Source organism: Perca flavescens, chromosome 9 (assembly GCF_004354835.1).
Source record: "Perca flavescens isolate YP-PL-M2 chromosome 9, PFLA_1.0, whole genome shotgun sequence".
Classification (NCBI taxonomy): domain Eukaryota; kingdom Metazoa; phylum Chordata; class Actinopteri; order Perciformes; family Percidae; genus Perca; species Perca flavescens.
In genome coordinates, this window is record NC_041339.1 from 4,652,583 (window position 1) to 4,723,301 (window position 70,719).

General features: G+C 43.6%; 4 protein-coding genes across 7 annotated transcripts in view; all 4 read right to left on the minus strand.

Annotated features, from left to right (window-relative positions):
* Positions 1-885: 885 nt before the first annotated feature.
* prrc2c (proline-rich coiled-coil 2C) lies at positions 886-27,212 on the minus strand. The gene is given in 35 exon segments (XM_028586868.1): positions 886-2,513; positions 2,640-2,882; positions 3,008-3,134; positions 3,451-3,551; positions 3,663-3,857; positions 4,074-4,184; positions 4,314-4,545; positions 4,674-4,882; positions 4,980-5,092; positions 5,333-5,554; positions 5,732-5,903; positions 5,982-6,083; positions 6,223-6,315; positions 6,888-7,148; positions 7,260-7,454; positions 7,541-7,626; positions 7,750-8,200; positions 8,310-8,464; positions 8,589-8,752; positions 9,218-11,680; positions 11,786-11,996; positions 12,118-12,379; positions 12,877-13,049; positions 13,171-13,813; positions 13,917-14,097; positions 15,267-15,354; positions 15,463-15,599; positions 16,062-16,141; positions 16,261-16,559; positions 16,692-16,817; positions 17,140-17,249; positions 17,388-17,506; positions 17,508-17,563; positions 17,759-17,928; positions 26,825-27,212. Coding segments are annotated over 34 exon segments (8,553 nt in total). The 5' UTR covers positions 17,874-17,928; positions 26,825-27,212; the 3' UTR covers positions 886-2,255.
* Positions 27,213-28,596: 1,384 nt separating this feature from the next.
* LOC114561286 (dimethylaniline monooxygenase [N-oxide-forming] 5) lies at positions 28,597-36,383 on the minus strand. Of its 2 annotated transcripts, none has more exons than XM_028587211.1 (10): positions 36,328-36,383; positions 35,129-35,269; positions 34,189-34,377; positions 33,811-33,976; positions 33,362-33,504; positions 32,538-32,734; positions 30,363-30,510; positions 30,005-30,212; positions 29,823-29,895; positions 28,597-29,716 (listed from the first exon to the last, which is right to left on the minus strand). In XM_028587211.1, the coding sequence occupies exons 2-10, from the start codon at positions 35,258-35,260 to the stop codon at positions 29,302-29,304; spliced, it is 1,671 nt and encodes a 556-aa protein (XP_028443012.1). In that variant the 5' UTR covers positions 35,261-35,269; positions 36,328-36,383; the 3' UTR covers positions 28,597-29,301. The 2 variants fall into 2 exon arrangements, with proteins under 2 accessions (XP_028443012.1, XP_028443011.1); XM_028587210.1 differs by having other exon boundaries at positions 35,129-35,292.
* A 3,318-nt stretch (positions 36,384-39,701) lies between these two features.
* LOC114561108 (dimethylaniline monooxygenase [N-oxide-forming] 5-like) lies at positions 39,702-49,864 on the minus strand. Of its 3 annotated transcripts, none has more exons than XM_028586826.1 (10): positions 49,838-49,864; positions 47,490-47,681; positions 46,580-46,768; positions 45,491-45,656; positions 44,440-44,582; positions 44,057-44,253; positions 43,593-43,728; positions 41,811-42,030; positions 41,313-41,385; positions 39,702-40,249 (listed from the first exon to the last, which is right to left on the minus strand). In XM_028586826.1, exons 2-10 carry the CDS (start codon positions 47,619-47,621, stop codon positions 39,841-39,843), a joined length of 1,665 nt encoding a protein of 554 aa, XP_028442627.1. In that variant the 5' UTR covers positions 47,622-47,681; positions 49,838-49,864; the 3' UTR covers positions 39,702-39,840. The 3 variants fall into 3 exon arrangements, with proteins under 3 accessions (XP_028442627.1, XP_028442628.1, XP_028442626.1); XM_028586827.1 differs by lacking the exon at positions 49,838-49,864 and adding an exon at positions 48,813-48,973 and having other exon boundaries at positions 47,490-47,622; XM_028586825.1 differs by lacking the exon at positions 49,838-49,864 and adding an exon at positions 48,813-48,973.
* Positions 49,865-65,919: 16,055 nt separating this feature from the next.
* Positions 65,920-70,719, minus strand: part of LOC114561109 (dimethylaniline monooxygenase [N-oxide-forming] 2) — a 6,771-nt gene continuing 1,971 nt past the window's right edge. The window contains exons 3-12 of the mRNA XM_028586828.1: positions 70,715-70,719; positions 70,317-70,505; positions 70,034-70,199; positions 69,761-69,903; positions 69,419-69,618; positions 69,039-69,272; positions 67,818-67,939; positions 67,623-67,695; positions 66,677-66,746; positions 65,920-66,600 (exon numbers count right to left, since the gene is read on the minus strand). The exon at positions 70,715-70,719 is cut by the window's right edge and continues 136 nt beyond it. Of these exons, the coding sequence (XP_028442629.1) occupies positions 66,253-66,600; positions 66,677-66,746; positions 67,623-67,695; positions 67,818-67,939; positions 69,039-69,272; positions 69,419-69,618; positions 69,761-69,903; positions 70,034-70,199; positions 70,317-70,505; positions 70,715-70,719 (1,550 nt within the window). The 3' untranslated portion in view covers positions 65,920-66,252. The remainder of the gene's footprint in view (positions 66,601-66,676; positions 66,747-67,622; positions 67,696-67,817; positions 67,940-69,038; positions 69,273-69,418; positions 69,619-69,760; positions 69,904-70,033; positions 70,200-70,316; positions 70,506-70,714) is intronic.

Sequence of the window (70,719 nt, forward strand, 5' to 3'; positions counted from 1 at the left end):
ATCAATTATAAGTCATTCATAACTTCTGGATATCCAGGTTGTCAAAAACCTCTCCGGCTGTTGAGTCATTAATAAAAGTCATGAATTAAAAATGAGTAATAAAATCGTCATCACTTTCTAAGCAGCCATCAGAAAAAAATGATGAAGTCCTCTGTGGTTCCCGTATAAATGCTGATCGGTAATCAATAATTGAGCTAATTCACCAAGTCTGCCGATTTAAATGTCAACAAGTTTCTACATTTAGAAACCTGTACTGCATCAGGGGGATAAACACCAGCCAAAACCTGGCAACACAAACATTGTTCTTATTAATGGCCAATAACAGAGCATTATTAAATCACTTTGTATAATTTCATTACTAGATTTTCCGTATCTCAGCACTCGGAAATGCCAACTGAAGTTGGTTAAGTGTTGTAGTGACACCTAGTGGTAAGACCTAATCCATGCCAAATTTGGTTCTGACGTGGAGCAAAAAACAAAAAAAAAACAAAACAAAAAAAACGCAAAAAAACAAAGAATTGTGGAAGATGGCTTCAAGTACAAAACAGGCATCACTGAAAAGACATAACAGTATATTATTTTATTAGTTTCCGTAACCAAACCAAGAGAATGTAAATAAGACCGTACATATTTTAATACAGCGATGAAACCCCTGTACAAGTTCAACAAAAAGAAAAAAAAATGTCATTACCCTCCCTCCCTAATCCATCCATCCATCCATCCCTCCCTCCCTCCCTCCCTTCCTCCCTCCCTCCCTCGTCTAGAGCAAGGACTCTTCCCCCGGCTAGGGTAGCGGTGAGGACGCCGCCCTCCCCGCCTCAGGGTGCATACTACTGTACATTTCTGAAGGACCCTTGTCGTCACCCCCACCCACCCACCCCGAGATGAAAAGCATTGTGGGCGGGACAGCCAGCGGAGGCGAGGCAGAGACAGAAAACAGCACTGATGGCTCCCATCAGTAATGACAATAAAACAGGTGTCCTTATGCCCAAACACTTGTGAACTTGAGGCTTCTCATCTTGTTCTCCCTCTTTTTGTGAGGGTTGACACACACGCACGCAAAGTTGTCTGTTTCAGCAATCAACTCGCCGTTTCTATTCCTCCTCTAAATAGCCCCATCCTGCTTCCCTCTAGCTAAGGGCACTGATATCAGTCAACAGCAGCAGGTTCGGGGTGCTTTACAGTGACGTGTGTTTGTGAGACAGCAAAGGATGGGTGAGGACGCATTGAGAGGGTTGTGTGGGACAACTGGAACAGCTGTATGTAGTGATCGTACATCATCCGGGGTACATCCTGGGAATCCAAACTGAACTCTGCTGCCACGGCAACAGCGATCCTAAAAGGCTGCGACATCATCTGTGCACTGCTTTAAACCTTTGGGCTAAATATACAGGAGAGTCCAGCTATGAGCTTCCCCCGTTTATACCACACACACACCTACCTACCTACACACACACACACACACACACCTCAGGCAGGGAGATGAGAGCAGAAGGCAGGAGCAAAGGCTCACAGGCAGACTAACCAATAAATCAATAATTTCAGTCGACTGCTGTAATTTTCACATTTCCATTCTGGTAAAACAAAAAGAATGAATTTCTGGTAACCGTGGATGAAACCGTTGAGTGTGAGTGTGTGTGTGTGGTAATGAGGCGCATTTCCATGTGCACAAATCGCTGGATTAGTTATGATGGGTGATTGGCCAACAAAAAGTTGTCTTCACTAAAATGACCTCTCCTTAACAAGATTGTTTTGACTACAAAAACAAAACTGATTTCTTTCATTACCAAAAAACGGGTTTCTCCTATAATATGCATGATCCTATTTGGGGAATAAAAAAGGAACAGAAATCAAGAGCTAAAAAAAAAAAAAAAAAAAAAAAAAAAAAGAGGCAAACTCAGCAGCAAATATTTCAAATTTCTCTTTCCAGCTCTCCTCTTATCTACCGTCTCAGTAGATTTCTATGGAACAACTTGTGCAGCCATTTTATCGGCGTCTAAATATGACGGAAGAATTCAACTCAAACGCCGCCACCTACAGTGGGACGAGATAGGGGAAGAAAGAAGAGGAAGGAGGATCATGTATGCGCAGGACAGTGCCTATCAGCAACCACTACAATCAACTCATCGTCCTGCCCCCCCCACACACTGTTCCCCAGGGCTGATATGAGGTGGTGACCGAGTGAATGGGGCTTGATTCTCTCTCTTCCGGTCTTCCGTCCAATGTATTGTCATCTGAAGAGGTTCCGCAGCGCTTTACTTGCCCTCTTCTGGTTTGATGGCCTGCGGTTTTATGGGGCCAGTCCGTATGGGCTTGGCCGTGGAGATGGAGATGGGGGGCTTGTCAGAATCTGGGCGCTCGCCTACCGCCTGGTGGTTTGGGGCAGAGGTGTCGAGTGGGGGTTTCCCCGCCTGATCGAGGCGAGACACTTTGCTGACTTGCGGGGCCTTGAGCTGCTGCTGCTCCGAGAAGAACTTATGAGTGGACTGAAGCACCTCAGCCCGCTGCTTTGCCTATAGAGTGATAGAGCAAATACCAAAATCAGACAAGCGCCTATCCCTGAAAGATGATGTCATCCTCCAACTGGCCAGTTAATAAAACCAATGCACAGAATCGGCAGATAAAAGAGGGAACCAGACCTTTAGGTCCTGTTCGGCTTTCAGAGCCGCCTGGGTGCCTCTGGGAGCAAGCGAGGGACCAGGAGGTCCTCGGGGAGCGTGCTGGCTGTGCTGTGGATGCTGAGGTCGGGGATGGGGCATGAGACCACCGCCCACGTTGGCCGACATGGGAGGGCCCATGGGAGAGCGCTGGACGCCTCCAGCAAACGAGTTGACGTGAGGAGGTCGAACCAGAGGAGAGACGATGTTGGGCTGGGACAAAATCTGACATGACGAGGAAAAAAAAACAAAACATAATAAATGGATGGTTGCCTTGTCGTGCTAATAACCAGTGCATTATAGAAAGACAATCTAAAAAAAAAAAAACGGTTTGATGATCATTGCTCTACCTGTGGGTTGAATTGGCCAGGGAAATGCTGGGTCATTCTCATGGCGGCGGAGCTAGCCTGAAACTGCTTCTGGTACAGCATGCTGTTGATCTTACTGGACTGGCTGCTAGGAGACGTGGAGCTGGCCCTGCAGGCAGAGGAGAGGGAAGCCATAAAACCACGTGTATTAGGTGCATCAAAATAACAGGCTATGGGTACAAAGGACTTTATTTCTGTTACATTGCGGAGTAGGAAAAGAAACAATAAAAAAATGTATAAAAAAAAAAAAAAAAAAAAAACACTGTGTAGCAACAAACATCTTATGAATAAAGACAACATGGCAGCTTTTGGTGCAGCTTGTGTAAACACATATTTACATTTAAAATTAGAAATAAAAAGTTGTGCTTGGTGTGGCTTTTAGGCATGCCTCTGTGCCAGATAGTATGTGAACTTATGGGCGGTACCTGTAATGGCTGGAGGTGGGTGTAGTGCTCCTGGCGCCGATAGGAGGGGTTCCGGGCTTCACATCCATTCCACTGCCAAAGAGTTTCAGATCCATGTCCATCTGCAAAGTGTCACCACAAAAAAACGGTTACAACTTATATAATTAACATAGCTATAAATAATACAAATCAGCCTGTGTGTGTCAGAGTCACACGTGCACACAATCCAGTACCTTGCTGGTCGGAGGCTGCATCATGCTGTGGTTGGGGCCCATGATGCCTCGGTAAGGCTGGGAGACCGGGGGCTGTCGGTTGATGTTGGGGGGCTGGGCCTGGGGAGGAGTGGGAGGCAGCGCCAGGAGCGGCTGGCCTCCACCCGAGCCAAAGTTTGGCAGGGACAACTGGGAACTGGGCAAAGGGACAGTCACCTGGAGAGAGATTAAGACACAGAACAGTTACATACCAACAGACAATTCACCACTTTGTTAATGGACAGAAAATTATGCTACGTTTCTGTTTCACAACACTGGAAATTGAAACAATGTGGGAGTTTGAGGACTGGTAAAACAAGATACAAGAGGTTTATAAACATTTAGTGTCTATTATTATTATTATTATTATTATTATTATAATATGTAGGTTACCTGTTGCATTGCAGAACTAGGCGACTGAGTGTTGCTATAGTAGCTACTCTGGCCATGTTGTTGCACCTGCCCCGAGTACATGTTTGAGTGCTGACTCATCCCCTGTCGAGCCTGAACCAAAGACAACTATGTCAGATGGAACATATACAGAATAAATTAAGAACAGTTGGTCAGCATAACAAAATGTTAAGACAAGATCGTAAGGTAAAGTGAAATTATTTCTGTGAGCAGACTGGCTACCTGCAGCAGGTGTGTGTCAATGAGCTGGGAGCCTCCCATGCCAGAGGGCTGGTTGAGCTGTGGCTCAAACAGAATGGGAATGTGCTGGGTCGAAGAGGCCTGCTGATAGGTCAGATTAGACTGAGGCTTGCCCAGCTCAGGTGCCTGCACGCCGGGATAGCTGTGCAGAGACGGCCCTGACAGCATCATGGAGGGCTGCGACAGGCTGCTCTGCATAAATGCCTGCTGAGACCTGAGGACAGATGATCAGATGAGTGAACAATGGTACCTCAAAATAGGGATACTGGCGCTTCAGCAGTACTGTATATTTCAGCTGTGTTTCGGAGCAGAGAACTGAATGCATGTGCCGTTGTGCGTTACCTGTATGGCTGCAGTGAGGAGCTGAACAGGTCTTGTGGCTGGGAGACTGGCGGACCAGTGCTGAGTCCTAGCTGAGCCTGGTGTGTGTGTTGGTGTTGGTGCTGATGCTGATGCTGGTGTTGATGTTGGTGTTGGTGTTGATGTTGGTGTTGCGGCTGACCTTGCAGCGGAGCGTAGATAGGGATGGGAATCTGCTGGACTGCTGTCGGCTTTGAGGTGGAAAAACAGACAGTTTCAACTCAAAACATAAAAAAAAAAAAAAAAGGACATTCCTGCAGCATTTTACTGACCAACTGAAAACCCTACCTGCGAGAGGCCGGGCTGGAAGCCTTGCTGCTGCGCTAGGGAGGGAGGCGCCAAGCGAGGGTGGGGGCTACTAAAGAGGTGGCTAGTGTCCATGTAGAAGGCTGGAATCTGAGCTGCAGAACCTCGACATAAAAAGGGTTTACATATTAGTGATAAATAACATAGTGAACAGTTCTTCAAACCTGAAACCAAATATCAGGGCTATAAAAAAATAAATAGCGGTTGGTGTTCAAATATTATATTAAAAACTAATTAATAGGTTTTAAGAACAAATGGTTTCCACTTAGTCATTTCAATGCAGCCCACATGTGTAACATAACTACCGTCTCAGTTCAGTGCCATGTTTCTCTCACCTGCTGCAGACTGAGAGACGTACACCTGTGGGGTCTGCTGTTGCTGGGGCAGGAGGGTAGTCACACAGCCCAACTGAGAGAAGCTGCTGCTACTCCCGCTACTGCTGGAGGACGACAGACCTCCACCCTGCAGTTGCTGGGGCTTCACCTTACAGATGTTAGGGGGGTCGGAGGCTGTGGTGGTCTTGGTGCTGAGGGATGATGTCGTATAGGTAGCAGAACCTGCAGGGTGGAGATAAACACATGGTGAATACAAGAGATCATAATGGAATGCCTGGATACTAAGGGGAAATCCCAAAACAAACAAATACACAGGCAAGTCAGTGTACGGTCGAATGTCAGAGCAGTGTTTGGGCAAACTGGAGATATACAGTAGATGTTAACTGGAAGTTCTGTTACCTGACAGTGAGGTGCTGGGGGTAACCGAAGCCACAGGGATCTGTGCTATGGAGGCTGAGGAGAAGGTGGAGTACGAGGATGCGCAGGAGGTGATGGGGGAGGAAGAGGAAGTGACTGGAGAATTCTTCTCCAGGCTCGGGGAGTTCTCCCACGCCTTACGAGCCGATTCCATCTGAGGAGGGGACAGCGTTTAGGTAACATTTCACTTTTTTTCTTAGAAGTTCAACAGGCAATGTTACTTTCTGTGTACCTTTAGTGTTAGGTCAACAGTTGCAGGAGATACAGTGCTGAGGCTGGAGCTCTGCTGCAGGGTCTCTCGTCGAGGAAGAGGCAACGCGTGGGGTAGCGCCACCTGAAACGCACCGTAAAAACCCCAAATACCATTATTATATAATACCAAGTGTTTAGGATTAGAGCATTTTTAATATCTATTACAACTGTATACCTCTTCAAATTAAAAAAAGAAAGATGTACGGGGGATGTTTACTCACATTTGCTACTAAACTCTCTTCTATTTTGTTCACTCCTGTAGAAACACTGTCAGCCAGTGAGGAGGAGGGGGTGGTGTAGTCGGTGACTGACTCCTGAGAGGGAAAGACATAAACTCAGTATACACACAAAAGCGTTCAGCGTTTCCTCTGTGTTGATTTGGAAATGGCGGCCTGCCACGCCAAAATATTGGTTACCACGGTATCAGAAATAGGGCACAAGCACAATGTAGTTGCAGTTGCCTTTTAAATGATCCTGCCTGTTGGAAAGCCTGTCCACGCCCCCCGCAGGTGGACGGTGATACTGCAGTCTGAGGTCTGTTGCGTGAGCAGCACTGTGCTTTGATGTCTGTTTTAGAGAGGCAGCGGACTTTTATTTATTCCTTTTCTTCATTCTGTCTGGTTTGTGCGTTTGTGAGGATAAAGTTGAGTATTGTACATGTGGAGTTTGTTGTGCGACACCATGCAGGACAAATATCTGTATAGTTTAACTATTTAGATCAAAGTTATGGCAAGAGTTGTCATAAAAGCCTTATTTTCCTTTCTCCTCGTTAAGAGTCTACTTAGCCAATCATTGCCACACTGTGTGTGTGCTCTGAGTGTTCATATGTTAAAGTAAATTTTTATAATATAGTGTAGGAGTGTGCAGCGATGGGACACTGATGTACCTTAGAGTTACTGTTGTACTCCGCTGACGGGACTGTGATCATGCCCTCGATGTCTCCTCCCAGCTCTGGTACTGTGGAGTCACTGGTGGGAGGACTGGGGTCTGTGGCTCTACTGACACCTCCTCCAGGGACCCCTCCCTCCATGATCCCCTCGCCTTCTCCTCCACGTGCGTCTTTGGCCTTGCGGTTCTTTAAAGAGCGCTCCTTACCAATGGGACCTGGCTTGTACTCCTTGGTTTCCACTGGTTCCATTTCAGGAAGCTGGGGAGAAGGAGAGATTAAACATTTACATGACTACGAGAATTAATGGGAATCAGTGTTGTTCTTCAACAACAGTTTGAAGCCGCGAGTTTCCTCCACAGCCAAGGTTACCTTCTGTGTTTTGATTGGGCCAGCTCGAGGTTGTTTCTGTCTCTGTTCTTTGGGAGCAGGTAGTTTGTTTTCAGAGACGGTTTCTAGCATCGCTGGAACTCCATCGCTGTCGGTGCTGCCTGCAGATGATGGTGCACCAAACTGAATACTGTCTATTGCCAATTCCGCACTGCTCTCTGCTCCAGGCTTCCCACCCTGAAACAACAATGTTTTCATGGTTTATCATGGAGCCAAAAGGATCATATGGTCAACAAAAGGGGAGACTGACACATTCAACATACCTCAGAGGAGACGGTGCCAGTAAAGGAGGTAAGAGGTTTGTTCCAGGCACTCACAGATGGTGGCTGGGGAGGGCTGATAGGACCAACTGGAATATACACGTTACGTATATTAGACAAGAGCTAGCTGATAAAGGCACTCCTGCATTATGAGATTTACGAGTTGAGACAAATTTAAAACATTGTTAATGATAATTGACTTATCCACTCACGCTTCTTGACATCAGGAAGGACAGTGGCGCCCGCTACCTTGTTCTCCCACAGTTCTGTACCCAGAGTGCTGTGTGTCTGCGTGGGTGCGGGGGGTAGGCTCTTTGAGGTAAAGTCCACAGTGGCAGGGGGGATGGAGGGCAGTGGAGCCACTGTTCCTTCCAGAGTTTGAGGGGACACAGTAGGCTGGGAGGGGGCAAGGTGAGGGTGCTGGGGAACAGAAATAGGGGGTTGCTGTTGGGCCTGAGATGTGGGGGCTACAGGAGGCTGAGACTGTGAGGCCTGTTGCTGCTGCTGTTGCTGCTGTTGTTGCTGCTGCTGCTGCTGCTGTTGTTGTTGTTGTTGCTGCTGTTGTTGTTGCTGATGTTGGGATGATTGCTTTTTAGCAAATCTTGGTGGCAGCTTTCCTCCGCCTCCCCTGCTCTTCTCACCAGAGCCTTTTTTACTCCAGTTCTGTAGGAGCACAGTTTAAGCCATCAAGAGGTATAGCTCATTATCATCAAAGTATTACATTGTTGTTGTTTTTTTCTAACTATGTGGCACAAGTTATCCCTCCTCTTACTTGAGTAGTCTGCTCTTCCTTTTTCCGTTTCTCTTCGTCCTGCAGACGTTTTTGTTGTTTGCGGGAGACCACCTCTGTGAAGCCGTCATCATTGGTGCTGGACTGTGGGTCATCCGTGGTGGTGACCTCTGGGTGGTCATCAATGATCACGACACCTACAGTGACGGGACAAAAAGGACATCCTGACGTTTACATTCAGTTTATAGGTGAAGAGCAGCGAGAGCCAGGTATGGGCTCCTGGCTCATCAGTAAGAGCTAAGAATTCAATGGTTTACGTACTGGCATAATTATTAAGATCAAACTGAGAAAGAGCATTCTCTTTGGGCTTCTTGGCGGCCTGTTTGGCTTCATCCTTACGACGGCCTGACTGGTCCTTTGTAGGCCTTTGGGACGGTCCTCCAGCGGTTTGTGCTGTTCCATCGGAGTTCTGCTGGGCTGCAGGGCTGTTCGTACCAGAGACGCATGTTGGAGACAGAAAAAAGATTGAGCACCAACAGGAGAGACTTGGTGACACTTTTTAATGTTGGTGAGAACAGTGTGGGGTGGTGAGGGAGGCCTGAGACACTAGGGATGTCAACATGTACATTAATTCTGTAACGACACAAGATTTGTGCAAAAAAAAAAAATATGGCTGTTTATTTTACAGCACAGTAATCAACCCAACAGGAGAATACAACAGCCAAACCCAATTCAGACAGGCAATACTAACAGTACTGACATATGTAGATTCTGCACTGCAACTACTAATTATGAAGAATGCCACACAAAAGGTTCATTGTGTTTGAATAAACCTGAGTATTATTCTACACCACACTGTTCATTGAGTCAGCTTCCTTGTGCTAAGTGCTAATGTAAGCAGACAAAGTAAATGCCTTTTGACAGACAAAAGGCCGATTGTTCAAACTCACCCTTTGCGGCCAGCTTTGGCCCCGCCCCTCCTCTCCCCCTTGCCCCCTGCGTAGCTCCGGCCTGGTTTGGCTCCACTGTTGCCTCGACGATTTGGTCTCTCTGTAGGCCTCTGGTTTGAGAAACTTCTCTTGGCTGCAGGAGCCCCTTCACGTTTTTGAGTGACCACTCCATCAGGGCTTTTGTTGGGGGTCAAAGAGCCCTGAGGGGCTGCAGGTGCCGGGACAGATGCCCTGGCTGCTTCATGAGCGGCCTCCAGTGCTCCTTTCCTTTCTTCTCGTTCTCTCCTTTCGTTGAAGTCGCTGCTCTCGGAGGCAGTTTCCCATTCCTCATTGGCTTGATCTGAAGAGTTCTGGTTGGACAAGTCAGGGGACTTGGTACCGACTGCAGTGATGGTGGGGCTGCTGGTCTCAGGCAAGGGTGCTTCTATAGGAGAGGACAAGTCGGTTGTAGGCATAGTGGCTGACACTTCCGCAGGCACAGTTACAGGGGCTCCTGGAGCTCTAGACAGGGTTGGGGAATGGGAATGGGAGCTTGGGGCAGGGGCAGAGCTATGGACAGCAGCAGCAGGCACTGGGAATAGAGGGACAGGGGGATTTGGGGCAGTTTCCCCACTAGCTAACACTGCAGCCTCCCGCTCCTTCAAGCGCCTAAACCGGGGGGGTTTATCTTGCCTCGGGGGCCGTGCTGGTCTGGACCGACGAGGCCTTTCTCTACTACTCTGAGGAGCCCCATCCCCAAATTTCTTGCCATCAGCCTTGGGGGGTCTTCGGTCAGCAGCAGGATTGTCATATCTTGGTGTGCACTCCGTGTCCTCAGGCCTGAATGTCTCCATGGGTTTACAGGGCCACTGAGAAGAGGACTCTCTAGCTCCTGGCCGTCTAGGAGGGCCTGAGCGAGGCCCGCCACGTTCCCTTGCTCCACCTCGTCTATTGTACAGCCCTCCTCTTCCTCGCCGAGAAGGCTCTCCTTTGGGAAGGAATCCTGGCTTGGGTCGGCTTTCGTCGTCCCCTCTGGGTCCAACCCTTTCCCCCATGTGAGGAGGTCCAAAGCCTGGCTTGTGGGGCCCAGACCGGGCCTCCCCAGGGAGCTCTCGTCTCAATGGACGGCTAGGTTTGGTGCTAGGCTCACGGTCAGAGGGTCCGGTATCACTGGCAGACTCTCTCCCGCCTTCGCTTTCAGAATCCGTGTCTGAACCACGGCGCCGTCTACGTTTTGGTATAACCTCAAAGTCTGAGCTCTCGCTGCGTGTTTCGCTTTCTTCCCTGTTGCGAAAGGCGGCAGCACCTCCAACAGAAGGTAAATCGGAGCGTGATCGGGGCTCTCTGTAATTGTACTCCGCCCGGCTTCGACCACGACCCCCCCTGCCTCGGCCACCGTAAGTCCCCCGGTAGCTCCGTCCTCTTGAGTAATACTCCCCTCGACCACGTGCTTTGAAACTTGAGTCGGCAGGCCACTCTTTATCTCTATCCCGATCTCGGTCCTTGTCCATTTCCTTCTCTCGCTCACGTTCCCTCTCTCTCTCCTCTCGTCGGTAGGCACGTGGAGGAAGATTGGAGTCTTTCCTGGAGGGCAGTTTGGGTTCTGGATGTTTGTCATTGCTGGGCGGTTTGTCGGCTTTCTCCTCCTGAGAGGAAGAGGTGGGAGCCCCAGATAGAGGCTGGGACTCTCTGAATCTCTGATGGCCAGTCGCTGTTTCCTCAGCAGCTTCTCTCTTCTCCTCACCCTGAGGTTTGGAGCCCTCAGACACTGCAGCAGCTGCAGAAGGAGCTGCAGAAGGAGCTTTGGATGACTGATCCTTTTTGAACCGGTCTCCTCTTTCCCCTCTCTCGTGACGCTTCTCCCTCTCTTCTCTTTGCTCTCTCTCTTCTTTCATGTCCCTTAGGACAGGCTTCTTTATTGGCCCAGACCTGCGAACAGGTCTCTCGCCCCCTGGTCCTTCTCTGCGTCCAGCCCCTGATCTTCCACCCCAGCGCAGCTCAGCTTTCTGCTTGCTAGGGGCTGGCAGAGGCAGCTTCTCTTGTTTGTGTAATCCATCAGCAGGAGGTGTAGCCCGGTTGCTAGTCACCGCAGCCTGGGGGTAGAGTTCATTCTGGGGCTTATCATCAGCCCGTTCTCCTGTGTCCTGTAGCTCTAGTGGTTTTGTTCCCAGGGGTAGCCCATCAAACCTGGGCTCATCCAGCTTGAGGGAGTGGCTAGAGCCCTGGGAGACACTCCTCTGGAGCATAGCTTGACCAAGAGCTTCTACCTCTTCCCCACTGGGTAAGCCTGGCTCCTCAGGATCAAAGGCTGGGACTACAGGGACCCTGTCTAGAGGCCCTGATGCATCCTCTGGGCCCTGGGTAAACACTGACATGGACTCTGTAGGGTCCTGGAAGAAGTTACTTTTATGAGAGTCCAATGCACTGTGGTCCTGGGGATACATAGCTGGAAGACCCCTGTCCAGATCCAAACCAGAGTCCATCCTGTAGAGAAACAAGTGTTATTATGTCATGTGCCAAAAAAATAACTTTTATTTTAAAAATATTTTTTTTTTTCTTATGTTGCCATTTATTCTTTTTTTTTTTTACCTCGTCTCCTTGTTATCATCTCGTCCTTTTGGAGGAGTTACAGATGGTAACGGCTCCGACTGTGGGTATGGGTCCGAACCCCATACCATCCGCGAGTCTGACGGCAGGCCATGGTCACGAATTGGTCGGGTCAAATGGTCAAAGGAGTCAGAGCTGGAGCTTGAGTTGTCACCAGGCTCTCTGCGCACAATCTGCTTAGGAGGCATCCTCCCTGGCGAAGACAATAAAGACAGACTTTAAACAGGTTGTCTGGCACATCTGGCAGCTTGTCTGTACATTAAAAACAAAGATAATCATACATTCTCCATTTATATTCCAAAAAAACTCCCTACCAGGGTGAATGTTAGTTGGCATGTCCATGGGAGGACGTCCTGACATCATGCGGGGGTCCATATAGGACTGCATCATGAGCCAGCGGGGGTCAAACCCCATGGAGGCCAAGTGCTGGTGGTGGGGGCCAATGGGTTGATACATGGAGCGGTGTTGCTGCTGCTGCTGCTGTTGGGGAGCTGGAACGCCACCACCACCTGATGGGGACACGGAGCCCCCACTCTGGTGCTGCTGTTGTTGCCATTGTTGCTGCTTCATCTGCTCCTACAAGACCAACAGGGAATAGTAACAAATAAGAATTAAGATCAATAAAGCTAATTTGTTTTTAATGGTATACCCTACATCATAGGTGGCTGTCTATGTAGTACAGATGGCTCAATGTACTACATGTACATAATGCTTGATCTGAAAAAATTGCCACATATGATTACCATTTGCTTAAAACCAAGCAAATATGTGACAGCACCTTTGCCCACAGTAATAGACTAACGCTATTTATGTACAGTACCAGTCAAAGGTTTGGACACACTTTCTCATTTAAGTGAATGGGAAAGTGTGTCAACACGTCCACTGTGGAAATGTCTAACATCAAATGTGCATCTTCTTATGTTAAAAAAAAAAAAAAGAATATTCATGATCAAGTCCCCTTTTTGTTCAGTTTAGAAACTACCCCACTAGTCCCTGACACACCCACATATTATGTTTTAGCAACAACATCCCAGCCATTATTAACTAAAGAAGACCGATGTGGACATCCTTACCTGCTGTCTAAGGAAACGAGGAGGCAAAGATTTTTGAAACTGTTTGGAATAGCCTGAAGTGAGAGAGGGACGCATAGCAGCTGCTGCCTCTCCTTCCAGCTGTGGTGGTGCAACAGGGACTTCCTCACCACTGGGGCTGTCCATGTGAGGCAGAGACAGGTGGGGCTCATCCACTGCAGAAGAAACAAAATCAATAGTATTGGCATCAATGACTGAAAGAATAGCAGCCAGTCACAATTATGCAATGATTATTTACATGCAACATTGAAGAAAAATGGCTCCGAGCTAGCTCACCTCTGTTGTCCTCTATGTTGAAATAGTCTCGGATAGGCACTGTTGTCCTGTCGGTCTGGTTCTCCTCCATCAGGGGGCTGACCTCAACCACGGAGCTCTCTCCCTCGCTCTGAGGCTCTGGTACTATGGCCACAGGTCTCTGGACGGGGGGGCTGGGCTGACAAGGCAGGTGAACCTCCTCCTCTACACTTGGTTCTACGCTCTCTGGTTCTCGCTCAATCCTCTCCCTGTCTAGATCCACCCTCTCAGGCAGAGGAGCTTGCACGATTGGGGCCTGCGATTGTGAAACTGGGATTGAAGGTACAAGACTGGAGACAGGAGCGGGAGTTGATGAGGTCTCCTCCTCTTGGGCAGCTCCTGCCTCATCACTGGTGGTCTGAGCAACGGCAGATTTGCCCTCAGTCGCCTGGCGGTGTTTTTCATTGAGACGTTTTAGTTTTTCAGCACAAGCAGCAAGCCGCTGTTCTTCCATCCGCCGTTCCTCTTCTTCCCTCCGCCGTCTCGCTCGTTCTACAGCTTCAGAAATTTCTGCAGGCTTTTTGCGCTTCTGCCGCCAGGCCTCGGGGTCCTCATCGGCACCAGGTGCCGCTGGAGCCTGTGGTTTGGTCACGCGTGGAGCTCCACCAACAGAGCGACCGCCACCCTGGAGAGTAGAGAATTTAGTTAGATACAGACTTCTTGTCTTGCTGTTAAAATAAACAGTGCACACAGGCTGGGAGGCTTGTGTAATGCATATCCAGCTTTACCTGGTAGTCCTGTGGAGCAGCTGACTTATTGTACTGCCCCATACTGCCAGGTGATGGTGCTCTGGGATCACCATCAGCCCATGAGGTTTTATTGCCCCCACGGTCCTCAGCACCCTCCTTCCAGCCCTCCTGACCGTCTGGTGGCCGAGATCTTATACGCTCCACTTTACCCATCCACTCCCTGAAAATAATGTCCATATATTTAAGGGAAAACTAATAAAAAAAAAAAAAAAAAAAAAAACTTCACAGGTTATTCCAACTGACAATCTCCCTAGTTAACTAGCGCTCTAAGCTACTTACCTCAACCTTAGGCTGCACATCAAACCTCACTGCACACAAATTGGCAATGATAACTTCTATCAATTCTGAATCCTTCTACTCTATATCAACTATTTGGCACCTTCCGCATTCTAGCTGTAATGCTAAGGCTGCCATGCAATAACCATTTGTGTGTTACAGCGTGTTCTATCTGCAATACATGGATGTCCGTTGTATTTTGTCCTGTTCTTTATTCCGTTTCACAATACATACAGTTGTGCTAATAAGTTTACATACCCATGCTAAAGTTAAAAAAAAAAAAAAAAAAAAAAAAAAAAAGAGGAAAAATCCTACCTTTTAAGGACACCAATTTATTTTGTGAATGAATAATGTTTTGTAAATAAATAAATGTTCTTCCTTAAAATACAGGGGGCATAAGTATACACACCCCTATGTTAAATTTCCATAGAGGCAGGCAGATTTTTATTTTTAAAGGCCAGTTATTTCATGGATCCAGGATACTATGCATCCTGATAAAGTTCCCTTGGCCTTCGGAATTAAAATAGCCCCACATCACATACCCTTCACCATACCTAGAGATTGGCTTGGGGTACTTTCCATAAGATCATCTCTCAATGCAAATCAAACCAGCTATTAGGCTAGGTATGGGGCTATTTTAATAGCCCCACATCATCATTTAACATTATTCATTCACAAAATAAAAATTGAATTCCTTAAAAGGTTGTATTTTTCCAAATTATTTTAATTAAGGCATTAAGATCAATTTCCGAAAGATGATTTTTTTCAACTTTAGCATGGGTGTGTAAACCTATGAGCACAACTGTACCTAAACAAGTCAAATTCATTTAGTATTTGAACTATACCATTACCTCTGCTTTTCATTTTTTTTGTCTATTTACTACAAATCACATATGTCACATTACTGTCAGCCATGTGTCAAGGCCTACCATAGGCATTTGAAGCACAGAAGCTTAAAAGTGAATGCAAGGCAATGCAAGTGTTGAGAGAGAAGAAAAAAAAATAAATAAATAAATAAAAAAACTTAGTTTTTTAGTAGATTAAAATACTCACCAATTTTCTCTTTTCTCTTTAGCAGCTTGGTTTTCCTCATCATCGCTGAAGTTTAGTTTCTCAGTGTAGTCCACCTCCATCTGAGCTCCTGGAGTGCAGAAGGGACAGGATTGATGGATACTAGAACTACTGAGCAATGACCTTTTTTACTAATCAGTTAGTTAAAATGCTGAAGTTCATAGGTATGGCTACTAACCTGCCCAGCCCTCATCAGTGTCAGTGTCTAAGTTGTCCAGCTCTTTGAGTTCCGTTGCGCTGATGATAGAGGGTCTGTCTGGATCCTGGTGCCAGGACTGAGGGGGATGCTGCTGGGGTCGTACTGAACGAGGACCCCTGACAACCCAACAGAGAAAAATGGAGAGGAAAGTTCATTATGGCACCTGGTCTAGTACATTAACAATTGCCTGTATTCAACTCAAGGTACAACAAGGTACTGAGGTATGAGGGGTGTATCCTGCATCTGACATTTGCAAAATTCGGGCAATGGACCGAAAAAGTAAAAATAAATAAATAATTAATAATAATAATAATAATAATAATCCTTTTATACTGATGAATGTGCTTCTGTGTGATCTTATGACCTCTTATATTTGTTGTTTAGGAAACTTGGGTTCATTTCTTATTAAAATCAGCTGGTATGTCTCTAGTAGAATTTTTTTTTTTTTTTTAATGATCAAGGAAGATTCCAGGGTATATTGTGTTTTTGCAAAGATACAATTAAATACAAAACAAAAATGTATCTTATTTTTCTTCAACCCATGTCTCTAGGGCTTAGCTATTAAGATGTGAACTCACTTTGCTCCATCTTGTGGTACAGGGTATCTGAAGTTTCCTTGTCCTGGGCCCAAAGTCATTTGAGGATAGGCGTGGAACATCTAAAAAGACAAAGAGAGCAATTATCACGCAGGCTCAAGAAGAGATAAACACTACAGCTAGATACTGTAGCTTTTGATGTGCCAATGTGGTCTGTCCAGAATAGCAAACTGTGACTTACGTAGGGTGGCATCATGCTCCTAAAAGCAGGGTCGAAGTGAGTTGGCACCCCGGCAGGAGGCTGCTGCCCCCCATTAAGTTTAGCCTGAGGGAGGGCAGAGGGGGGCAATCTCTCCCTACCATCCCTCTTCTCCCTCTGAACGTCAGTGGTTACGTTTCGCCCAGGCTCATCAGCTTCCCCTGGTGGTGTAGAGGTACCAGGGCCCGTACTACCCTCCTCCGGGGCCCTGTTGTCCATCTCAGAGGGGCTGGGTGCAGTTATCAAATTTCTGCCTCCACCCTCTCGCCAACTGCCAACATCTAAACGTGACAGAAGGAGGAGAGACTTTTATTGTTTGACTTGACAGTGCCTGTGATTCCTGAACACCAGGCAAACTGAAACCAATCAGTGAACACTGAAAAGATCTTTATGTGCTTGAGTGGGGCCCATACTTTGAGGTCTGAGGCTGGGGCCTGGTCCATAAGGCTCCTCTTCTTGACCGTCCCCTTTCTCAACCTCACCAGCCGCCTGCAAGCTGGGAAACTCCTGGTGAAAATGGCTGCTCACACGAGGAGCTCCTGTACAATACAAGCACATTATTATGAATGCACAGAAATCCCAAAATTAAATATAATACAGCGACTTGCAGAGAAACAATAAACGCTCTTAGATGGTGTACAGCACCCATTCAACCCAACATCACATTTAGTAGAGATCAGATGGTCTGCATTCCATGCAGACTGTAATGTTTAAGGGCTGTAAACCAATTGAAGATTGTGCCTTTGTTTGTTTGGACACAAGTAAGATACTGGATAGTGTTCACAGCCTCCATAAATGCCAGGAAGGACCATAGGTAATCTGTGTTTTATGAGTTGGTGTAATGCTGTAATGCAAATTTACCGTCTAGCTGAGTTGGCTTGCTGTTGGCCCAGGAGCGGCTGCCCCCAATAGAAGGCTCTTGTGGCTGGATCACTGCTGGTTTGATCTGGGGTGGGGGTGTCTCCTGTTGCCTGAGGCACATAAAACAGAACTGTTTTCCAACAACACTTATGATTTTAAATGTGGATGATGGACTCCTCTAACTTAAGACACATCCAGTTATTCTGTTAATGTTCACATGCATTACGTGCACAAGTTATTCGACTTACCTCTCCTCCCCTCCCTCAGGTCGAGATGCCCAGCCACTACCGTCTTTGGGGACGATGTTGACGTTGGGGTCGTTTCCCTTGTTCTCTGCCTTCAGGCTGGGCAGGTTGGCCGGAGGGGGGCATGCGCCGGCTGGCAGCAACTTTGCCCAAACTTTGGAGCCCATGTCTAGCAGCCACTGGGATGGACACGTAGGAAAACCGCACAATGAGGTTTTTAAGGTCAGGGAATGCACTTGATCACCCTTAAAAAGGTTATGTTATATTGCGCCGATCAACAAAAAAAGCCAATTACAATTACTGCAAATGCAGTCCACTCAGTTGTTTCATGCAATAGTGTACATGACTAACAGGGAATAATAGTGGGGGCTTACCTGCAGTTTTCTGGGTTTCCAGAGATTTGCCCTTGTAGGTGTTGAAGAGGCTAAGGGTTGCATACTTTGTTTTGCCATCCTTTGCCTTGGTGCTCTGCCCTGACTTCTCGGACATGTCGCTGGAAACTCATTGAGTCTGGTCCTTTGGCCTCGCCCCCAGAACCAGCCTCCTATAGACCAAGGGTGAGAGAAAAAGGAGAACACCAAAAAGGTGAGGCTACTGGCTCTGGACACGAGACCATGACAGATATCTGAACCTTTGATGTTCAACAACACCTGAGTCTAATGCTGATTCTCTCTCTCTCTCTCTCCAAATACACAACTCTGTATAAGGTCAGTGGAGCAGACAGCTCTGCAAACAGTAGTCTGCTCTCTATCCTTTATGAGGGTGAGCAACTATAATGGTAATAGGACATCAATTACTTGCAAACAACAGTGTGAGTACAGCATTTTCTTCTCTGGCAGAGTGGCAAATGGGAACAAAAGCCAATCAAGTCAATTTGCAATGGAAACCACACTCACCCAGGGCACGCAAAATATGACTCCTGCAGTAGCTTGGAAAATAGCGTTATGGGCATTGAAACCTCAGCATATTGTTTTGTTGCTAAACTGTATGTAAAACAAGCGGTGACGTTAAATCACCTGTTTCACGTACCCTAAGGTGCCGTCTAAGTGCTGGATTTTTCTGGTAGTTAGCTAGCAAAAAAGCCCACTGATGAGTCATTATGGAACCCACGCAACTTCTGGGCAAGACCCGCCCTTCAATAGCATTCACTCACTAATATTGGCCAGGCGCCCATGCTTACGCAAGGTAACGTAACCCCATTTGTTCAGGTCCTATCCTCTGACCAGTCGGCTATCCTAACCTTAACCACTCGAGGTCAATGCCTAACCCCAACCAATCGAGCTGCTTCGTAGGGCAGGACTGGCCTAGAAGTTACGTGGGATCCATAATAACGGCCCACTGACGGTGACGTTATGGTTTTTGGCATAATGTTTAGCATGTGAATCAATCCATATTTTCCTTGTAAATAATACAGTGAGTAATACAGTTCAAGTTGTTTCAGTTTAGGCTTGTGAAGCTATGGCTTTAATGTTATCCTAACCTAACTTTGGCCAAAAGAACAAGCAAAGGCTGACTTTACTTGAAACAGTTGGTTAGGTTTGCTTCTAACGTTTCATACGGTGTTGAATGTGTTTAGAATATGGACTCACCTGCTCATGTAAAGCATAAAGCTAGAAGGAGAGCTTGTATATTGTGCCAAAGTAGGGGTCATAATGACTACAAATTTTATGTATCTGGAATTGTTCAGCTAGGTGAGTTATCTGTCAAGCTGAAGGGACTCTGAACATATTCTATTCTGGTCCCAAGACCGAAATAGAACTCTTTCTGTGAGAAAAAGGGCACAATATCCTGGAATGTCATTGTAGGACATACTGTATTATGCTTTTGAGAAACTATTGAAAATAAAGAAAACCGATTCTTAAAAATAAAAAGATAAATAAAAAACAAACTACACACCGTATTTACTTTGGTAATGTTGCAACTTTTTCCAGCATAATCTGTTCATATCATATGGGACCACGCTTTGGACCCATAATACCTACAATATTTTTCATCACTGTTGCCAGCTGGCATTGTAGATACTAGTTCACCCCCACATTTTCAACCCTAACTCTTTGACTTGAGTAATTTTGGGTTAATGTGTTCTCTGGTCACTTACGTACAACAGTGGGGAAAATCAGAATTGTCCAGAATTTGCTCGCTGCTCTGCTCCATCAGCTGTGCAGACGGACACTGCCTACGAGGACATGGAAATGTGCTACAGAAGTAAAGTTGCCACCGGGGCATAGAGAACACTGTCGTGCCTGTCCGTCTCAGAGGAAGCGTAACCGCACCGCTGTTCACCGCTTTCGCCTGGCCATTAGATTATATTGCAGTGAGCGTCTGCATGAGGTATTGAAAAGTGCAACCACACTTTGCGACCACTATAATTGGCATTTCTGTGACTCACTGCGACTTGAACAAGCTGCAGAGGCGACATAGTTCGCTCCGTCTGCACTGCACCTCTGTGTGTGTTTCAGAGCTGAGCCCCACTCTCTGTGAAACATGCAGAGAGGACAGAGAAGCTTGTGCTCCGAAATCTGCCACCAATTGATTTTACATGAACCAGCCTCGATAGTACCTATGCAATTCTGCACTTGTGTACGGATATAGCGATGCAATTTTTTAATTCAACAAGAAATATCGTCATAAAAACATCACTGGGCGGGATTATATTACACCTCTACAGAACAACGTAATGTTTGGGTTTCATGCCGTCAGCTGATAAGAGGGTTTCCACACAGGGAAATATGGACTGTTCTTATATAGCGCTTTTCTAGTCTCAACGACTACTCTACTAAAATACACACTGGCCTCTCGGAACATTGACTGAGAACCCAAGGGAAAGGTTTTGTCACATTCTCTTCTTGACCTGTTTTTTGGTTGGTAATAAGACAGTTGAGCCCGTTGTCTTGTTCATCTCCGAGAGTTACTCAACCACCCGGACCTGACATGTCCCGCAAACAGTCAGCTTTATGCATTTTCAGACTAAGGACTGAGACAGCTACAAGGGGCAAAGCCTGCATCAAGCGTTGTTTGTGTGTTGTGTTTGAATGAGAGTGACAGAGGGAGGAAGAAGGAATTTGCATGAAAGGTTTCTTACTGGATAGATAGATTTTATTTAAATTATATATATATATATATATATATATATATATATATATTTTATATATATATATATATATATATATATATATATATATATATATATATATATATATATATACACACACACACATACATACACATACATACATATACACACACAGGGCTCGACATTAAGGCTTGTCCGCGACAAGTGGATTTTTTGTAGGACAAGCGGAAGAGAAATTTACTTGCCCCACTGGACAAGTTAAAACTCAAACAAATCAAAATGCCACTCATTTCGTCAATGTTACAGAATTGAAACAAATACATATTTTACCCCACAATCCCGGGCAGCGGGTCGGCGGGCCGCTAACGTTAGACCCAGCCCGCTGTTCAGCGCATTCTCCGAAAGCGAAGCCGCATGAAAGCACGGCGAGCTAGCCGGTGTTAGTTTGCTAACTCCACCTTAACGTTACCTCCTCGCCACATCGTTCACAGAAAACAAGCTGAAAACAGAAGTCACTCGTGGCGATAGCAATGTGCTTTGTGTGGATGAAGCATTATATACGTTATTATGTGCCACTCATTCAGTTTATGTTACAGATTTTACTTTACCGATTTGAAACAAATGCATTAACTAACGTTAGACCCAGCAGCAGCGGGAGAGCGGACCGCTGACGTTAGACCCAGCCCACTGTTGAGCTCATTCTCTGTAAGCGATACAGCATGAAAGCACCGCGGAACCAGCAAGCCAGGCAGCCGGTGTTAGTTAGCTAACGTTAGCATGCTAACTACGCTTTAACGTTACCCCGTCCCCACATCGTTCACAGAAAACGAGGCGAATAAAGCTGTCACCGTGGCGATAGAAGTGTGCTTTGTGCGGATGAAGCATGAAGTTAATTTGACTCTTGACGGCTGGCTCTCTGCCTCGTAACGTTACTAGCTGCTCCGCTACTCGTTTGTAGCGGATTAAATATCAGGTAATAATCAACTGTAAAGTAGCTACACCTTTTTAAAAGGATCCCTTGGTAAGTGGAATTGTAGAAAGAAAAAAAAAAAAAAAAAACGCTGACACCAACATTTAGTGGCAAAATCCATTGTTATGTCTACAAAATTATTTTAGATATAGTATAAGTTCAAGTCACCACTACCTCTGGTCAAAATATTGAATTAGTATCTCAATATATTGACTCAGTATCTCAGAATATAAACAAAGAATATCAAAGTAATGAGAAACTATAAAATATTGACTTAATCTCAATATATTGGCTTAGTATCGTAATATATTGACTTAGTAACTCAACATATTGGTTCAGTATCTCAATATATTGACTTAGTAACTCAGAATATCTCAATATATTGACATAGTAACTTAGAATATTGACTAGGAATCTGAAAGTAATGAGAAACTTTAAAATATTCACTTAGAATCTCAATATATTAACTTCTGCACACCGGCGTGCAAAGTATAATTTTGTATTATGAGTCTGGAGATCCTTTTTTCTTGTTGAAGGGGAAATCTATTCTTGGGACACATTTGTTTCTACTGTTTAAACTGAATTGTATTAATGTTGATAGTGTTTGGATGCTTTCAATGGTTTCTTCAAATTCGGCATTAGCAAAACACAAAAGAAATTATAAAATGATGAATCTTTACCCGGACAAGTGACTTTTGTTCATGGACAAGTGAAATGTAAATGTACTTGTCCGAAGGACAAGTGCCTCAAAAAGTTAATGTCAAGCCGTGTGTGTGTGTGTGTGTGTGTGTGTGTGTGTGTGTGTGTGTGTGTGTGTGTGTGTGTATGTGTATATATATATATGTGTATATATATATATATATATATATATATATATATATATATATATATATATATATATATATATATATATATATATATATATATATATATATATATATATATATATATATATATAGAGAGAGAGAGAGAGAGAGAGAGAGAGAGAGAGAGAGAGTAGTTGCACTTCCTGGTTGACAACTTCAAAACTAGACAACCAAGCACCCTCTGATCCGACTTTTTCTTCTTTCAGCAAGTGCTGTGGCACTTTAACTGTCCAATAGTGACAAATAGGGGTGGGACTAAATATCGATACAGCAATATATCGCTGTCCTTCGTGCGATATAAGAATTGATATGCTGGTGCAAAATATGAATATTTTAATTAATAAAATACGGTGCTCCAAGCGTTGCTACCTCATGGCTCCTCCAGGTGGCGCTTAACACATTGAGGGAAACTTGAACATAAGTTAAACTTGCTGAAGAAGAAGAGGCTTTCAACGGAATGGCGGACAACAGTTTGAGGAAAATAACAGATGCCACAGCTACGTTTAAGTCCAAAGCCTGGACCCATATTTGCTCTGTAGTTCTGTGATTTTAATGTACAGACTGAAAAACATTTTTACAGGCATTTTGTATTCATAGTTAGACCGATATCGTGATGCATCATTATAGGATTGTCTAGCAATATATTATTGCAGAATTGCTGTGTCGTGATATTATCAGTATCGTGAGATATACTGCGATTCCCACCACTAGTGACAAAACGGCAAGTTTAATGTATGCTGTATGAAGCCGCTATAAGAAAGCAGCAAGACACACTGACCGGTGGGGGTGCACAGAGTGCTACTCAGAGGGGTAGCAAGTAACACACACTTAGAGTGAGCAGAACCATGGACAGAGAGACAGCATGTTTGGGGCTGCAGTTTCTTTCTTAAGTCACACAGAGGTCATTAGTTTAAAGAACACAACTGGACATCATACATTAGAACCATTTAAGGGACACTAGGCCTGCACAATTTGGCGAAAAATATCAATCGCGATTCTCTGCCACGATTTTTGTGTAGTGTAGTTTAATGTTTATTGCACACATGAACCATGAAAAAAACAAAACAAATTGGCAGTACCAAACAGATTTTCTTTTTTGGCACCTATAGCACAGTGCGCAACACCTCAAGCCTGTAAACAGAGGCTTCAATGAATAAAGAAAATAAAGTACATATTTGCCATTTAAGTACAGTAGGCTACCAAAAATAGTGACATAACACATTGAACTAAATATGGCCCCGATACAGGCTCTATCTGAACTCCTTGAACATGTCTTTACATCATTAAAACATGTTAATGTCAATTGCTTTCAATAAATTAATTGGAGAAAAAATAAAATCAAAGTAATTTCAAAATTGAATCGCGAACAGGGGTGAATCGAGATTGCGATTTTTTAATAATTTATCGTGCAGGCCTAACTCCCACGGCCGCACAACCCTGCGGAAAATCGCCGGACCGACTGATCTAGTGTCAATGAACCCTTAGGTCTAAGTGTCTGTAGATACATTCTCCAGCTGTCTGAGAATTGTTCTTACTACACCACCAGACACTCAAGCTGGGCACAGACTACAGGAGATTTTCAAAAATATGAAGAGATGACAGGTCTCAGTCAGCGTTCTGACAAAAGTAGTCTCTGCCGACCTAAGTGCGATCACAAACTTGCGCACTTCAGAGAACCAGAGCAGACCGATCACACATCAGCAGACACAATTTATTAGAAACTGACAAGTAAAAAACGGTCACATGTATCACCATTATAAATCAGTATTTTTAGTACAATCTTATCATGTGCAGCAGTGATGCTCGACAGGAGGTGTGGAGGCAAAATTATTTAAATGTAGCAGGAACACTTTCATACAGTACTACAGCGTAAACTGCATCACTGCAGCGGGTCTAGCAAAGTTGTAATAGTCTCTTGGCGATTGAGGATGTGTGACTGGGACTCTGACATAACACAGAACCCACACTGACTATATTAAACATGACTGATTCAAAATCAGAGTCCCCAACTGGGTAGAGGTGTCAAGACTGAACAATTACAAATCCCCACATTAAAAAATAATCTCTTATAATTTACCAGGGAAAGCCCCTCTGAGAATTTGCAATGATTCTCTTCCCGTGTATGGTCAGCTTAAGTAGTACGGGGCAGAGGTTGGGTGGAGGGACGGGGTCAAGCGTGAGCAAAATAGTGCAGGATAAAAAGGGATATGGGATGTATAACAATGTGTCTGAAATTAGGGAACAAACAGGAAGAAGAAACACTGATGAAAGGCCAACCAGCCCAACTAACAACAGACCAGTTCCTTTGCGCAAAGACCCCCCCAATTATGCTACCTTTTCAGTGCCAATGAGACCACAGGAGAACCCTAGGGCCCAAAGTCACCTGGGGGTGAGCCCTCCACACAGAAAAGGGTCAAGTCAGTGTACAATCCCTGACTCCATCTTTTAAAACTGTCAACATATGGTCACTGGGATCAAGAGGGAAGCCCTTGGACTCCCCATTTGAAATATTTTCAGATAGTTGTATCAAAGGGACCGCATTAAAAAAAAAAAAAAAAAAAAAGACTCAAAATTGGCCCCAAAGCTTGATATAGCATCCATGGTGCCCAGGCTCAGCTCAGCCTGACCTCCAGCACGATCCTGCAGCCCTGCAACTACTTCTGCACCACAGTCCATCCATCAGAACACATTAAGGTGGTTCTGCTAGGCAAGAACCAGTTTTATTTGGTTTTGCATTGTAGGATCTACTTCCAGGTTTAACCTGCGGGGTCAGCTAAGATGACTTACCTGTATAGTGCTTATTCACCCCAGTCTTGTTTGCATCGGGTCAAGGGACTGACTTGTCTAACGTAACAGTGAAGCCACAGAATAAGAAGTCATGTAGATGGCCTAAAAGGATGGGTGCTGAAAGAACAGGCTTGTATTTTATTGTCCTTATTGGTTTGTATTGTAATGCGGTCTCCAGTTTTGAACTCTGGTCCAAAATCTCTTCAGTGACTATGCTAAGTACATTATGTTAATCATCTTTAGGGATACTAGCCAAAGTTACAACAATAGCCAAAGTTATATCAATAAAACTAAAAAGGTTACGATTTTAACTATGTATACTGCTAGGGCTGTGGACGTTTATATTGAGATAATGGACTACAGGCCCTGGCCCATACATAGAAATGTATTGTTGTATCCGTGAACTGATTGGCAACCATTCAAAATCTACCCACTAATCTTCACTTTGACCAGGGCCAATGCAAGGGGGTTCTCCTGACAAAAAGCATGGAAAAGACTAGGACTGGAAACCATTTAAGTTCATTGTGGTTCTCAAATGCCAGGCCATCAATACCACTGAGATAGCCTCCCTTGGGAGTTGTTGGTAATTTCATTAAGCACACAAGAAACCAAAGGGTGGCTATGTTTTCATTCACTGGATGCTTAAATGCTTACTGTATTCAAGGCACAAATGAAACATGAATTACAGAAAATGCCAGCTTAAAATATGGAAACACTTTAGGTGACTAACCAATTCAGTGTAGGCCTCCATCCTTGTTAAAGTCAGTTTATTGTGAAGAGAATCACAACGCAGCAATCATGAGAATGCTTTCTTTTCTTTAAACAATTGCTTGAGCCTTACAAAAAACTCTTCCATCTTCAGCAAAAGATCTCTGCTCGGGCCTGACTGGTCAATCAATAAGGACTACACCAATCGATATATGTTAATGGCCTACGTACAACTAGTCAGAAGCGGACCCTTGTCTAACTATGGGATGGATGTATATCAAACAATACCACGTTGCTTATTAGTAATCCCCCAGATGGTTTCCACATCTGCAGATAGAGTATGAATAATACGGAGCTTTTCACACCCCAACCCTCCCGGATGTACCTACTAACAGAATAAAAATGTGCTCTTTTAAGACCACATCTGTTGGCTCTGCAAGATATCATGACTGGGAAGGAAAGCACGGTGCTAATCTAAGAGTTAACATCAAGAAAATCAAGAAGATGACACATGATACAGCGCCAGACCCATTTAGAGAAGAAAAAAAAAAAAAAAAAAGGCCATGAGATGAGAGCCAAATCAATAATATTGTTATTATAATATCGTATTGTTTCTGTAAAATCACTGGCATTGAGGAGTCTGCAGGCCATTCTTCTCCATGAATCAAACTAACGTTATTGGTGGGCTGGGTGGCTCATACCGGTGGGAAGTAACGTAAGAGGCCCTCTTCGCTCGGAACTCAAGACCGGGCTTAAATAACACTGTAATTGTGTAAAAGTTGTACACAAAAGTGAACATTATAATCTAGCCAACAACACATATTTTGATGTAGAACATGAAACACGGAGCTATTGAAAGAGCAGGCCGCCAGTTTGCATCGCCTAGCATGGTTTCGTTTCTCACTAGTCGCCATCACATCCACTTCCAGCCCTTCAGTGGCCAAAGCATGCTAACCAGCTATCGTTATGTGAACACCAACACATCAGCTACTGAGAAAAACACGTTGCTTTCTCCTTGCTTGCCATGCAGACCCACCTGCCACCGCCGGTGCCTTCTTTGTCCTTTCGGCTGTTGTGCGGCCCGACTTGAAATCCGGTTTCGGCCTGGTTTGTGGTGGACGAAGATGCGTCTAGCCGGCGGATTACAAAAGCTGGCTAGCCTGCTAACCCAGTTCAGCTAACGATGGTTAGCTACTTTGCTCGTTGACTGCCAACAAACCGCTCTCCACATGCACGGCTATTGTTTTACGTCTTCTGCGTTGTTGCGAGCCGCCAGTCTGTCCTTGTCTGTTCGGCCGTTACTGTGGGAACCGGTACGCGGTCGTGCCGTAGTTCCGTGTCTATTCCCAGCCGTTATCTCGTGTCAGACCGTTTCTCCAGTTGTGTGAGGCCCCGCTCGCGCCGCGGCCTGTCGCACAATCAAAGATGGCAGACTGTAGTTGCCAGATTTATCGACTCATATCCCCCTCTTAAACACTAACCCCCTGTGCAGATGCTCAGTCGCAAATGCATAGATTTATTTTTTATTTTTTAGATTTCTTTATTTAAAAGGCACAACGCACATTAATCAACATGAGTACAGAGTCCAACATGTAAATGTGCCAGATTTAGCCATACAAGTTAATTTTAATCTGCAGTCCCTATAGCAGGTTGATGGTTTAAAACAATAGATACACAACAATACAACAAATAGGCAACACAAAAAAACAAGAAAGACATAGGCATAGACAAGTAAAATGACACAACCACTATTCCATATCATGACAACTGGCAGGTTGATGGCATGGAGAAAAACACAACACAAGTACATACACAGTAGACACAGGTAAAAGTGCATATAGACACACATTAGAACGCATTAACAACACATAAGCACACACAGAGACGCCACAAACACATTATTCTGAAGGGTCATAGAGAAGGGTCCTAGATTTAGCTTTCTTTACACTTAGCTACAACCGGTTGACATTAATGGCATTTAAATTATATGTAGATCTACATTATGATAATGCAGATAAGCATATCAACGCTTTAACGATACCATTCTCCTGTTGTGTACTCTGTTACATTTGTGGTTGATGGCAAACATTTAACGGATTAGAGTAAAAAAAGAAAACAGAAGTAGACCTAGCTACAGTAGTAAAAATAACAGGCATTTAAAACCGATAACTAAGCTGCATACATAAAGTCACAATTACTGTGTGATTTTATAACAAGCAAATACACTCCTGTAAACATTGAGAAATGAACATTATATACAGTAGGCCTAGTTAATAAATACTGCAATGTTGGCAGGAGTAGGCTAATTTTTGACATGATTATATTGCACATGCTGTGGTGGTATCTTTTGGTTTATAAATGTGCCTGAATGAATTTAAACGAGGTAACGTAACGTTAAATTTACAGTTTGGTAAATGAGGTGTTGAAGTGTACAACCACACAAACAGCTGAATTAACAAAATGCATCCTCATCCTATGTCAAATCTTTGATCCCTCAAACAACATTCATATAAAAGGTTTCCCTAAACCTGGCAACCCAAATGTTAACGAGTCACGCGTGGACGATTCTTCTTCCGGGGTCTGCCGGTGATTCACGAGCACGAGCTGCGGTTAGTTTAAAGAGTTATAAAGTCCAGATTTGTATATCGACAAAGCCAATAATGAACGTATTGATGATAAAGTGAATGTGCTGAACAGGAATCTGTATTAGTGTAGGCCTATCTGCTTCCCTGCTTGCCTTTCCCAATTTTAGTTATTTTAATTTATTAAAACACACACAAAAATAATAGACATTTTTCTTGCTCCATATTCATTGTTATTGTTTATTTTTAATTTCATGTCTTGAGTATTGATTTTAGGCCCCTACCACACAATTGTACCATGTCATCTTTAGAAAGAAAACCAACCAGAGGGAGATCTTTAATCACATGATCCCAGCATGACACAGTGAGACACAAAGGACTACAATACATTGCTTCATGTAGTTTTCTCGAGCCAAACGTCAGCTGGGTTCTGAAGCTGCCATTAGGTGGGCTATTGACCAATGTAGACATTATCTTATTTTAAGGTTCAGCTTGGAGATAGTGTACATTTCCTGAAGTACTGTGTTTGAGTACAATTTTGACATAGGCTACTTTTACTTAAGTATTTACCTTTTATCTGGTGTTACACTGAAATTAGGGACATGTTGTATATTTGATATCACAGCTGTAGTCACTACATCTTTTCAGATACAGATTTTACATATACACTTATGAAATATAATGCATCGCTTCGGTTTAAATTACCAAACATTATACAGAATAGCAGACCGCATGGACCAGCTGGACCATTGACATGCTGCTGCTTGCTTATGCATTTTAACCAGTAATGCATACTTTTGGCATTTATATCTATTTACATTTTTTTTTAATTGATTTATGCTATCTATGCAGTTTATTAATCCTACCAGAAAGCCAGTATGTATTATACAGTCATAATCACATCAGATATGAATTAAATATTAATTGCACATCACTGTGCAGGCAGATGCACTTTTATCTTGTCCAACAGTGCAGTGGGATCTTGAAGGAAAGCTGGAAGGTTGTTCCTGTTAACGTAGGCAGCCAAGCCCGCAGCAGCAGCTGACAGAATCAGAGGCCACATAAACGATCTCTTGGGTTTGGGCTCATCACAGGGCCTGGTCTGCATGGGTTCAACCACTCTCTCCCACTGAGTAAAGATGGCCTGACGAGCTCCAGCCCATTTCCCTGGCCCTCTGAGACGATACTGGTAAGGCGTGCAGGGGCCGAGCATCACTTTTAGTCCCAGCATGGGATCAGTCAGCAGCATCCTGGGGATTTTGGGTCGAACCCCCACCAGCTCTGCTAGCTCATCCATGTAGTTGATATAGTCGACCTGGATGGTGTGTCTCTGACTGGTGACATACCTGAAAAAGAAACTGGAACTCAACATGTTGTGCGAATGAAGATTTGGTGCCTTTCACTTCCAAAATATGGAAGTGGTAACAAGGTTGAGTAAATCCACTGCAGTACCGTTTAGCCATTTCCTCCTGCTTGCACTGGGCATCTTTTAGCATGGAAGCCACTGAGGGAAGCTTGATACAGCCTGTTTGAAAGGAGGCATTGTGACACAGTGGTTGTCTTTAGCACAAAATACTTCTGTAAAAAGGAATGAGTGATGATAAAAGGATTTATTTTTTTATAACTTGTATTACCTTTAAAGACACGTGTGGCCCATCTGGCCTGCATCTCAGAGATGGGCATAATAGCTCCCAGTGGCTGCACCAGACCAATGATAGCCAGAGTGTGGCGGTCCAACTCAGGTGGAAACACATACTTGTATAGAGATGTTTTGTTCTCAGACACTGAGAGCACATGTGAGGCCAGGAATGGAAAGGAAAACCTGTAACCTGTGGCAAACACCTGCAAGACAGAGGACTCGTCTCAGTCACACACTACAGGCCAACTATACTGCTGACTGTGAAGGTTTAAGGAGGACAGAAGAATAGACAGACTGTTAGTGTGAGTGGGTGAGCGTGTATATAGACACAAATATAGACACAAATAACCTACCACCAGGTCGACATCTTCCACAACACTTCCATCATCAAACTCCAAACTGGAGCCCTGAAACCGGCGGACGTTGGGTTTCACTTGAACTGTTCCAGAAAGGATGCGGTTTGGCAGCTCATCATTCACTGTGGGATGTTGGCTGAACAACCTGAGATTTATATTCATACTGGTTAGTAATCTTACAACAATTTGATGAATACTGCAGTCATTTCAATTAAAACAAGATCAAAAATCTGAAGCACCACAAGTGGCATGGTGTACAGAATGAACCTGCTATGCTAATTATTCTGTCTTACTTTGATTTGGGGAATAATCATGCCTGAGTTTAACTATGGGAGATAACTGTCTGTGTATTTGGCATTGTTTTTTTGTGACGAGTCTTGGGCAAGTTATGATGAGTGTCTTTTTTTCTATGATTGCTATGACTACTATTTGTGATTGACATTGTAGATAATATCCTTGAAAAGTGTAATGCAAATTGCAGCAATCGGGTACTAAAGGTTTTAAATTGCTGACACACTAGGCAGACAGCAAAGAACTAGTTGAGACAAAGGTCAACTGTGGTGTCGCCTGTGTCTTGGCCAAAAAGTTGTGCTTGGGCGCCCGGATAGCTCAGTTGGTAGAGCGGGCGCCCATATATAGAGGTTTACGCCTTGACGGAGCGGGCCAGGGTTCGACTCCGACCTGCGGCCCATTGCTGCATGTCATTCCCCCCCTCTCTTTCATGTCTTCTGCTGTCCTATCAATATAAAGGCTGAAAATGCCCCAAAAATAATCTCAAAAAAAAAAAAAAGTTGCGCTTGAACACAATGCAAAGACTACAGTCAACTACCACATACAGTACGTTCTACACCTGAGTGAGAGGAAATAAATCTTCATGCCAGCAAGCAGCAGTAATCTATTAGTTATTCAAAAATGGAAACCGTATATACACACCGTTGCAATTACATATACAACAAAATCGCGTTTGCCCTCCTAAATCAGCCAGTGGCAGCACAGAGCCTACGGTCACTCTGCCTCACTCCCCGCCAGGACGCCGGCAGACGCCAGGAGATGGTTAGCTACCTTGTCCTTTTCCATACACTGGATACAGAAAATGAGCTGAACGAAGTTGTCACTTATCTGGCGATAGCAATGTGCTTTCCTACGCTGTGACAAAAGTGTGTGTGTGTGTATGTAACATTAAGTTGTTAAATTTGACTAATTTAGTGGCTGACCAGCTGGCGCTGGTGTGGGACATGCTGCCAAAACAAGGGCGACGGACGCTCAACTTTGGCCCAACCTGGACTGTCTATCTCCGCGGTGTACCTTAACTGCCTCTATGAGCTGCTGACCATGTTGATAAGCTGACCAGACTAAAACAACTGACTTCCTGATGTTTTTAGAACACCAGCATGCACATGTCCATTTTAACTCACACATTATCTTTGCCTCACCTTTAGAGTTTAGATTCTCTGCCCGAGCCCGAGCGCGAACTTAACTCAAGTTCCGGCACGTTGTCGGCCAGTGTGTCGGCATGCATACCGCGGCAAAGGACAGTATTAATTAGGTGATCGAGACAAGAAAGTCTCCTATATGGTTCCAGGGCTTTGATTATGTTGCTGCCTTGATCTGTTACCCATACTATTCGGCTGAGGGAGATAGGGTCAAGTTTTTTTTTTACGTTTCTTCATTCGGATCCATTTCTGATCCATTCCATTCTGAATAAACAAACAACGCAGTTTACATACTTCGTCCTTGTTGAATTATTCATTAAGATCATTCTAAACAGATTTCTGTAGGAATTGTAGTTGAGAACGTCAGTTATAACGGCCCACGTTTTAAAAAATAGTCAGGTTTAAATTGGGCTTAGGCTCATAATTCCAGTTAATGTGTCGGGCCGGGCCGGGCTCGGACACAACGAGCACGGGTTCGGGTAAGGTCGGGCTTGAAATGATTTTGGGTCCATTCTAAGCTATACTCACCTTCAACCTCCTAGTTTGAAAACCACATATAATTCCTGTCCTGATGGTTGCATAGGAAATGTTAAGGGGGCAGCATAGTTGTTCAGATCTATTGTCTGGGGACCATGACTATCTACAGCAAATTCCGTTGGGTCAGACATGTAATAGCTGTAGCTGTAAAAGATAGAATTGTAAAAACAAAAACAAAAAACCCCAAATAGAAATACAGTACCTGTGCTTTGGCTTAAGGTTGTAGAGAGTGTGATCAAATCTTTGGTTGAGCATTCTCTCTCCTAGACCACAGAAAACGGCAAAGGGAAGGATGCTCCGCAGACTATCTGTCACCCTGTTAAACTGCAAATCTAAGGGCAGCCCGTTGTCCCCAACTCGGTTCAAAACCCATGCTCCTCTTCGCGTGCTCAGGTAAACCTGGTAAAGAGAAGACATGGTAGTCAGTCATTATGCTGGTATGTTAGAAATCTTCTATAATGTGGATAGTTTTGAAATTAAATTGAAGTATCTGAAATGTCAAAGTTGCGGTAGGTAGGATTGCGAAGATCCAGGACTTAGCCGAAACATTTGAACAACTTCTCAGTCCCTCCCCCCTTTCTGCTAAAGCCCAAAATGGTCTCCTAAGCCCCTCCCCCCACAAGGGAGAATGAATGCATGAGCAGTGATTGACACGCAGTTAGACCCCCCCCGGCCCTGATTAGTGCATCTGAACAGGGAGCTGTGGATCTTTGCAAATCACACTACAGGCTGTAGGTGGTGCCAGAGGAGCCAGATTTCTTTTTAATTACCTGCTTCATGTAGTTCTACTGGAACATAGGGTCAGTTTCAGCAAATATGACAGAAAGTTAATTTTACCTAGGCTTACCTACTGCACCTTTAATATTGAAATGTAGCATTAATTCTTTTACGTGGACTCGGGGTTGTATCTGTACAATCGTGGTTTTACAGTATATACCTAAACGCTTTGGCTCTGTTACATAACCCAAAATGCATTCGTGATTTTTTTTTTATCACTTGCATAATGTGTAACTATTTCATCCAAACCTGCTTGGTGACTCTGCTCAGTTCCACTGCTATGTCTCCTCCAGAGTTTCCTATTCCAATCACTACAACCTTTTTATTCCTCCACTCCTCGGGAGTCTTGTAGTCTCTGCTGTGGAAGTACTTTCCCTTGAAAGTCTCAATTCCTAAAAAAAAAAAATTAAAACAATTAAAAGACAGACTTGTGACTGCTGGACAAAGAGACTCTCTAAATTACTCTGTATTTTACAGCTTTGCCCTGAGAAAAAAATCAGGCCAAGGTTGAGGACTTTATACTGACAACACTATTCTCTTTGGGTAGTGCTGCTTTTTATTGATACAGTATTATATAACCACCGGGTTGCCATTACAGGCTAGTTCAGACTGTGTCAAAGGTTGATTCTGATATTGATAGAGCACTCTCTACTTGTCCATGAGTAAACTGAATGATATGTATAGCCTGTAAATGGTACCTGGGAAGTCATGCAGAGGCATGTTGGGGTGGCAGTGATGTCCAATACAGATCATCACAGCATCAAAAATATGTTTCTCCTTTTTGCCGTCCTTGTTCTCTGTCTCAACATCCCACTGGCCCGAATTAGAAAAATCTGATCTCTGCTTCACCTGCAAGACTTTGGTCTGAACAACAGAGAGGCAGTAACAGATAAGATGAGTTTGCTGATAACAGTACAAAAGCTAATACATGTTGTTTTAACTGGTTCCTATGCATTCAACCATTTGTTGTGTTGCACTTAACAACATTTTACATTTAAAACTAAGGTTAGAATGTCACATCCTTTCAGGTACAGAGGGATCCAACTCTAGGCAGGAAGTCAGTGAAGCATCCTTACATTAAAGCGAATGTGCTTGGTGAGCTGGAAGTGGTCAGCATACATTTGAAAGTAGTCCATGATGAGGGAGTTGTGCATGTAGTTGGGGAAGTGTGCAGGGATGGGGAAGTCACTGAAACACATCATCTCCTTGGAGGTGTTGATGATGACAGAGTGGTAGATGCTGGCCCTGTCTTCCTCCGGATTCTCCTGCAATACAGTATAGTACACCAACCAATGGTCATCTCAACTTACTAAACAAACTGTGGAATTAAAAGAACATGCATGTACTGTGACTAGGGGTGCAAGATATATATCAACTCAATATCGTTATCGCAATATCACGTTGCACAATATTATTTTGAAATTATGCAATATTTTGTTTATTTTGTGGAACGCTGCCTCCCGTCCGTTGGCTGTGTGGCTTAGTTGTGTTTGATTTAGAGCCCGCTTGAAACGCTGTAATGAGCATCATTTCATTGGCCAGTTACCGTGCCACTTGCACATGTTAGTACACGTCAGTGCACGGGTCGACTACATGGTAAACCCTTATGGAGCGTACCACATGTGTGCATATTTCAACAGAGTAACAGTGTAAGTGAAGAAATTGATAGAGACAAGAAAACAAGACACAACAAGAAAAGTTGTGTTCTGTTGTCTTTATTTATTTATTTTATACTGTCCAACCAGTAGAACATGTCCTGTTCTGTAGACATGTTCCTTATTTATTTATTTATTCAGGTTGGAGCAGTCCAATGTTACCGTCAGTTGAAATAAATCTTGTGTTGTAAGAAAACTTGTTTTATTCGTTATGAATTTATTTTGATGCGTTTTCCCATAACTTTTGCAATTTTACATATGTTTAAAAATATCTAAATTGAATATCGATATTGCAATATTCATAATCGACAATCGCAATATCACATTTTGTCAATGTCGTGCAACCCTAACTATGACCCACCTTAAACCTCCACAGACCACCAATGTCATCGCTGCTTTCGTAGCAGACAGGCTCCAGCCCCTCATCCAGACAGCACTTGATACAGGCCAGACCTGAACTCCCTCCTCCAATCACTGCCACGCGACGTTTCATACTTCAGCTCTGTGACGAAGAACCAGATCAGTCTGAAAAATGTTTGATCGGTCATTTCATCAGAAATAAAGTGCACCCTCTAGTTTAGTTTTAACCCTTAGAGTCCCGGGGGAGCGCCACCACTACTGGTATCATATGAAACTAGACAGGAAGTGGGTTAAATAACACTCCAGAGGGGATACATGGGGCAGTTTAATAGGGGTTCCTTGACCTCTCACCTTCAAGATTTCAAAATGAAAGTGAATTCAATGGGTACCCAAGACATGCCCACTTTATGCTAATCCCATGCAGTTTGGGGCAAGACTCATGCAGTTTTTCCTCATGCAATACAAATGGTGTATTTGAATATTTATATATGTCTTGGAATGGCATAAATGAGGTATGACTAGAAAGCTGAAATTTCCAAATGTCAAACGTTTTTGATACCAAATCACAGCATGGACTTTTCTATGGTGTCCCTTACGTTTTTTTGTTGTTGTGACAATTCTTTTACCAATTCTTGTGATCAAAATGGTTTAATGTTGCACCAAATCTGTGCAACAAATGGCATCAACCCCAAAAACAACTTATGAGACATAAATGAGCACGTGAATGTCCACCACATAGGCCTACTTCCATCATAGTGTTATAAGCACGTTAACCAGCACAATGTTTATTACAGATTTTTGACTAAAAGCACATTACACAGTACTGAGCTGCATCGCAGATTAATCTTCAGGTTCCCGGCGTTCAGATAATGTATACATATTATATTTGGCATGTTGACAGAGCTAAAGATCTATCACAATCAAAGTTCAGCACATTTATTAAGTAAATACTCGTTTTGACGGAGATTTTGGAGCCCTGCGCTAACCCTACAAAGACTTGTAGGGCTGTCGCAACCAAACTTTTTCCGACTGTTTACTGTGACTCTTGCACGGGCGGTGACTTCAATCTCCGAGCAGCAGTTTCGGGTCTAGCTCGACCCAAGTTTTTTCTTCTTTTTCTTTTTACAGTATAGGCCTACTGCTGCACTAATACGTGCGCTCATAAGTTCCGATCTTTCTGCACACTGTACACGTTCTTACCTTTTTGCGAATCGAGGAACGAAGCGAGGTTTCCGTGCTGCATGGAACTGAGCAGTGGGCGGAGTGAGACAGTGAGAGGGAGCGGATTGTGCACATTTATCAGTACCCTACAATAAGTGACCCTTGAGTCACTGCAGCGTCAGGGTTGTGTATCTCTGGTGGAAAAGCAAACACAAATTGCAGCGCCTCTGCACGAAAACAACTTACCGTATGCTACATTTAACAGGCACGGGTCGGTATCATAATGAATCTGAGTGGCCTATTTAGGTTTAAAGACAGCTGAGCCGTGGCAGGGTTGGTTCAGTGGTAGAGCAGGCGCTTATATAGGCCTACTGTGAGGTTTATACCTCGACGCAGAGGTCCAGGGTTCGAATCCGACCTCCAATTGTTCCTTGTTAAAGGATTTTAAGGTCCCATGACATGGTGCTCTTTGGATGCTTTTATATAGGCCTTAGTGGTCCCCTAATACTGTATCTGAAGTCTCTTTTATATAGGCCTTAGTGGTCCCCTAATACTGTATCTGAAGTCTCTTTTATATAGACCTTAGTGGTCCCCTAATACTGTATCTGAAGTCTCTTTTATATAGACCTTAGTGGTCCCCTAATACTGTATCTGAAGTCTCTTTGATATAGACCTTAGTGGTCCCCTAATACTGTATCTGAAGTCTCTTTTATATAGACCTTAGTGGTCCCCTAATACTGTATCTGAAGTCTCTTTTATATAGACCTTAGTGGTCCCCTAATACTGTATCTGAAGTCTCTTTGATATAGACCTTAGTGGTCCCCTAATACTGTATCTGAAGTCTCTTTTACATAGGCCTTAGTGGTCCCCTAATACTGTATCTGAAGTCTCTTTTATATAGACCTTAGTGGTCCCCTAATACTGTATCTGAAGTCTCTTTTATATAGACCTTAGTGGTCCCCTAATAATGTATCTGAAGTCTCTTTGATATAGACCTTAGTGGTCCCCTAATACTGTATCTGAAGTCTCTTTTATATAGACCTTAGTGGTCCCCTAATACTGTATCTGAAGTCTCTTTTATATAGACCTTAGTGGTCCCCTAATACTGTATCTGAAGTCTCTTTGATATAGACCTTAGTGGTCCCCTAATACTGTATCTGAAGTCTCTTTTACATAGGCCTTAGTGGTCCCCTAATACTGTATCTGAAGTCTCTTTTATATAGACCTTAGTGGTCCCCTAATACTGTATCTGAAGTCTCTTTTATATAGACCTTAGTGGTCCCCTAATACTGTATCTAAAGTCTCTTTCCCAAAATTCAACCTTGGTGCAGAATTACAGCCACTAGAGCCAGTCCCACAATGAGCTTTCCTTAGGATGTGCCATTTCTGTGTCTGAGGAGGAGAGAGGGGTGCAAGGTGGAGGGTGGGGGTGTGGCCTTGACCACCTGCCACTTTGCTCGTTTGAAAGCCATGATGTCTCTCTCTCTCTCATGGAGAAGCAAGATTCCAGATCGGCCCATCTGAGCTTTCATTTTCCCAAAGCCAGAGCAGGATACCCAGGGCTCGGTTTACACCCATCGCCATTTCTAGCCACTGGGGGACCATAGGCAGGCTGGGGGAACTCACATTAATGTTAAAAAATCTCATAAAGTGAAATGTTCATGCCATGGGACCTTTAAAGTGTATACCCATTCCAATTACAGGGCCTCGAAAGAGTCCTGTATTGTTATTTTTCGTCACTATACTTCCCAGAGTCTGGAGTGGGAAATTTGCGCGCCTGCATGCTGCCTTCCTTGGATGTGGTAGCCGTTTCTCAGGCTCCCTCTCCCTCTCCGGAATCAAACCCTGATTCCCCGTTACCCGTGGTCACCATGAGTAGACACAGAAAGTACCATCGAAAGTTGATAGGGCAGACATTCGAATGCGACGTCGCCACCACGAGGGCCACTGATCGGTTCGAGGTTATCTAGTCACCAAAGCGGCCGGGGCACCTCATGAGGCACCCTGCATGGGTTTTGGGTCTGATAAATGCACTCAACAATTTCCTGCATGTCCCCCCCCTTCTCTCCCCTTTCTCACCTAGCTGTCCTGTCAAAATTAAAGGCGGAAAAGCCAAAAAATAATCTTAAAAAAAGAGCCAAATCAATCAATCAATCAATCTCTATTTTGGACCATAAATAAGTCCAGTAGATAATATATTCAGACTTGCAACCAGCGACCAGATAATCCCCAGACAGCCACACTATAGAACACCTACAGTAACTCTATTGACATTGCAGGAACATGCATCACATAAAACTTTGGCCTGTGTGTAAATCTAAACCAGGAGGCTGTTCTTGTTATCTGTATTCTAGTCTCGCACTGCCAGACCTAGCTCCACAGTGCTGTGGACATAATCCAATCTAAAAGATTTTTCCTGTTAATGTCTCACGGATTTAGTATCAGTGTCTTTGTGTCCCAACCGGCACCGGCAGATGCCCGCCCACCAAGAGCCTGGGTCTGTCCGAGGTTTCTTCCTAAAAGGGAGTTTTTCCTCACCACTGTTGCACTAAATGCTTGCTCTTGGGGGAATTGATTGGAATTGTTGGGTGTTTCATAAATTATAGTGTGGTCTAGACCAACTCTATCTGTAAAGTGTATCAAGATAACTCTTTTTATGATTTGATGCTGTGAATAAAATTGAATTGATTTATTAAGTTATAAAGTCAGTGGTTACAGTGTTTATAGACAGTACTACAAATCAGCAGGACACTTTGAGGGAGCAAACGTGCTTTGTGCTTATGTCTCCATCTGCTGGTTTTAATTTGATATCTGGTTTTTAGATCAAATTGTATAGCCCATCAGTGCAATTATTTCAGTTGTGCAGACCTGAAAAGTCACATATTTTCATCTGTGAAACTGGATATCCTTGGACCTAGGCTATGTAAACGTCTGACACATCCCTCATCCTCCATGATCTCACGGAACATCTTTGACAGCCAATAATTCCACATTATTGGAAGTTAAGTCTGACAATATTTATCCATTTAATATATGGGATAACAATCTCATTGCAAATAGCAACAATTCGCAATTTACTAATTTGAAGTCTTTATAATGAACAGAGCCTTGTGTTATTTTACAAGGCAAAATGACAATGGTAATTGTAAATCACTGCAATAATTTACGGTTTGTTTTATTTTCATCAAACATAAAGGTTGTGTTTTATTATATATATATATAAATATTTATATATGTGTGATCTCCTAAGTAATGGAGGAATAATGATCAGAGTTTTTTCAAATGTACAGCTGTCAATATTAAATAGTGGCTTGTACACGCATTCTAGTTGGTGCCAAGAAAGCTATATTTGGCAAGAAGCAAATGCATTCAGAATGTTCAAACACTGTACAGACTTAGCCAAAACTAGTATGTTGATTTTGAAGACTTTATTTCTCATTCAAATTGTCACATTAAAGTCTAAGAAGATGCTCTGCCTATAGCACTTTGAGATACGGTGCTGTAGTGTGCTGCTTCACTGCTGCCTCATTATGTTATCATAAATGTACATAATCATGCAGCGTATTGAGGAGATCTGAGAAATGCCGGAGGAGAGAAGAAAGAGGAGAGAAGGTGTTTATTGTAGTAGATGCAGCACAGCAGCGCAGAACCTGCGATAACCACTACGACGCTCCGACTAGAAGAGGCTCTGGTCTCTGGTTTTGGTACCACTCTGGTCCTGAAAGGCTGACGCACCCGCTCCCACTGAGTGAGAATGGCCTGACGGGCTCCGGCCCACTGGCCCGGTCCAGTCAGTCGGTACTGATAAGGAGTGCAGGGACCCAGCAAAACCTCCACAGCCAGTCTGGGGTCCTTCAGGAAGAGCCACAGTATGTTTGGCCGAACCCCCACCTGCTCTGCCAGAGAGTCCAGGTAAGGAATGTAGTCCACCTGGAGGGGGTTCCGCTCTGAGCAGGCATATCTAACAGAGGGATCCAAACAAATGAAAAAATATATGAAAACAAAAAACAGCGGTTTTATTTTATTTTTTATTGGGCATTTTAGGGCCTTTATTATATAGGACAGCTGAACATGTGAAAGGGGAGAGAGAGGGGAATGACATGCAGGAAAGGGCCGCAGGTCGGAGCTGAACCCCGGGCCACTGCGACAAGGACTGAGCTTTTGTACATGGGGCGCACGCTCTACCAGGTGAGCTATCCAGGCGCCCAAAACAGCTATTTTTATATGGAATTTATCGAAATAAAGAGCTTCAAAGCAAACATGAATAATGTGATACTAAAAAAAGAGAAATGTAAGAGATTGTATACTCATATGAACAACACATGTACAGTACATGCAGAATATACATACATTTCATCAATCTTCATATACACAAGTTAAAGTTTCTGTCTCCCTCATGAGGAATTCTAAGTAATAACAAAACTGTCGGTGCATCCACATGAAACAAGCCTTCCGTGATCGCGCTTTACCCCCACCCCTCCTCCACACTGTTGCTAGTAGCCAAGGAGGACACGGAGGATTAAAAAAACATGATAGAATCTTCAGAAGAGGTATGCACGGACGACACCAATTTCTAAACATAGCCATACTGAGAAATCCAGAGAGAGTTGTATGGAGCTGATAGTCTTAATTAACTTTGTATCAACTCATTTGGCAATGGCTTGAATGTAGCGGACGTTCATTATCATAAAAAAAGTTACACACTAAAGCTTTAATCAAAAAACTGATTTACAACCAGAGAAAACACCAGATCAGGGCCATGCCCTGCACTAAATCAGGTCAGATAGTAGGTATAGTTACAAACTACATGTTTTGAAGAGTAGGCTTACCAAGTGTTTGATGCTTTTTGATATGGGATTGTCTGTTTACTTGGGCAGGTTTCACAGCGCGTCCTCCTCAGAGGATCATGCGCCATCTATTTCTATTCCATGGCTTGTCTTAGATGGCTAAATTGTGATGCTGGATTATTTGTCTTGTCTCATCTTAGTATGGACCTGCAATTTAGTTTCACACTTATTTCCTACCTCAGTTGCATGGTTACTGTATCTTTTTCAATTTCCTTCATCATGGTCTCTTCTGAGGGGAGGGTCGTGAAGCCTGCATGGGAAAAACAAAAACAAAAAAATCACTCAACTTGAAATTCACACACAAAAAGATTTTAACAATGAACTTTACCCTAATGTTCTATTTGGGGGTCCTAGAGACCCCAGGTCCTCTTTAAAGCAACACTATGTAACTTTTCCCGCTTCGGTCCCCCTACAGGTTGGAAGGGGAATTGTCCATTACATTATATTGTCCAGTTCATGCGAACTACAGATCCACTACCCGAATCCGATCTGGCAAACTTGCATAATGTAATGTAATGGACAATTCCCCTTCCAACCTGTAGGTGGACTGAAGCGGGAAAAAGTTACATAGTGTTACTTTAACATGTTATAAACATACTTAAAATTGTTAAAATTCTTAGTGATTTCATACATGTAAGCATAAAAGTCCTAGTCAGTTTGAGTGCTGCATGCTACCTTTGAACACTCTTGTAGCCCAGCGGGCCTGCATCTCAGCCAGAGGGTTGATGGCCCCGAAGCCGTGGATGAAACCCACCACTGCCAGAGTAGGCTGGGTCAGTACCGGAGGGAACACATGCTTGTAGAGACGTAGCCTATAACCACTTTTAGCCTGCAGAGCTGGGGGCAGGAAGGGGAAGCTGTAGTTGTAGCCTGTGGCAAACACCACTACATCCACCTGTATGACACACACGCAGGCAACTTAAAGTTTATAGATGAACATTTGTGATGGTTTTATTCTATATAACCTGACTTTAAGCCATAATTCGTAAGGAAATCAAGTAGTGTGTGCAAAATTCAAAAAGGGAGTCCTAAAATGACATTTACAAATGACATTACATTATATGACAAATATCAGACATACAGTCTAAGAATTGTGCTAGTATATACAATCTTATTATTTTATTAACCTTTATTTTACCAGGAAGTAATCCGATTGAGATTCAGAATCTCTTTATCATGGAGTCATGGCTAAGACAGCAGTATAACAGTTCCATATTAAAATATACAGTGAAAAAACAAAAAACTGAAAAAGACGTTTTTGGCAATTTAACATCATCTCAACATAATCACCAGCAGCGCTCAGTAACGGCACATGTGCATTTAGTACTCAAATAATCCTTTATCCTAATTTTAAACTGTGCCATTGTTGGTATGTAGTCTAATTTAAGATGCTTCTGCAAGTTATACCAGGATGAGGGTGCAAAAACTTCAAAGGCACTTCCACCGAACACAGTTCGCGTACGAGGAACGTCATACATGATTTGCCCGTATGATCGAAGATTACATTTCCTGGTGGTGACTTTAGGAGTCAGGAGAGAACTAATGGTGCGTTCTTGTTGTCTTGTAATCGCGAATAGTAGCTTGAGTATGACGTCACATCCATGTCAAAAAACAAATAACCTTGGGTTGTTGTGTTCTCTTTGTCTTTTTGAGTCGGAGAAAAGATGGATTTTTGTAACATTTAGGATTCTATTCACCCAGTTATTGACATATTACACAAATATATTTCACAGTTTGATACATAAAAAATAAGTTTTGATTAACATTTACGTTCAGCTACTGCTCTGCTTTCTGCTCCAGACTCGGCTTAAAGCCATTGTTGTCATATAGCAACCGAGCGTCTCTAGCCAATTTCAGCTGCACAAGCTACAAAATAACTAATCAGGCGGTATTTAACTCCTAATAAGACTGTAGCAACATGCCTATTAGGTAGCAGTATACAGCGCTATGTGTACGACTTCTTCATTTGGTTACAACAAAGACAAAAGTGCTTAAAATTGTGGAAAACCACAATGTTTACTACGTGTGATGCACGACGTAGCCATCTTTGAAAGTGAACTCGGGGTCCTCTGAGTTCAGACGACTTGACAAGTCGTATATACGAGGTGGCGTTCTTTTAGCAACTTCCGGTTCGTAACTCCGGAAAACGACTCGTAAATCGACTTCGGTGGACAAAAAGAACGCGCCAATAGGTAAGGAGGCAGTTTACACAGTATGGCCTTAAAAAGAAAAAATATACCAATGCTCTAACCTGCGACACTCTCATACAAGCTACAGTGGAGAGTACGAAAACTAGAATTAGTTACAAATCTTGCAGTGCTGCATGGTATACTGAGTCCAGCATTTTCAGAGATTGATTTGCATGCATGTATAAAATATCACCATAATCCAGCTTTGACCGAAATGTTGCTTGTATAAGTGTTTTTCTCGTACTAAAAGTGAAACAGCCATATGTACCTCGTCTATGACGCTCCCATCGACGAAGACCACACTGGACCCACGGAACTCCTTCACATTTGGTTTCACCTGAACACGGCCTGAGATGATCCGAGCTGGCAGGTCGTCATTCACCACAGGGATCTGTTCGAAAAATCTGCAAAGGACCTTTTTTTTTTTTTTTTTAAAATGTGGGTAATAGAACTATAAAATGGATACATAAGACAACTGCAAATTGTGGCGTTTAGACTTTTTATTTTAACACTTCTAAGCTTTCCTCTGATGCCACCTGCAGGACAAACTTTATTTTGTAACCCCACTGGTAAAGCTGCGCTAATAGCAAAATCATCAGGATGTTTATTACAATTATTTCATATCATCGGGTGTAATGAAAATTGGTGTCTGGGACACAGCTAAATATAGGATATAGATGTAGAGTCTTAGATTTAAAAAAAAAAAAAAAAACTGTATCTAAAGTATCTTACCCATGTTTTGGTTTCAGACCATATAATGTGTGGTCAAATGCTTCGTCCAGCTTCTTCTCCACCATCCTGTTAATCCACGAGGGGAAGAGCTTCTGTTTCATCATATCCATTCGAGAAGTCCCAACTAGATCAGCTGGGAGCCCCCCCTGTCCTACACGGCCGACCACCCACGCACCGCTCCTGGTACTGAGGTACACCTGCAGATCAGGTCAGCCCATAAGAGGTGTAAGATTTATGTCCACAGGTTTTAGATTATTATTATTTTTTTTTTTTTAGCATCACATTTCTTAAAGACTACAGTCAAAGGCAACAGTTAATATGAAACAGCAATGATATATTTGAAAAAAGACACAAAAGTACAAAAAATTAGTTTAGTTGTGTACCTTCTGAGCAACTCTACTGACATCCACAGCAATATCGCCTCCAGAGTTCCCAATCCCAATCACCACCACACTTTTACCCTGCAGACCCTCAGTGTTGCGGTACTCCCAGCTGTGGAAATATCTGCCTTTAAAAGTCTCAACACCTGAAATGGAATAAGAAAAAAAGATAAATGTATCAATACTGTCACAGTTGTTAGTTTCTGTTGTTAGTGTTTCCTGTTTTATTTTGAAGTCTTTTCTCCCTAGTCTTGTCTGTTTTTACTTCCTGTCTTGTGTTTTCTGCCCCGCCCTGATGTGTTTCACCTGTTGTGTCACCCCTTGTTAGTCCTTGTCAACCCTGTGTATTTAGTGTCTGTGCTGTCTTTTGCTACGTTTAAACGTGGCCGGCTATTTTCATAAAGGGACATTGCAACCTCTCCGTTTTCAGAAAAGTGTTTGTTTATGTGTTAGCCAATCAGAATCCCAACAGTAGCAACAACAGCAACCAATCGCGTCCTCTTTCTCGGCTGCCTAAACCTCCGTTTGTCTCAGTTTACATGCAAACGTGCAAACGAAGATTTAAAAAATCTCCACTTTGGCCGGAGTTTTAGAAATAATCGTTTTCTGTGATAAAAACTGTGTTTTCGTGGAAATGAGAGGCCAAACCGCAGGAAAATATCTGGGTCTTCCCTTTGTGTAAACGGGGCTTTAGTCTTGTTTGTTGCTGGTCGGTTTTGTTAAGTTCTGTCCGTGTTCTGTGCTGTCTTGTCTTTGGATTTATTTGTCTCGTGCTCCCTGGGATTTTGTTTTGCCAGTTTTTCTTGTACTGAGCTTGATTGTAAATGGAAGCCAGGTGTGCCTGGTAATGCCTGTAGAGCCACACCCTCTGGACACACACACCCTCTGCACACACACACACACACGGGAATCCAGTGACAAATACCATATCTTGTATTTTGATAGCCATAGCCAATTAAGGAGCACTGAATGTTCGCGGAGTTGGAGTAGCAGCAACTGCACTGTGTCGCTTTCAAATGTGAAAGAGAAAATGGTATATAATGATTCCTGGTACCTGGGAAGTCGCTGAGTGGCAGGTGAGGCTGGGTGTAGTGTCCCGTACAAACCATCACTGCATCAAAAACACGAGTCTCCCTGGGACCCTCTCTCCCCTCTGTCTCCACCTCCCACTGGCCGGTCGCTGCAAAATCTGGGGTCTGCCTCACACTGACAACAGTAGTCTGACACAAGAGATGATCATAAAATTATGGGTTATAAATTCTATGTTTTTATAGTGCTTATAAATGCTGAATAGAGAGACTTACAGGAAAGTGTTACATTTGGGTGACAGTGCCGTTAAAAGCCCAAAACACAGGTCAATACATTCAAATATACTTTTGAAAGGTACTACACTCATTGTATTCCTGTCCTTTAAGAGTGAAATAAAAGATAATTCAGGTGTTATTACATTTTTACTGTTAACGACCATAAAAAGTCTAAATTCACTAGTTTATTTGACATAACCAGAATCTATATTTCCCTTGTAGGTTGTGAGTTCCACCATTTTTACAGTCTTCATGAGTGAAAGGATTATGTGGTTAGTGGGGTTGGCCTACATGCTTTTTTCCATACAGAAAAAGACCCAGCTTAAGGCTGTTTTATGCTTCTGCATCAACTCCACGCCGTAGCTACGCAGGCGTTGTGACCCTTTCGGAGTTCTGCGTCGAGGTTGAACGCGTTTCTCTGCATCGCGGTGCGGGTGTGTGGTTTCCGGAGGGTCAATCGTCAAACTCTGCCATTTAAGACGAAAGAGAGAGAGCCAGTTATGTTATTTTAGCAAGCAAACTTTAGCACAACTGCCCACAAAGTACTGCTTGCTGGTGAAGTGCTAATTTCCATAAGTTACGGACATATAGACACTTTTACAAACTGATAACCCCGTCATTGTAACCAAAATATGTCTGAGTTCATTTGCAAAGCTGATGTCCGTGAACTAGCATGTTGCTACTCCCCACAGTAGGCTGCTTGAAACACCGCTACGGCGGAGGGCTCTGAGAGGGGTTCGCGTTGACGCAGAGGGGTCTGCGGCGGGACGCCGTCGATTCGACGCAGAAGCATAAAACAGCCTTTACAATCGCCCCAAACAAGCCTGAAGGTTGCTGACCTTAAAGTGTATGTGTTGCAGCAGTTTGAAGGCCTGAGCGTAGAGGCGCATGTACAGCAGCACCTCAGAGTGGTGCATGTTGTTGGCGAGCTCAGCTGGAGGGGGGAAGTCGCTGAGAGACATCATCTCTTTGGAGCTGTTGATGACCACCGACTGATAGATGTTGGCACGTCCAGGCTCTGGCTTCTCCTACAGAAAGACAATGACAATACACATAGTGACAGATTTCATCACTTCACTTATCTGTCAAATATCTCTCACAACAAATGTATGATAATACAGCCATTACAGTATCAAACATTTCCCCTATTGTATATCTCAACCTATTAATTCAATTCTAATAACTTTATTTATCCCCTTGGGGCAATTTACAAGCACGATTAGTAGTTCCGACAAGTAGAAAAATATAATAAATACACAAAATGTCAAATACCATAATAAATATACTTAAAGTGCAAAAGTGAGTGAAAAAAACTAAAGTTCAAACTAGATTTAAAATTAAAGAACTACCCCGCAAGGAAAACGGTCAACCACACGAGCAGTTACCCGGATATCTTATCTCTAGGACTTGAGGACATTTGAAATTCAAAGTCAAAATAATTGTAATCTTTCTGGTGGAAATGTTTAGCATAAACATACAGAATATTAAGTGTCATTTGGTTTCTGTCATGACAAGTTAGGGTTAGGGTTCATGTGTCATGACAGTGTCATGTCACTCTTATGTAGATACCTTCAATTAAAGTTTTACCCAATATTGTTTAGCATAAATAATCTTCCAACAGCATGAGATTTTGGATCATAGACATTACAAACCTACTCAAAATGAGTAGGATTGCAGTGCATGGTATAAAAGATGTAAAAATATGAGCTTTTATGAGCTTAGCGTTTATGTGAAAGCACTGACCCTCACCTTAAATCTCCATAGACCTCCAATGTCATGGCCGCTCTCAAAGCAGGTAGGCTCCAGACCTTCATCCAAACAGGCCTTGATGCTGGTCAGACCAGAGATCCCCGCGCCGATCACTGCCACCTTCTGAACCATGCTGGAGAGGAAGAGCGGCTGACAGCAATGCTTTTACTCTGATCTGATGTAGGGCAGGGACTGAAGGAAGGAGAAAGGTGCGTGCTGTTTTCTAGTGTGCTGTTTTCTAGTGTGTATTTCACACCCCATTGTGTTTGAGTGGTTCATTTGCATGTACATATTTTTAAAGCTTTTTTTTAAGTTGCTTGAGTTAATCAAGGATGATTATATTAAAGTGTAAATTTGGTAAAAGACAGATGAGTACTAAACTAGATTAATCACACAATCTCAGACAGCTATTGTGACATTTGTGTTGTGTGATTTGCGGTCGTGTTGTGCGATTGGAAGTGCACGGAGGGAAGCCCACTCTTCAACTGCACACACTGCCATGACACAGAGCTGGATTTAACATTCAACATAAACTTAAATAAAAACTAAAAACACAATTTGAGGTTACTTCCATAGATATCAGATACTGACCGTGGTAACAAATTCCTATCAGGTGATCACATCTAATTTATTGCTCTTCTCCTCCAGTACACAGTCCCTTCCACCCCCAGTGGTTATGGTTTCATTTCACTTCACCACACATTTTTTATTTCCATAGTTGCCTAAACCATGTGACTGTTCATAACATTTCCCTTGACACTTTGTGTATTGTGAAAAACCATGTTTTCTTCACTTCGTCATATTTTGTTGGAATTTTTATTTCTCAGACTCATCTGATTATGATTGTGTTTTTCTGCATCGGTAAGCCTCAAATTAGGATGTTCTCCATGCTACATGATGGACTGACCTTTGAAACTGACACGCCTGTAAGAAGAGTGCAATTACTTTCACAATTTTATAACCCCATATTATTAAATACACCACATTTGTACACTACATTAAAAGTGGGAGGCTGTCTGTCTCCCTCTGCATGCCAAACACAAACAGAATAAATTACAGTACATGCATTTCTTAGACCTAAGTACTCTTTCACTGCATCTTAAATCATTTTGGATATTAAAGATGGACCCAGTTTTCATCATGTTAGTCCCTCAGAAAAGTCTTGCACCTGTCCAGAATGTGGGCTTGCACCCTGCAGCACTGGAATAAACTCCTATTTTTAGACAGAAGGACAGCTATTGAAAATAGGCATCTGTGGCAGGATATCCACCAGCAGAACAATCACAATGCTCGCATTATTGAAGTCTGAAAGAATGCTCTCACCTTCTTACGCTGATTGCAGGTCCGGGGGCAGCTACGATCACATGCTTATCAGCCTCTAAACTCACATGAACTGAGCCGTTACTTATCAACTAATGTGGTAAACAGTATCGCAGGGGAGGGACTTTAACCCTGTTGGAGCGGAATGTCTCCTCTCTTCTCTGAAGAGAAGTTAAAGAGAAAGAAGCCAATGGTGCGTTCTTTTTGTCCACCGAAGTCGATTTATGAGTTGTTTTCCGGAGTTACGAACCGGAAGTTGCAAAAAGAACGCCACCGAGGTCGTATATACGACTCGTCAAGTCGTCTGAACTCCGAGGACCCCGAGTTCACTTTCAAAGATGGCTACGTCGTGCATCACACGTAGTAAACATTGTGGTTTTCTACAATTTTAAGCACTTTTGTCTTTGTTGTAACCAAATGAAGAAGTGGTACACATAGCACTGTATACTGCTACCTATTGGCATGTTGCTACAGTCTTATTAGAAGTTAAATACCGCCCGATTAGTTATTTTGTAGCTTGTGCAGCTGAAATTGGCTAGAGACGCTCGGTTGCAATGACAACAACGGCTTGAGCAGAAAGCAGAGCAGTAGCCGAACGTTAATGTTAATCAAAACGTAATTTTCATGTATCAAACTGTGAAATATGTGTGTAATATGTCAATAACTGGGTGAATAGAATCCTAAATGTTACTAAAAATGTTACAAAAATCCATCTTTTCTCCGACTTGTAGTATTGTGTGACAAAAAGAACGCACAGTTGTCCGACATGGATGTGACGTCACACTCGAGCTACTAGTCGCGATTACAAAAGAAAGAACCAAGGGGGTAAGCTTCGCTTCAGAACTCGAGCCATCTATGGCGCCATTTTGTTGCTAACTGGCCATCACCTCCTGTTAGCATTCCGCTGACTGCCATTTTTTTTTACGTCACTTGACTGCGAATAACTTTACATCAGAAATGTTTGAAGACTCTATTTGTCCGTTGTTTAGTTCCAAAGAAACACGACAATATATAAAAGGCTTCATTACCTTGTACCTCACGTTATGGCTCCGTAGCAGACGTTTTTGTAAAAATAAGCTAACGATTGTGTCATAACCAAGTGACTTACTGTCGCATAGTAGAGGAATTACCGTATAGTACAGGAGAAGCTCGCAGGCAGTTTCGACTTACATGAGGTGTTTAGGTTTAATTACTAATGTTAACTAACATGTTAGTTAGCAATAATTAGCCTGTGCCCATGTTATCTCCTTACATATACCTACGCTCTCCGTATCTGTAAGATTGGGAATGATTGAGATTTCTCTCGGCACAGCTACCAGAAGACTTCCAACTTTCAGACACGTTGCTCACGTCACATTCTCTCAGTTGGAGGCTGCGCAGTAAAGCTGGCCATCACCGGAAAAGTGCTTCTAATAGCCTTCACTGGTCTCCGTCCAGAGCAACGGAGTCTATTGGTCCATTATATACTATCTATGGAAAGAACGCACCACAAGCACCCAGGAAGAGCGCCATGTCTAAAAGCCACCATGGGCTTAGCGGATAACGGTGGTACTGCACTCCATGGCCCAGAAAGACTTTTCACAGACATTACATGGCGAAAGAAACGTCTATATTTCAGCGGATAATTTGTTTCGGCGTATATCAACCTACCAGCCCGAACACTGAAAGGGTCCTTGTTTAAAAGGTCACGTTTTTAACATTCACTAGAAGCGAATCCAGAATTATTAAATTTGGAATGATGAACGCGCATAATGGACGCGAGCAGACCCACGGGACTGCGCACGCCCGCTCACATGGCTGTTCTCCCGAGCTCATGTAGCTAGCTGTAATAATGGATATAGCTAATGGTTGTAATTCACCATGTGTTCTATTAATACATTCATGGAAAGAAGGGGAAAGTTAACTTTTGACATGCACACCAAACCACACTGAGGAATAAATTAGCTTAAACTAGTATTATACATTTCTTTCACAAAACCTGTTCCACTTATACAATTATTCAAAGATGGGAATGCGTATGCATTGTTAAAGTGCTCATATTATGCTTTTTGGCTTTTCCCATTACTTTATTGTGTTATATATCTTTCTTGTGTTATAGGTTTACAAAGTGAAAATGCCCAAAATTCACCCCAAAGGGACTTACCATCTCCAACAGAAAACACTGTTCACAAACTGCTCCAAACAGCTCTATTTTAGACCAGCCTTTACTTCGGAGACAAACGTGGACACTTTGTAACACATGTTAAAATGCTCGCCTAACTTCTAGCATGGCACACCCTCATACTCTGCTTCTGACTGGCTAGTAGTCCTTACCTGGGTATAGTGTTAATTTCGTCAGACGAGACGAGACTAAATATGTTCGTCAACAACCTTTTTTTCCATGACTAAGACGAGACGATGACGAGACTGCGCCGATGTCCAAAAAACGCTGACTAAGACTAAATTAACACGCATTATTGTTGACGAAAAAAGACGAGACTAAAATGCTTTGCATAAAATAAAAACTAAGATAAAATCTCTCTTCATTTTCGTCTACAATCGTCTCTACTTTTTCATCATGAGATAGAATATTCAGCTGTTACTGAGACCCGGTGCTACGGCACCGACAGGTGCCCTAACGACTGTTATCTACTGGACCTAATAGCAACGCAGATTTTGGTGCCACTTAAATGCCTGCGCTTCTCTCTGATGCTAAACGGATGTTAGAGTCAACCGAAACATCGCTGCACGGGGCGCTAGTTAACACTACACTTGGCAGCAGGTAACGTTAGCATACCGTTAGCTAGCAGTTGGAGTAAACACGGTTACAATGCTGACAGCTAAACGGTGTAAAGGTTTGTCTCTATTTCACTGTGTAGGATTCCAACACGAGACATACGACAGTTTGCAGCTGCCATTGTCTGAAAAACAACACATATGTTGCGTTCACTTGAAATACGCCTCGCCAGTTTCGTGCTGCATTTATTTTAGTGTAAAATATCCCTTTACCATGCAGTGGTTGTTTTTGTCGTTTACTGGTGAAATAAGGAAGAGGCTCTATATTTATATAACTTTATATAATTTATTTATTTTTATAACTATTTGACTGAAATGTTTATCAGAAATAATTTAAAAAAAAAAAAAGACTAAAATGTTTTGACTAAAACTTGACTAAAATGGCAAGAGTTTTAGTCAACTAAAACTTGACTAAGGGCGTTTTCACACATACCTCGTTTGGTCCGGACTTTCGGACTTTTTAGTTTGATCCGAACCAAAATTACAGGTGTGAAACCTCCCCCGGACCGCGGTCCGGATCAAAAGACCAAATTTTGGTCCGATAAAAAGAGGTGGTCTCGGTCCGGACCAAACTGAACCATGGTCCAGTTCGTTTATAGTGTGAAAGCATTTTTTGGATGGTTCGGACTTTTGGACCAAATACAAGAAGCTCTGGCAGGCTCTCCTTGTGTTATTAGACCGTGGAAGCTCCTTAGTGAGAGAGAGTGACGGTGAATGCGTTCAGAGAAGACAGCTGTCGGCTATCAGAGCAGAGAATACATCAGCAGTTTATTTGTTAAGTGGTAAATGTACAGCGTAGGTTTCAGTTTGTCTCTGAATAAATGCTCCAGAAAGAAAGTTCCCGTGTCTTGCTTCTCAACATCACAACAAAACAAAAAGGGCCGCGGCAGTAGGGGGAGAGCAGCAGTCAGTTGGAAAAACTCCGACACAGAGAGAGCATATGAGAAGACGAGGAAGCCTTTCAACAAACCAATCAGTTAGAAGTATCTGGAGACGTAGCTCACGAATGTGATGACGGCAGGACGTAGGTTTGTCACGTATAGATCTTTAGTGTGCTTGCAAAACTGCAGTGTGAAACCACAACTTACCGGATCAAATGTAGACAATGTAACAAAAACATGAACCTTGGTCCGGACCTTGGTTCGGACTTTCATGTGTGAAAACGCCCTTAGATACCTTGAGTTCTCTTTTGACTAAAACTAGACTAAAATGACGAGACTTTTAGTCAACTAAAACTTGACTAACATTTCTTTTGCACAAGACTAAGACTAAATTAAAAGTAGGTGACAAAATTAACACTACCTAGGTACTGCGCATGTGCAACTCCCAACAAAGATGGGACAGAAGTGCGATGCCTCACTCTGTAGCTAAAACAGAGAGCTCAACACACAGGGTGAAAAGAGGAGCTGCAGCAACGTGCAGAACAACAAAAATATGGTGATTTTTGAAAATTAAACCATGTAAACCTATTCTGGTACAACCTCTAAATACAATTAAGAACCTGACAATTAGCATAATATGAGCACTTAAAGCTTTATCATTTCTGTAATGTTGGTCTCTGTGGAAATTCATCCCATAAAGTAAAGAGTGACATTTCCATGTCTTTTTTCATTCTTCACTGAGCTGCACCAAGGATAGAGAAAATATATTTTTTAACTCATTGCTGACATCAGATTTAAAGGTACAATATGTAACATTTCTGCTTTAAAATGTCTAAAAATGACCATACCTATGTCATATATTTTAATGAGTTGTGTTCTTACACTATCCCAAATGTTTCCACCAAATCTCAAACCCAGAGAAATCGGTTATTTTATTTTCAGACACGGCACGTTTCCTTTAGTCGCCCATCAGTGGCGTCATATAACCTTTCACCCTCCAGTTGCTCGAACTTCCGTCAGAACACTGGCACCAAGATGATACGTTCAGGAGTAATTGTAAATCATACAATGTCGCAGAAAAAAAATGCTTGTAACCGTAATACTGCTTTTTTGCCATTCAGCATCATTTTTTGATTAATTACATCCCACTTTTTATCACAGTAATACAACAGAGATCTTATCTATTTTGAAATTTCAATATCGATACCAGCTTGACGTTACTACAATGTGCTAATGTTGATGCTAAAGCTTTGTGGGTAACATTATGAGGTTACAACATCGTTCAACACACTAATACAGTTATTTTTTAGTATGACTGTTTCGACCACAGCTAACAGGACTGAGCTAACCCATGAATAACTTCACTAGTAATGTTAACGTTAGCTGTAGATAGACGATTCATCTAATGCTAATTTAGCCAAAGTAGCACACCCCGGTCTATCTGCCTCACTCCCCCGGCGCAGAGAGACTCAGTCGGGATGACAGCTTACAACAGCCCCGGCACATATAGTTAGCTAATTACCGTTAGCCCCCAGTCAGCTATCAGCCAGCAACTTTCATTACAACAATCCCCCGGCCAGAACTTATCTCCAGTGCCTGGTGCTTACGACGCTAACGGCAGTTTAATTAAACGTCGGGAAACAGACTATATCAGACCCAGCACCGAGTCACAACAGCGGCAACATCCATAGTGGTAGCTACATCTCCGTAGCGCTACCGGTGTATGTGCCAAAAATCTCCTCCCTGCCGAATTTCGCCCCCCTTCGCGTTTAGCCGTCTTTACGGTTAGCTAAATTAACCCGACAAAAGGTGGGTTAAGCACCAAAACAAAAAGTTAAGATTACTGAAAAGTGAAGGGGAGATAATTCCGGGCAGCTGGGAGATGTTCTGCTGCTGCACAACAGGCATCGAACGTCCTGGCTCGCTATCGCGGAGATTTCCCCGACAATTATTCCCATAATTCCATGCAACTTCCCAACGTCATCAAAAGTCCAGTTTTACCGTCCATTGTTTTGGTTGAGAGACCTCTAGCGGCAGAAAGTTACATATTGTACGTTTAAGTACATCATTATAGTTTCAGTCCCACCCACTGCCAGCCAAGTCTGAGGCAGTTTAGTAATATGATGATGTAAATTCCAGTTTAGATTATGTATTGTCTTGTTCTACCTGAAGACATCTTAATATATGCTGAAGTACAACATCTTTTGCCTCTACAAAAAATCCTCTTTTGGAAATTGATCTTAATGCCTTAATTAAAAAAAATAGGAAACATCCAACCTTTAAGGACACCAATTTTTTTTTGTGAATGAATAAGTATCGTAAATAAATAAATATTCTTCCTTAAAATACAGTGGGCATAAGTAAGTACACCCCTATGTTAAATTCCCATAGAGGCAGGCAGATTTAGAGTTTTAAAGGCCAGTTATTTCATGGATCCAGGATACTGTCAGGTTTTCATGGACTTTCAGTTTGTTTTCATCATCTCTGTCTTCACCTGTTAATTAGTTAATTAGTTCAGTGTCATCACCTGTGTCTAGTTTTGTTAATCATCTTCACCTGTTCTGTTCTCATCACCATCTGTGTATTTAAGTTCCTGTTTCTCACTCCTCAGTTGTCGGTCTATGTTTGAGTATTACACTCATGCGCTAGCTAACGTTACCAGTGAACACATACGTATTAGCTAACGTATGTGTTCACTGGTAACGTTAGCTAGCTCCAGTAACGGAAATTGTATGTCGCTCCCAGACAGCTACTGCAAGTTAAAAATCATAATTCATAATGAATAAAAAGATCACATCATGGTGTCAACTCATTTGAACATGTTTTGTTTTTATGGTCTCGCTTTTTTTTACTACTACAGTACTATACAAATGAAACTTTGATATAACTCAAAGTAGTCTATATATCTATCAGATATATACTGTATCTGTATATCAAAGTTACACCCATAAACACGCTAACCAACCAACACACTAACCCGCTACACTACTGTCCACCAAAGACTAATATCCTGAATTCTGATACACTTTTATGCACCATAATATAATATTTATGGTGGGAATACCTTTATTTATCCTATGAGAAGAAAAACACAGATGATATTAAAAAAATATCAAAAATATGATGGAATATAAAGGAGTAAGAGGGCTTTCACATCAGGGACCTGAGCCTGGATCACAAAAGTTGACCCCAAAGCAACAAGGACAAAATAAAATAGGCTACTTATATTTGTCTTAAATGTGCGATGAGGGGAGGATACTGGCATTAGTGTAGGCGGAGCATTGGGGCCCAGTCACTACGCACACACTACGCACTGCGCTGAGTGAGGAGCGGGTCAGTCAAATACAAGAAAAGTCTCTCTGCATGTTCTGCAGTGTTTTGTTTTGTTTGCTGTCACATTACTGAAAGTTCTATCACAAAAATATATGTTGTTGCGTATCATTGCGCACTTTTAAGTGAGTAGACTACATCACTGCACTAACCAACCAACACCCTAATCCTTCATGTCACATCCTGAAGTTATTCAGCAAAGACAATTTGGAGGTAAGTTGATCTATTTTTCTGGTTGTGGAAAGATTTTGATTCTATTGGGAGATTGGTGTCTTATATTTTTCTACATGTAAGGCCCCCACTCTACTTCTAGATTGATTTAAGTCAAACTCAGGGTCTGGGACATATTCTGCTGGGATCTGTGGAATAACCAGTAATAATGAAGCGAGCCAAAGTCATATCCTGACTGCCCATGCCAAAGGAGAGGTTGTAGAAGCCATGTGGGAAATGACAAGTGGTGAACGAGGTGAACATACAGAGAAGCAACAAAGAGATCTCAGACCACGTGAAATCACTCGGTCTGAGGAGCAAGTGCAGCAAACAGTACAAGCTTTTAAGAGTTTTATCAACCCATTTCAGCTTGAGACTTGTCGGCCCTTGACAAGTTTTAGTTCAGGAACAGCTATGCCAGAAGAGGTGCGCTATGTGCTGAATGCCCTGAAAAATGGCAAAACTCAAAAAGAGAAGTTCATCCGTGATCGATTTCAAACAAAAAAGGTCCTTTTCTTTGAACCCATCAAGAGGAACAGATTCAAGACAATGTCGTCTACCACACTAAAAGGAAGCTTGTGGCATCAAACCAGAAAGTGATCCAGTACAAGGCCACAAGTGGGTTTATCTTTCAGATCTTCATCAAATCACAAGAACTTAAGTCACAAATTAGCATCTCTGACCTAATGACATTTCCCTTGACTCTGACGCCATACTTCATCTCAACAATCAATGGCTTTTTCGCAATAAACAACAAAGGAAAAGGAATGAATCACATGATCAAAGATGCTGAGAATGCACAACTTCCTTCTCCAAGCCAATGTGCTCTCATTCAAGATGGAAACTCCTCATTTTACATGCGCGATGTACCACGGAAAGTCTACTTGTTGCAGCTGAAACAGTATTCAGCAGAGACACTTACATTGGCCGTCTTTATTCACCAAAATCAGCTGAGCGTGATCGGAGAGGTTGTGGTGAACGTTTTATAGTTAATGGGCTGAATGTTCATCGACCCGCTGATTGGAATGGTTTTCTCACAAATGATGAAAACAAGAAGGCACTCATTAATTTACTTCTGGATCACTGTAGCTCTCATGATATGATGGAAGACATCATCCGATTTTCATAGAGGCTGGTCAAGTTTTCAAGCAGTGACGTACTGGCCATCGGGAATTTGGGCAAATGCCAGAAGGGCCGCCCTATTGACCCCTATGGGCCACTACAGATTAAGTTATTTTATGCTTGCAGCCGCAAGGTGCATGAAAAGATTAACTCGGAAGGCAGAGTTACTAATTTCCAATTAATTCCAACTAATTACGTTGTTGACAAAAATAGGGCCGGTGTGTTTCTTGATCCCAGTCAGTTACTGCTTTCAAGATAGAATGCCATGCTGGAGTTATGTCAAAAGAACTTCTACCAGAGATCTCTTCAAAACATGACGCAACAGATGTGATGGTGATCATTTACATGCAGTATATCCAAACTAAAATGCCTCACATCAGAACAGTTAGAGTCATAGCAAAAGACTGACATTTTCTTCATCCTCCTGTATTTTGCCAAGTCATCAACTGTCAACATCATCTTTGACATGGGAGATAGACTAATCAACATCAACCAGCTGGCTGAAGATCATTCACAGGAACACATTTCAGCTCTCTTCTGGCCTTTCATGCGTTCACTGGTGCTGACTGCATTTAAGCATTCAAAGGCAAAGGGAAGGTCCATCCAATAAAGATTCTAAATCAGAATTCAAAGTTTATTCAGTGAAGATGAGGAAGAGGAGGAAAATGATGATTGAGTGTTTATATTCTACACTAATACAATACACTAACATGACCAGTCGTCAAAAAGTACAGCATGGATAAGCAGCAAAAAGATCTAAGAACCAAAGAAATGTTTTCTATTTTATGTTTGAGCTGTATTTTAGTTTCGCCATTTGGCTGTAAAGAATGTTTACCTGTACAGGTTACTAATGTTTACTCAATTGAAGGTTGGCTTTTTTTTATAACAGACTGCACAGACTAGTAGATGAGAAACTATGGCAATGAACTTTCTTCACATTCACATACTGTACATTTTCACAAAACTAAGATATGATGACAGTACGTCGCATAGAACTCACATTGAAATCGGCCGTGTCAAGGCACCCTGTATGTATGCACTGTAGTTTCATTAACTCTAATCACGTAGTAGGTTACACAAGTTTACCTTCAAACTGTGACCACTGATCCATGAGCACTGGCAGCACAACAGATAACTAGAACTGCAAGCAGTTATGAACGGGGTCCAAGCCTCCCCGGCGCCAGTCCCCCCTGGCGCCAGTCGCCCCTGACGACGCTAAGGACCCACGGAAGCGGACACCGCGAAAGGAGAACCCAAAGCACGATGGCGGCGAGGCAAAAGTCAGGAAATCTGACCAAGAGTGAGGTCCAAAGTCTGTAGTGAAATGCAATTGAAAATTTCCTCTTCATTGAGTAAAAGGCCAAAACACTTCTACCTCAATTATAGTGCCCCCTAACAGGCGATCATCATCAAATCTGGTGGAGAGCCGCGGAGTGGCATGTTGAACAATCATCTCAAATTTTGTGATGATAGCATTTACTGCAGTAGAGATATTTCCATTGCAAAGTATTCCCATTTAAATGCATTGACTTATATGCCAAAAGGCCTCTACGTTCATTATAGCGCCCCCTAACGGCCGATATTCACCAAATTTGGTAAGGAGGCTTGTTGTGGGATGTCAAACAACAGTACCAAGTTTTGTGATGATAGCATTTACTACAGCAGAGATATTTCCATTGCAAATTATTCCCACTTAAATGCATTGACTTATTTGCCAAAAGGCCTCTACGTTCATTATAGCCCCCCCTAACGGCCGATTTTCACCAAATTTGGTAGGGAGGCTTTGAGTGGGATGTCGAACAAGACTACCAAGTGTTGCTCTGATACCTTTTAATGTGGCCGAGATATGCTAACGTTCGTGTTTTGTGGCTAGCTACGAAAATGAGTTTGGTTGTAGATTGCGAACGGTGTATCCATCCATCCATCCATCCATCCATCCATCTTCGTCCGCTTATCCGGTGTCGGGTCGCGGGGGGAGCAGCTCCAGCAGGGGACCCCAAACTTCCCTTTCCCGAGCAACATTAACCAGCTCCGACTGGGGATCCCGGCGTTCCCAGGCCAGGTTGGAGATATAATCCCTCCACCTAGTCCTGGGTCTTCCCGAGGCCTCCTCCCAGCTGGGCGTGCCTGGAACACCTCCCTAGGGGGGCGCCCAGGGGCATCCTTACCAGATGCCCGAACCACCTCAACTGGCTCCTTTCGGCGCAAAGGAGCAGCGGGCTCTCCGAGCTCCTCACGGATGACTGAGCTTCTCACCCTATCTCTAAGGGAGGCGCCAGCCACCCTCCTGAGGAAACCCATTTCGGCCGCTTGTACCCTGGATCTCGTTCTTTTCGGTCATGACCCAGCCTTCATGACCATAGGTGAGGGTAGGGCGAAAACTGGCCCGGTAGATCGAGAGCTTTGCCTTCTGGCTCAGCTCTCTTTTTTCGTCTGGCAGTGCGATAGATTGAATGCAATACCGCACCCGCGCCCGATTCTCCGACCAATCTCCCGCTCCATTGTCCCCTCACTCGCGAACAAAACCCCAAGGTACTTGAACTCCTTCACTTGGGGTAAGGACTCATTCCCTACCTGGAGAAGGCATTCCATCGGTTTCCTGCTGAGAACCATGGCCTCCGATTTAGAGGTGCTGATCCTCATCCCAACCGCTTGACACTCGGTTGCGAACCGATCCAGTGAGTGCTGAAGGTCGCGAGGCCGATGATGCCATCAGGACCACATCATCTGCAAAGAGCAGCGATGAGATCCCCAGCCCACCAAACTGCAACCCCTCCCCACCCGACTCACGCCTCGATATCCTGTCCATAAATATTACAAACAGGATTGGTGACAAAGCGCAGCCCTGGCGGAGGCCAACCCTCACCTGAAACGAGTCCGACTTACTACCGAGAACCCGGACACAGCTCTCACTTTGGTCATACAGAGATTGGATGGCCCTGGTAGAACCCCTCACCCCATACTCCCGCAGCACCTCCCACAGTATCTCCCGGGGACCCGGTCATACGCCTTCTCCAAATCCACAAAACACATGTAGAACCCGGTTGGGCATACTCCCAGGCTCCCTCCAGGATCCTTGCGAGTGAAGAGCTGGTCCGTTGTTCCACGACCAGGGACGGAATCCGCATTGTTCCTCCTCAACCCGAGGTTCGACTATCGGCCGAACCCTCCTTTCCAACACCTTTGGGTAGACTTTACCAGGGAGGCTGAGAAGTGTGATACCCCTATAATTGGCACACACCCTCTGGTCCCCCTTTTAAAAAGAGGAACCACCACCCCAGTCTGCCACTCCTTTGGCACCGTCCCAGACTTCCACGCAATGTTGAAGAGGCGTGTCAACCAGGACAACCCCTCCACACCCAGAGCCTTGAGCATTTCTGGACGGATCTCATCAATCCCGGGGCTTTGCCACTGTGTAGTTGTTTGACTACATCAGTGACTTCCGCCTGGGAAATCGGACGACAATCCCCGTTATCCTCCAGCTCTGCCTCTAACATAGAGGGCGTATTAGTCGGATTCAGGAGTTCCTCAAAGTGCTCCCTCCACCGCCCTATTACCTCCTCAGTGGAGGTCAACAGTGTCCCATCCTTACTGTACACAGCTTGGATGGTTCCCCCTTCCCCTCCTGAGGTGGCGAACAGTTTTCCAGAAACACTTTGGTGCCGACCGAAAGTCCTTCTCCATGTCTTCTCCAAACTTCTCCCACACCCGCTGCTTTGCCTCTTTCACGGCAGAGGCTGCAGCCCTTCGGGCCCTTCGGTACCCTGCAACTGCCTCGGAGTCCTCCGAGATAACATATCCCGGAAGGACTCCTTCTTCAATCGGACGGCTTCCCTGACCACTGGTGTCCACCACGGTGTTCGTGGGTTACCGCCCCTTGAGGCACCTAAGATCCTAAGACCACAGCTCCTCGCCGCAGCTTCAGCAATGGAAACTTTGAACATTGTCCACTCGGGTTCAATGCCCCCAGCCTCCACAGGGATGCCGAAAAAAGCTCCGCCCGGAGGTGTGAGTTGAAAGTCTGTCGGACAGGGGCCTCCTCCAGACGTTCCCAATTTACCCGCACTACACGTTTGGGCTTACCAGGTCTGTCCAGAGTCTTCCCCACCCCTGACCCAACTCACCACCAGATGGTGATCGGTTGACAACTCTGCCCCTCTCTTCACCCAGTGTGTCCAAAACATACGGCCTCAGATCAGATGAAACAATTATGAAATCGATCATTGACCTTGACCTAGGGTGCTCTGGTACCAGGTACACTTATGAGCATCCCTATGTTCGAACATGGTGTTCGATTATAGACAATCCATGACTAGCACAGAAGTCCAACAACAAACAACCACTCTGGTTTAGATCAGGGAGGCCGTTCCTCCCAATCACGCCTCTCCAGGTGTCTCCATCATTGCCCACGTGTGCGTTGAAGTCCCCCAGCATAACAATGGAGTCCCCACTGGAGCCCCATGCAGGACTCAGTCAAGGTCTCAAGAAGGCCGAATACTCCGAACTCCTGTTTGGTGCATATGCACAAACAACAGTCAGAGTTTTCCCCCCACAACCCCAGGCGTAGGGAGGCGACCCTCTCGTCCACGGGGTAAACTCCAACACAGCGGGCTCAGCCGGGGCTTGTGAGTATCCCCCACACCCGCCCGGCGCCTCACACCCTGGGCAACTCCGGAGAAGAAAAGAGTCCAACCCCTATCCAGGAGTATGGTTCCAGAACCGAGACTGTGCGTGAGGTAAGCCCCACCAGATCTAACCGGTGGCGCTCCACCTCCCGCACCAGTTCGGCTCCTTCCCCCACAGAGGTGGCGTTCCACGTCCCCAGAGCCAGCGTCTGCCGCCCGGGTCTGGTCCGTCGAGGCCCCTGACCTTCACTGCCACCCATGTGGCATCGCACCCGACCCCAACGGTTCCTCCCACAGGTGGTGGGCCCATGGGCTGGAGAGATGGGAGCCACGTAGCTTGTTCGGGCTGTGCCCGGCGGGCTCCGTGGCAAACCCGGCCACCAGGCGCTCGCCCGGCGAGCCCGCCCGTCTGGGCCTGGCTCAGGCGGGGCCCCGGGCTTCCTCCGGGCAGGGTCACTCCATCTCTACCTTGCTTCTTCATTGGGGTTTTGAACCATTCTTTGTCTGGCCCCTCACCTGAGACCACTTTGCCTTGGGAGACCCTACCAGGAGCACAAAGCTCCAGACAACACAGCCCTCAGGTTCACAGAGACACACAAACCTCTCCACCACGATAAGGTGATGGTTCACGGAGAAGTGTGTAACGTATCAAAATTCTTTTGATAACTTTAGCTCACGTCTGTATGCAGATGCTACCTACCAAGTTTCGTACCAATAGCTCGCGCGGCCTAGGACGAGTACGAAACGATGGTATTGCGCATTGCGCAATATTGCGAAAAAACTTCTTAGCGCAGATGGGCGTGGCCTATATCATCAGTTTCAGAAGGATTCAAGGAACACGGGGATATAAGGGTTTCTAATCTGCAATGTAGACTGTGGGAGTTATAGGCAAAAACACGTTTTACGTCATTATAGCGCCACCTAGTGGTCCATGTGTGTAATTTTTGGTAGCTAAGGTCCATGGCCCATTGTCCATCTACCCTGTAAATTGAAAGTTGTTCACATTAGTTTAAGTGGTAAATTTCGACATGAGTCCCATAGGCCACGCCCACTTTGACGAATCAGTAAAAATCGGATGAGCCGTTCATGAGATATAAACTTTTTGTACTTGTAGCGCCCCCTAGTGGCCAATTTTTGTAAAATTGGTTGGGCAGCCTTATGGTGTAGACACATACAGCCGACGGCCGACCGTTGACAGAAAATCCCGTCGATATGATCAGTCGCGTCCCCGAGGTCCAAAAAACTGCCACAGAACAGACCAAAAAGACGAGAGGAGACGAGACGTAATACATCTCTATAACAGCAGGCGGCGCTAATCTGTATTGTTGCCCAAGAAATGAAAACCGGCAGCTGATTGGACGAACGCGTCACATGGGTTTGTTTTCTCCGGAAATTCAAACCAGACTGTCATGGCGGCCGTTCAGAATATGATCTCATATTGTACTAAAATAGTTTACTGAAACATGTTTCTGAAAACATTTTAAGCGAGAAATAGGCCATGCAGTTGCTGAATCTGTCTTCATTTCAGCTCAACAAAGGCCAGTTTAAAAGATTTTCGTCAGATTTTGAGAGACTCTTGTCACCTCATTCCGCTCGTCATTTCCGGGTGAGTCCCGACGGCCCTGCCGCCGACTGAACATGTTGGCCAAAATGACACCGACAGCACCCCAGACGGACGACGGCACGGGACACACCGAACAGATTTGAGTCACTGACCTCGCCAGACTGTCCCACGGCCGATAATCGGCCTGATGTGTCTTGGCCCTTAGAGGGTCATGGCAAACAAGAATCTAAAGACTCGCGATGATAACATTCATTTTGGCTGAGATATGGCAAAGTTTGTGTCTTTTGATAACTTTTTGTCAGGTCGGTCTGGAGAGGCTACATACCAAGTTTCATGCAGATCGGTCGCACGGTCTAGGAGGAGTACAAAAAAGCAGGTTTACGATAAATCACGATTTTTCACGCATAAAAGTCTAGGGGGGGAGGCGTGGCCTATACCACGTGATTCAGCTGGATCCAGTGAACGCGTAGATGTATGGTTTTTGAATATCGGGTGTACGGTGTGGGAGTTATAAGACCAAACACGTTTTTTTCTGCTATAGCGCCACCTAGTGGTGTTAGTAGCTGCATTTTTTTGTCCGAGGTCCTTGCAGTGATCTGGACCAGTCCTGAAAACGGCACCCCCCCACCATGTACGGTTTAGGCTGTAGCATGTGTTTTATCGGCGGAAGAATAATAAGAAACCTTAGGAAAGCAATAGGGTTCCACAGCCCTGCTGTGCGAACGGCGTAGCTTTGCTACCGCCAATTCTTCCAGCCTCGGGCTTGGACCCCTAATTACTACATGCTGCCACGGCGCTGATGATGAGGTGCATAACTAGTTACACATTCTAGTAGAATTTAACAATATCTTAATGAAAAAATTGAGTCTGTCCTAGTCTGTGAGATGAGAGGGATTACAGTTGTGTTTTCACAGTGCAAGCTCTCAAAACCATCACCTGAATTGATCAGTTTTTGGCTTTTATTGACTTTATTGATAGGACATATTAAGTCAAGAAATTGGGAGAGAGAGGGGGATGACATTCAGCAAAGGGCCGCAGGTCTCTAACAGATTTTTATTCACCCTCATATCTTCATCTGACTGTAAGAACCAATTAAAAAAAAATGAAATAATTTTCACAGTTTCAGTAGTTCTGTTAAATCTGCTTGGGCTGAGATTTAATGGATTGGGTCATGACGTAAAATGACAATAACAATTAAATTCAACGATTTATGTTTGTATACAGAAGTACTTCACTTAAAAAGTTTCAGTAGTTCCAAATCTGCTTTAATGAGTGGGGTCACGACGTAAACTTGGGATATATCGGCAATTATATCGGTATCGGGCGATGTTTTCAGGTGATGTTTCTGTCTAGCTGCCATTGTGTGTCAGACGGCGCTGGTGTGTGTGTGTGTGCGTGTGCGTGTGCGTGCGTGTGTGTGTGTGTGTGTGTGTGTGTGTGTGTGTGTCTGTGTGTTGTTGTTGTTTCTTGCCACACAGAGTTAGTGACGCGGCGCAGGATTTACATACTTTTCACAGTGAAAAAAGAAGACGCGCAAATTGCGGTATGCAATACTTGCAAGGTCGAAGTAATGCAATAAAGTAAAGTAATAAAGTAATAAGGGGGATGCCGTGTCAAATCCTTCCAGCACCTCCTATTTGATCACTCGTATGAAGAACCACCATCCCGAAGTTCACAAACAATCTCAGAAGCAGCTAAACTAAACACAGCAATGTACAAATGTAAATTGTACAATGTACAAAATATGATTATCATAGAAACTTGTTTTATACAGATCTTATCGACATTGGTCAATACCACTAATATGTTAATATCAGTTATCGGCTAAAATGTTCATATCGGTACATCTCTACCCCAACTAATGGTAGGCTCCAGACTTTCATCCAAACATCGATCACTGCCACCTTCTGAACCATGCTGGAGAGGAAGAGCGGCTGACAGCAATGCTTTTACTCTGATCTGATGTAGGGCAGGGACTGAAGGAAGGAGAAAGGTGCGTGCTGTTTTCTAGTGTTCTGTTTTCTAGTGTGTATTTCACACCCCATTGTGTTTGAGTGGTTCATTTGCATGTACATATTTTTAAAGCTTTTTTTTAAGTTGCTTGAGTTAATCAAGGATGATTATATTAAAGTGTAAATTTGGTAAAAGACGATGCTGATCTAGCTTAGATGAGTACTAAACTAGATTAATCACAAAATCTCAGACAGCTATTGTGACATTTGTGTCGTGTTGTGCGATTTGCGGTCGTGTTGTGCGATTGGAAGTGCACGGAGGGAAGCCCACTCTTCAACTGCACACACTGCCATGACACAGAGCTGGATTTAACATTCAACATGAACTTATATAAAAACTAAAAACACAATTTGAGGTTACTTCCATAGATATCAGATACTGACCGTGGTAACAAATTCCTATCATATCTAATTTATTGCTCTTCTCCTCCAGTACACAGTCCCTTCCACCCCCAGTGGTTATGGTTTCATTTCACTTCACCACACATTTTATTTCTTTATTTCCATACTTGCCTAAACCATGTGACTGTTCATAACATTTTCCTTGACACTGTGTGTATTGTGAAAAACCATGTTTTCTTCACTTCGTCATACTTTGTTGAAATTTTTATTGTGATTGTGATTTAGTGTTTTTCTGCATCGGTAAGCCTCAATTTAGGATGTTCTCCATGCTACATGATGGACTGACCTTTGAAACTGACACACCTGTAAGAAGAGTGCAATTACTTTCACAATTTTATAACCCCATATTATTAAATACACCACATTTGTACACTAATTTAAAAGTTGGAAGCTGTCTCTCTCCCTCTGCATGCCAAACACAAACAGAATAAATTACAGTACATGCATTTCTTAGACCTAAGTACTCTTTCACTGCATCTTAAATCATTTTGGATATTAAAGATGGACCCAGTTTTCATCATGTTAGTCCCTCAGAAAAGTCTTGCACCTGTCCAGAATGTGGGCTGCACCCTGCAGCATTGGAATAATCTCATTTTTAGACAGAAGGACAGCTATTGTGACAGCTGCTCCAAATGTGAGCAGCCAGGGAGAAAATAGGACAGACGGCCTGCTCTCTGGTTCTGGTACCACTCTGGTTCTGAATGGCTGAACCACCCGTTCCCACTGAGTGAGGATAGCCTGACGGGCTCCGGCCCACTGTCCAGGCCCCGAGAGACGATACTGATAAGGAGTGCAGGGACCAAAGAAGACCCTCACCCACAGCACAGGATCTCTCAGTAGTAGTCTCAGGAAGTTAGGGCGAACCCCGACCTGTGATTGGAAATCTATCAGAATGGTTGCGTCTCATAAAGTAACACAATTTTATATAGAGCTGAACTGGACTGACCTGCTCAGCCATGAAATCCAGGTAAGGGATGAAGTCTACCTGGAGAGCCGCCTTTCTCGGGCAGTCATAGCTGCGAAAATAAGTAGCAGATTCGTTCAAATGTCATTTTTAACATGACATATTTTAAAGGAGAAATCCGGTGCAAAATGAACCTAGGGGTTAATAACACATGTGTACCAAGTTGACCGTTCTCAGGGATATGTTTACATGCTAATCGAATGTGACCAGTTTTAGCGCAAACCGCTTATAAAGCTAGTCGTTGGGGTACGGGGAAAGTAAAAAGAAATCGCTATTTCTATACCCCTAACAAGGTTCAAAATAGCACCACACTTCCACGGTAGCATAATGAGGGTCCCTTCATGTAAACCGAAGCGTTGAGAACTTTGTAAGTGTAGAGACAGTTTATTAAAAAGATAGTTTAGAAAGACCTTTCATACAGGCGGGCACCATCTTGGGAAAACAGTCTGACCAGTCGAACGACTAACGCCGTGCATATATTTTAATAAACAGATATATTTCATGCATTTCCATGTAATTACATTTCACAAACGTAATTCCTATCGACCCAATCGTCGTGACTGTTTTCCCAAAATGGCGCCTGCCTGCATACATGAACGGTACGGCCTTTATAAAATATCTTTTTGATAAACTGCCTGTACACTTACAAAGTTCTCAATGCATCGGTTTACATGTAGGGACCCTCATTATGCTACCGTGGAAGTGTGGTGCTATGTTGAGCCTTGGTAGTGATATAGAAATAGAGATTTCTTTTTACTTTACCCATGCCCCAACGACTAGCTTCATAAGCTAATTAGCAGTTTGCGCTAAAACTGGTCACATTCGATTAGCATGAAAACATATCCCAGAGAACGGTCGACTCGGTACACGTGTTATTAACCCCTAGGTTACATTCTGCTTTCCTGTACTATAAAAAAGACGTGTGTACCTTTTCATGTTTCTCTTCCTCTCAGACTCAATGACTTCCAGCATTTTCTCTTTACATGGAAGACGGCTCAAACCTTGAAAATAAAAACACAGAAACTGGTACAGTTTGCTCCTCAGTGTGTGTGTGTTTTGTGTGTGTGTGTGTGTGTGTGTGTGTGTGTGTGTGTGTGTACATTTTAAGCTCATAATTGTTTACCGGCAAAGACCTTAACAGCCCATCGCGCCTGCATTTCCACAATAGGCATGATTGGTCCCTTCGTCTGGAAAAGACCCATGATGGCCAGTGTGGGTTGTGATAGACAAGGAGGAAACAGTGTCCTGCAATTTTTGTATCAGACTTATTACATGCTAGTAAAAAAAGTAATTATTGGTTGTCATACATTTAACTTAAAAGTTTTAAAATGTAGAATGTCATTTTGTATTCAGTGAAATGCTGAATGTATACATTTATTTGTCAAACTATATTTAAAAAAGCATTTCAATAAAACTATTAAAGGAATAGTTCTAACATATTTGGGAAATAGTTAAATGAGAATATTGATACCGCTCTCGGTAAATATGAAGCTAGAACCAGCAGCCGATTATCTGAGCTTAGCTTAGCTTAGCATCAGAACAGGGAAATAGCTAGCCTGGCTGTGTACAAATGTAAAACGATCTACCTACCAGCACCTCTACACCATGGTTATGTGCTCAACTAGGTTTAGGCTGGGCACTGTGACTTGCTGAAGTCTCGGCCAGTTGCCTGGTAACCTCACAGTGACTCCAAGAAGGGACCGCTCCAGACCAAGAAATAGTCTTAAACGTGGGGTATACTAACCGCAGCCGACCTGTCTCTCGCCAGTGTGACGTTTGCTATTTCTACGGACTAGAAGAAGAAGAAAAAGGTAAACAATGGCAAAACTGGCAGCAGCATTGACATCAATGTTTAATTTTGATTCGATGACCTACTTCGTTGAATAAAGCCTTTTCATTCACCATAAAAGAACTCATCTTAACCCAGTAAGTTTACAAGAGAGACTTGTTGCCCTTGAACTCGTCCATGCTTCCTGTTTCCGCTTTGTCGTGCCCTGCTGAAAAAAATCCTGGCGCGCCAGCAAGATCTACGTCATTTTGACGTCACATTGATGTGTGGCAGGTCGGCTGCGCGGACTGTAAAAAGGCCTTTAGGCCCGCCAGCAGCTCAGCTAAATAGTCTAGGGCTCCAGCTACATATTTACCGTGCCGACATTAGTGTGTTATTTATCTTCTCATCTAACTCATAAGTTAGTGTGTTAGCATATGTTATTTGATGTTTATTGGCTCAGTTAATCAGGGCCTGGGTTTCTAATTGTGTAATGTGGAGGTTAAATCTACCTTCTTTTCAAAATAAAAGTTGTCAGCCCCTATGTATACAAAACTCTATCCCCCGTATACTTACTTGTACAATGTCAAATCTCTGTGAGGCCCCTCAGATAAAGCTGGAGGCAGGAATGGGAAGTTTCCATTATAACCTGTACAGAAGACCACAGAGTCAATGTTCTCCTCCACAGTGCCATCTTCAAATTCAACTCCGGAGTCCTTGAATCCTTTCAGATTGGGTTTCATTATTAGCGCTCCCTGAAGGATTCGACTAGAAAGGTCATCATTGATCAAAGGCTTTTTGTCCAAAGGTCTGAGGAAGAAACAAAATAAATAGGAGTCAACCAAACCAAATATTGCTACAAATATTACATCCCATTCAAAATGACACCTTTGTATTTGCTTGTGGTCTGCACAGCTGACACCATGCTCACACTGGGATTGTGAAAAATGTGTCACCTGTGTCTGGGCTTCAGGCCATACAGTTTGTGGTCAAATTGGGGGTTCAGTGCTCTCTCTAATGCCCAGTTGACCAGAGTGTTGGGAAGAAGCCGTGTGAGGATGTTGTTGAACCTGGTGATAGCTGTCATGTCCATGGGAAGACCGTTAGTGGACATCCTGCCCATTACCCAGGCACCCTGGCGTGTGCTGAGAAATGTCTGTCAAAAAAAAAGGAAGACTGAATGTGAATACATGGGACATTTATTCTGTTGGAATAACTATGTGCAGTGCAATGAAAGAGGTCAGGTCTCTTGGCTCTCTGCCAAACAATAAAGAAGCTCTAATCGTCTCCTGTCTTACCATCTTTGCAGATCTGCTGATCTCAACTGCAATATCACCTCCAGAATTGCCAATGCCAACCACCACCACCCTCTTTCCTCTGCAGGCATCTGCATTTTTATATTCCCAGCTGTGAAAACACCTGCCAGAAAACGTCTCGTTACCTGGACAGATGGTGCAACAGATCAAAGGAAAAATATTAATAACATATCTGGCAAGCATGTGCAGATGCACATTAAATCAACCCGCTTTACTCCTCCATCTTTGAAAAGTGTAATCAATTTGTTTACCGACCTGGAAAGTCTGACAGGGGTAAGGCTGGATGGGTGTAGTGGCCTGAACACACCAGAACTGCATCAAACACGTGTCTCTCCTCCTCTCCATCGCCGTTAATGGTCACTATGTCCCACTGACCGGACCGAGAGAAATCTGGCCTTTGTGCAACACTCCTTACAGTGGTCTAAAGCATGCGTGTCCACATTCACACATAAATACACACATGCATTAATAAACTTTGACTTTACATAGCATGTTGTAAAAAATTGTGAAAAGACAGTGACACTCCTGGCTTGACGACCTGAAAATGAATGTATTGGAGCAGGTCAAAGTGGTCAGCATAGAGCCTGAAGTACTGCAGCAGCAGGGAGTTGTGCATGTAGTTTGGATAGTGAGCAGGCATAGGAAAATCACTGAAACACATCATCTCTTTGGAGGTGTTGACCACCAAGGAGCGATAGATGCTGGATCGCCCTGGCTCAGGTGATTCCTGTGAATACAAACACCACTCTGATAAGGACATTTTACTGTGTCGATAACCATTGGTTTGCACAAGCTACAAAATATTTGTTCACATAACTGCATTTTTTCTAGATGAGGTGAAAGCTATTTGGCCATAGGATACAGCATCAGAAGACAAATCCAGAACTGGCAACATGATTAATATGTGGGATACTCTCTTACAGTGAACTCACTCACCTTAA

What these genes read in the sequence shown, in the direction of transcription:
- LOC114561286 (XM_028587211.1), bottom strand. Translation starts at nt 35,260, where the DNA reads ATGAAACGTCGCGTGGCAGTGATTGGAGGAGGGAGTTCAGGTCTGGCC. An exon ending in GCCTCTGCATGACTTCCCAG is followed by an intron (nt 33,505 to 33,810) that starts GTACCATTTACA and finishes TTTTTTTTTTAG; the next exon opens with GAATTGAGACTTTCAAGGGA. An exon ending in TGGAAGATGTCGACCTGGTG is followed by an intron (nt 30,213 to 30,362) that starts GTAGGTTATTTG and finishes TCTGTCTTGCAG; the next exon opens with GTGTTTGCCACAGGTTACAG.
- LOC114561108 (XM_028586826.1), bottom strand. Translation starts at nt 47,621, where the DNA reads ATGGTTCAGAAGGTGGCAGTGATCGGCGCGGGGATCTCTGGTCTGACC. An exon ending in GGTCTGAAACCAAAACATGG is followed by an intron (nt 43,729 to 44,056) that starts GTAAGATACTTT and finishes GGTCCTTTGCAG; the next exon opens with ATTTTTCGAACAGATCCCTG. An exon ending in GGCTACAAGAGTGTTCAAAG is followed by an intron (nt 41,386 to 41,810) that starts GTAGCATGCAGC and finishes TTTCCCATGCAG; the next exon opens with GCTTCACGACCCTCCCCTCA.